Source organism: Pipistrellus kuhlii, unplaced genomic scaffold (genome assembly GCF_014108245.1).
Source record: "Pipistrellus kuhlii isolate mPipKuh1 unplaced genomic scaffold, mPipKuh1.p scaffold_m20_p_6, whole genome shotgun sequence".
NCBI classification, from domain to species: Eukaryota; Metazoa; Chordata; class Mammalia; order Chiroptera; family Vespertilionidae; genus Pipistrellus; species Pipistrellus kuhlii.
Genome location: NW_023425562.1, coordinates 28,223,221 through 28,288,393, shown reverse-complemented (window position 1 = coordinate 28,288,393; position 65,173 = coordinate 28,223,221). Strand labels below are relative to the sequence as shown.

General features: G+C 38.4%; 1 protein-coding gene across 10 annotated transcripts; it reads right to left on the bottom strand.

Moving 5' to 3' along the window:
• Positions 1 to 6,135: 6,135 nt before the first annotated feature.
• PPP4R1 (protein phosphatase 4 regulatory subunit 1) lies at positions 6,136 to 64,459 on the bottom strand. 10 transcript variants are annotated; one of them, XM_036419292.2, is made up of 21 exons: positions 63,650 to 63,669; positions 63,416 to 63,460; positions 61,655 to 61,805; positions 51,006 to 51,090; positions 50,043 to 50,149; positions 46,852 to 46,994; positions 46,213 to 46,359; positions 44,692 to 44,799; positions 44,278 to 44,343; positions 42,349 to 42,507; positions 39,936 to 40,063; positions 30,995 to 31,518; positions 24,250 to 24,422; positions 22,872 to 22,967; positions 18,245 to 18,430; positions 17,392 to 17,553; positions 13,522 to 13,622; positions 10,859 to 10,979; positions 10,629 to 10,763; positions 9,768 to 9,909; positions 6,136 to 7,281 (listed from the first exon to the last, which is right to left on the bottom strand). In XM_036419292.2, the coding sequence occupies exons 4-21, from the start codon at positions 51,062 to 51,064 to the stop codon at positions 7,118 to 7,120; spliced, it is 2,721 nt and encodes a 906-aa protein (XP_036275185.1). In that variant the 5' UTR covers positions 51,065 to 51,090; positions 61,655 to 61,805; positions 63,416 to 63,460; positions 63,650 to 63,669; the 3' UTR covers positions 6,136 to 7,117. The 10 variants fall into 10 exon arrangements, with proteins under 10 accessions (XP_036275185.1, XP_036275184.1, XP_045430218.1 ...); XM_036419291.2 differs by having other exon boundaries at positions 51,006 to 51,141; positions 63,650 to 63,668; XM_045574262.1 differs by lacking the exons at positions 61,655 to 61,805; positions 63,650 to 63,669 and adding an exon at positions 64,255 to 64,459 and having other exon boundaries at positions 51,006 to 51,141.
• Between the last annotated feature and the right edge of the window lie 714 nt (positions 64,460 to 65,173).

Below are 65,173 nucleotides of genomic sequence, written 5' to 3'. Positions count from 1 at the left end.
TAGAAAAAACAACTTTTCCTTTTAATGGTAGCTGTGATCCCCAACTCCATTTTTCTTGCTTTTGCTACTTCACTGGTGACCTGAGTGCGCTCTCAGGCACCTTTGTTCAGTCATGCTTTGTTCGGCACCCAAGAGGGAGGTCAGCTCATGGCTGTGAAGGCTCACAGCCAAGGTGATGGCAACAACCCCCCAGGAGGCTCGTCCTCTCCTCCTCCTAGTTAGTATTTATTTTCAGCACCTGTTTGATGCAGTTTTTAATCTTCTACCTATTGCACTGTTGTGACTTGTTGGCCATTATTTGATTTTTGTACGAAAAGAAAGCTTTGTTATAGAAATCAGCATACTATTTTTTTAAACCTGGAGAGAAGATACTATGGTGACTGAAAATATGATCAGGTGTCAAATATAAATGTATAAAAGCCTTCTTGCTGTCCTGTTGGTCATATGACATTCATTTTATCTTTGCTGGCAATACTGGAGGTTTCTTTTTGTTTGTGTAAACTCTAATTTCTATCAGGGTATCATGGATTTTTTAAAGTTTAGTATTTCATTACAGTTGTCTGTGTTGATTAACTAATTTTTGCCAGGACCATTATTGATCAAGCAAATAAATTCAACAGCCATTTGAGAAAAAAATGCTTTTCATTTTTTGTATACACATTTTTTCTTTGAAATAATCGAGTAGCTTATGGCTGTCAAAGAGTTGGTTTGATATTTAAGGTCCTAGAGTGAAAAAAAATGTTCTCACTCACATGTGTTCCTCACCCAGTCAGTTACTGGTCACAAATGGAAGCAGCTCTCTAATAAAGATAGCCAAAGGGAATAGTCGGGCAGCTGCATTCATCCCATGTGTGACCTTGTACCTGGCTGGCCCTCGCTGCGTCCCAGCACCTGCAGGAAAGCTGCTGCTGGATGTTCCTGCTTTGGGCTCAGCAGCAGGTGCTGCCATCAAAGCTCCCAGGTGAGTGAGATGCACATTATTTGAGAGGCACCATTCAGTCAAAACAACACACACACAGAAAAATCTCAGAATGACCACGGAAGGTAAGTTAGGTGACAGCCCTACAATGTGACGCCCCCCCCCCCCCCCCCCCCACACACACACACTGTTTGTTCTCATTCTGCCTGAGCCCCTGAGAACTTCCTCGTGGACTCACCCCGGCACTCTGGCATCGTTAGTACTTACATGGCAGTTGCTATGGCTTCTGGGTAACAGGAGTAAGCCAACTGAGTCCCTGGAAGAAGCCTCTCCCCTCCATTTCTGCTCTTCCTCCCTTCAGGTCTGCCTAGGAAATGTTCCCTACACAACTTCTTTCCTCTAATTTTAGTGCCCAAACTTGTACTTTCTCAGACTAACACGGAAGTGACGGCTGGACTCATTCCATGAGAAAACAGCAAGCAGCCCTTCGAAATTCCTATCTGAAAACACTGCCCAATAGATGTTTTGTATCCAATTAGTAACAGCCATGGTGTCGTTAACAGTAAACACAGCTGATCAGAGGAACAAGACACTGTCTTAGCCACAGCAATCAGGCAAAAGAAAAGCCATCCAAATTGGAAATGAAGAAAGAAAACTCACTATTTGCAGATGACATGATTCTACATACAGAAAACCCTACACCAAAGACTTAAAAACAATTAACAGCAAAGTCTTAGGATACAAATATCAATATAGGGTTTGTATTCCTATATACTACCAATGAAACAGCAGAAAGAAAAATGAAAACAATCCCATTTAGAATTACATAAAAAATGATAGAATACTTAGAATAAACTGAAGGGAAGTGAAGGCAAGACCTACCTGTATATTGAAAACTTAGATGATGTTGAAAGAAACTGACACAAGGAAATGTAAAGATGTTCTGTGTTCATAGGTTGGTATTGTTGAAATGACCTTATTACATAAATTATATAAATTTAATGCAATCCCAATCAATATGGCATTTTTCACAGAAATAGAAAAAAAAAAAAAAATCTCCACATTTCTATGGAATCTCAAATAGCCCTGAATAACCAAAGCAACACTGAAGAAAAAAAGCAAAGCTAGAGGTTATCACACGCCCTGGCTTCAAACTATTTTATAAAGCTACAGTAATAAAAACAGTATGGTTTTGGCAGAAAAAGACATCAATAAGAACAGAATTGCCCAGAAGCCTAAAACACACATACTATGATATGCCAACTAGTTTTCAACAAAGGAGCCAAAAAAACACTGGTAAAAGGAAAGTTTCTTCAATAAACGGTGTTGGGAAAACTAAAAAGTCACATGGAAAAGAAAATTAGCTGCTAGTACCGTGCACAAAAATTAATAAACACTTGGAACAGAAGACAGGAAACAAAACACAGAAGAATACATAGGCACTAAACCCGAGGGGTTTTTGTAAATTCCAAAGGCAAGGAAAGTAAAAGCAAAATTAAATAAATAGGACTACATCAAACTAACATACCTCCAATATGGGGCGAATATCCTAAATACATAAAGTACAACAAACCGACTGTGGCTTGGTTGGAGTGTCCAATTAAAAATATGAGCAGAGGGTTTGAATTAGACATTTTCCCTAGGACATGGAAAGAAGCTCATCATTAATCAAAAGAAATAAAAATCACAATGAGATATTACATCTGTTAGAATGGCTATTACCAATAAAACCAACAGTAAGAACTGGAGAGGATATAAGGAAAAGGGAATCTTCATACACTGCTGGTAGGGATGTAAATTGGTGCAGTCACTATAGAAAACAGTATGGAGCTTCCACAAAAATTAAAAATGTAAGCTACTGCCCTGGCAGTGTGGCTCGGTTGGTTGGGCATCATCCAGTGAACAGGAAGTTTGTCAATTTGATTCCTGGTCAGGGCACTTGTCTGGATTGTCTGGGTTGTGGACTAGATCCCTGGTAGGGGGTGTGCAGGAGGCAGCTAAGCAATGTTTCACTCTCACATGGATGTTTTGCTCTCCCTCTCTAAAAATCAATTTTAAAAAATGTTTTTAAAAAGTATATATATGTGTGTATATACACATACATATTCATATACTACTTTATGACCTGTAATTCCTCTTCCTGGTTATCTACCCAAAATAATTGAAAACAATTATAGAGATGTATGTACCCTTATGTTCACTGCAGCAATATTCACAATAGCGAAGACATGCAAACAATCTGTGTCTCACAGATGACTGAAGATGTGGCACCATATATACAACGAATACTACTCAGCCATAAAAAAAGGTAAAATATTGCCAATTGGGACAACATGGATGGATCTTCAGAGTATCATGCTAAGTGAAAATAACTCCAAAAAGGACAGTTGTAGAATTTCACTCCTGGGATATTAAAAAAAAAAAAAAAGCAAATAAAAACTCATAGATTCAACCGAATGGCAGAGGGGTGGAGGAAGGATGATAAGGTTAAATAAGATCAAATAGTGATGAAGAGAGACTTAACTTGGGATGGTGAGCACACAATAGTCAGATGGCATAAAGTTCTACTGGTATCTAAAACAATGTTAACGAACTTTACACCCAATCAAAAAAACAAAGACACCTAATCAGTATGAAAGAGTCTTATGCAAAAATCATCTAAAATTACCAAGTAAAGGCTCCAAATAACAAATCTTGCCAAATTTAAATAAAACTTGACCTAAAAAAGAAATACTGTAAAATGTCACAGGATAAAATCTAATAACTGAATGGAGTATTTGTCAAGCTTTCAAGGAAAAGAATTCCTAAGGAAAATTATTTCTGTAAGATAAAACTAAAAATAATTTACTTCTCTCTAGAAAATGGATTCAGGCATTAAATTGGTTTAATGGGCCCTGACCAGTGATGCTCGGTTGGAGTGTCATTGGGCACCTACCCTGGTTGTGGGTCCGATCGATGCCCTGTAGGGTTGCATATGGGAGGCAATCAATGTTTCTCTCCCTCTTCCTCCCTCCCTCTCAAATCTGTATCCTTGGGTGATGATTAAAAATAAAAATTGGAAATAAATAAAAATAAAAATAGGCTTAATGGAGTTCAGAAAATTCCTTCATCAAAAACATGTTACTGTTGCAATTTTTTTTTTTTTAATCCTCACTCGAGGACATGCTTAGAGGAAGGAAGGGAAGGAGGAGGGGAGAGAGGGGTATCAATGTGGAAAACATTGGTTGCTTTCTGTATATGCCCCAACCGGGCTCGAACCCAGGTAGGTGCACTGTCCAATTGAGTAGCTAACTTTGTGGTACACAGGACGACACAACCCACTGGGCCTCTGTGGCTGGGCTGTTGGAATTTTTTAAGGTTAAAATATTCCTACTCAAGGGATCACAAAACTACTGTTTGCCATTTTTGATGGAGGATCTGAACGTTGGGTCTCCTTCCCCCTTCTCCCCTAAAATGCCAACTGGTTTTCTAGTGGGAAGGAAATACTATATGTACTTGTAGGCCCTACCCTGGGCCCTGGCCACTCGCCATGTGGGCCCCCCAGTGTGCCCATCCATGGGCTCTAGAGCAAGGCGCATTTGGGTGCAATGAGCCCAGCAGCCTTCCTCCCACTGGTGCCGCTCCTGTGGCCAGCTCCTCCCGGGGGCCCTACACGGTGCTCTCCATCCAGCATGAGTTTATAAAGGCTTCCGGCAGAAACTCAAAAACACAACAGAAACCAGAGTCTTGCTTACGATTATGTCCAGGCTCAACATCTTTTCCTCTGGTTTGAGTGAGAGGATTATTCATCTTAAAGAGGCCATTTGCTTGGCTGAGTCGGGTCCTTCTTTTCCTCCCTTTCGTTCACTGCTTCTCTGTCTCCTGGAATTTACAGAAATGTTACCACACACGGCAAAGATAATGTGTCCTGGAGCCTGACACACAGGGCTCTTTCCTGTACAGAGGTCCGTTTAAAGCCTTGCCACCCCCTTCTCGCAGCTCCTGCTTGCCCTGATGCATGTGGGCAACACTGCTCCCCAACGCCCCCCCAAATACACGACCACACATGCCTGGCGGTTCAAGCATTCCGTGTTCCTCTGTAACGCCGAGATTCTGGACGTTTCCTTTGGTATATTCAGCTTGCAGTGTGCAGGCAACTTCTCTTCCAGATAGAAAGTGGGACCTGGGCCAAGGAGTCTGAGAATGGTCAGTACCCACAGCGCTCCCCCTGCCTGCCCAGCAGACCGAGACTCACCCAGAGCAGTGCTCCCTGACAATATGCTGGCAGCCTGGGCAGCCCTTTAACAGGGTGGCGCTCTCAGGAACTCAACACTTGCCCGATTCAGTTAGAGGACTCTAGAAAAATGACAGTTGGCCCGGCCATGTGCTCAGTGATTGAGCATCATTCCATGCACCAAGAGGTCATCGGTTTGATTCCCAGTCAGGACACGTGCCCAAGTTGGGCTTGATCCCTGGTGGGGGAATGCAGGATGTTGATGTTCATCTCTCTCCCTCTTTCTTCCCATCTTTTAAAATCACTAAAAACAACAACTCAACAGTGGTCTGGTTCACAGAAATATCCTCAAGATTTGGCAAAAAGGTGACCCTCGATCTACTCCACCCGGCAAAGAGGAAGTCTGCAGGAGCTGCGAGAAGGGGGTGGCAAGCTCACAAAACTTTTTCCCAGACCAGAGGGCGAGCTGCAGACCTCACCTAGTGTGCCATGACCTAGGAGTCAAGCAGGGTGGAGAGGCAGGGACCTGTGTGGGCTCAGAAAAATGTAGTTTCCATCTTCACCTTGGTTATTATTCAAAAGTCCCAAGAGACCAGAATATCTTCTGAGCTCAGCCACCAGTGCTAAGTCCCTCTGAGGTCAGAATTATTGCCACTCTATTCATTTATCTATTGTAAAGTTAATAGTTTATGAATTCTTTTGCAGTTTCGTTTTTGCTTCAGGGAGGATTTGAAAGAACTGCTCATTAATTTTTTAGCTTTGCTGCTTGCTTTTGTAACTGCCTCTAGAAGCCCATGGCAGATGCTGCGTAACGAAGACGCCCAGTAGACAGGCTCCAGCGCCCTGACATCCTCAGGGACTGGCTGCTGCTGCTCCTTAAATACCTGACGGCGGACAGACACCCTCGACCGCCCCAGAGAGCACAGCGCTCAGACCTCTGCCTCGGCCAAGGGGAACCCAGCCCAGGGGGCAGGTGCCGATTTCAAAGAAATTACTAAACTAGTTAAAAGACAAATTTTTAATCTAGTTTTCCCATTTTATACTAAATCATTAATACAGGTCACAAATTGCATTTATTCGCAGACATCTATAAAACAATCAAAACTGTATATATCTCTCTATACAGATCTTATTAATAAATTTTATTTGGACAAGAGAACTTGTGCCACAACAGTTCTAAACAGCATGATTAAAGACTGCAGCACTCCTAAGAGTGTCAGATATGTACAGTATGGGAAGGAAAAGATGCACCTCAGAGCTGATCATGATCCAGTTAAAAACACCTGACCCACAGTATACGTGCTAATAAATGTCATTCAGGTCATGACCAGCATGAAAAAAAAATCAGGACATAGATAACTCAGCACACGTAAATGTGTACAGCAATATGCTGCATTTATGAGTTAAAATCAGACTACTTTAGTGTTAGCATCAAGCCCTTATGAGAAATTAAAAAACCTCCTTTCCCATTAACACACGTCAAAAACTATTCACACTTAGGGCTGGACTGGGCGGCTAGCCACAGGCGCACAGGTCCTTGCCTGGGGGTAAAGTGAGGCTAATACTGAAGGTCTCTCTCGCGTCCTGGCTCACAGCCGCCGTCTGGCTATAATTCCATCTATCGGTCATTAAATAAACCAGGGGAAGAAACGCAGGTCTCTGGGAATCTCGTCCCTTCCGTAAGGAAAATGCTCTGCAATTCAAGTTTCACTCAGTCAGGAAGACAGAAGGATTTAAGGCTGCGGTGACAATTACAATCCTCTGAGAAATTATTTTCCCTTAAAGTCAAGATAAGAAATAGTGTTTACTGTACTTTCTCTTGACTCTTAAAATCCCTGGTGTCGGTGTAGGCAACTTGCATCTGCAATTAAGTCTGCAAGAGAGGAAGGTCTCTCTTCGTCCTCAAAGTGTCCCTCACACGTGTGTGGAGCGCGTGTCGACCTCGGCTTCCTAGGAAGCGGGGCAGACACCGAGGCCGAAGCTTTCTAGTAGGTTGAGGAAGCTGTGCTCATCGCATCTTCAGAGATTTTGGTGCTGGCAGGGTGGATGCTTGCAAAGTACTTGACGTCACTGTCATGATCCATCTGAAGAGCCATGATGGTCTGCTCCACAGCTTCCTGGTGACAGCTGGCAGAGGTCAGGAAATAGTCTGGAAACAAGAAGTGCAGATTATAAACAAAATCAGTCTAACTTTTAGTTTTGTTAAGTACAAGTATACAAAGTACTTAGTCATTATAAAACAGGATTTTTCTACAAGTATAAACACAAGCTATGTTGAATTATAAATAGTAATCCAAATTGATTTCTTATGTAAAAAAATCCCCAAGTGTAAGAGAATTATCAGCTATAATTTGACTAAATCTCATGTCCCATGATATTCAATGGCAGCAAGGCTAACAAATGTATTAAAACTTATTCGTGTTACAGCTATTCATTAGCTCAGTAAAAGGAACACTTGCAAATACCAAACATACACTGAAAACCAGTCCTCTCTAGTTGTTTTGTTTTAATTGCTATTTTAAAAAATTAAATGAATTCCAAAGGAGAAAAAAAGCAATGTTAATTTACCCATATTCTTTGAAGCCTATTAAAAACATCTTTCTGTGATTCATTCATGAGTCCATGCATTCAAATGATATTTATGGGACATTATGGGGGATTGTAACAAATAAAACCACCTGAGAAGTTATAATCTGTATCAAAGCAAATAATATGGGGCATATGTCTTCTGCCTAAGAATGAAAATGAGGAGCAAACACTAACGTGCCTCCTGGGCCCCAAACAACCTAACAGATGTCAAGAGGGTGGGGGTGGGGCTCCAAGGGCAGTAATTTTCAGAGTCCTAAGTGAATGTGCAATATTCAAACTAGTAAGATTTAACTTATGAAAAGTTCACTAGCAGGGGAATAATTAAAAGTCCCTTTCATCGCCCTTAATCTTCTGTGTCCTTTCACAGAGGGAACCATTATGAACAACTTGCAGTACATTCTTCTATCACATTATTTCTATTAGGTCTAGTACTAATTAATGTCGTTTTCTAATACTTTTTAAAATCGAATTTATTTAAACAATACAACAAAATTTAATCAACAATATAGTTGCCGTTGTTTTCTACTACTTGTGCCCAATGCTCAGGAAGCATTTTATTTTTATTTTTATTTTTTTAAATATATTTTATTGATTTTGTACAGAGAGGAAGGGAGAGAGATAGAGAGTCAGAAACATCGATGAGAGAGAGTCATCGATCAGCTGCCTCTTGCACACCCCCCACTGGGGTTATGCCCGCAACCAAGGTACATGCCCTTGACCGGAATCGAACCCGGGACCTTTCAGTCCCCAAGCCGACGCTCTATCCATTGAGCCAAACCGGTCCCGGCTCAGGAAGCATTTTAATCCCTCTGTTGTAAAATTCTTGTGATTTTGATGCAAAAAATTCGGTCAATGCATTTTTGAGGCATTCTTCATTATTAAATTTTTTTCCAAGAAGAAAGTTTTGCAAAGAACGAAACAAATGGTAATCAGAAGGGGCAGTATCAGGAGAATATGCAGGTTGAGGGAGAACTTCCCATTCCAACTGGCGCAGTTTTTCAGCAGTGATTCTTGCAGTATGCGGTTGTGCGTTATCGTGGTGAAGAATTACGCCCTTCCGATTAATCAGCGCGGGTTCTTTTTCTCTTAAAGCTTGGGCTAACCTTTCCAATTGGGCACTATACACTGCACTTGTAATGGTTTGGTTAGATGGTAAAAGTTCATAATGAAGAATTCCTTTAAAATTCCACCAAACACACAACATCACTTTTTTCGCATGCAAGTCAGGTTTTGGCGTGGGCTGCGGAGCCTCATTTTTGTCCAACCATTGAGGCCGCCTTTTCAAATTAACATACAGCACCCATTCTTCATCTCCGGTAACAATTTGCTCTAAAAACGGCAAACGGTTTTGACAAGAGAGGAGCGAACTGCAAATTGTGATTCTTTGATTACGGTTGTTGTCGGTCAACTCATGAGGAACCCATTTTCCAAACTTTTGGACTTTGCCAAGTGCACGCAATTGATTGGAAATTGTTTTTTGTGAACAATTTAAAGTTGTCGCAAGCTCTTGTTGGGTAAATTGAGGATTTTGCACCAAAAGAGCTTGAAGAGCTTCTTGATCAAAATTGGACACACAGCCTCGACCACTCTTGTCATCTAACAAAAAATTTCCCTCGCGAAATTTCTCAAACCTACGCTGGCATTTTCTGGCGCTAACTGCATCTTGACCAAGAGCACTACAGATGTTTTTTGCAGCCTCACTTGCTTTTCTTTCTAATTGGAACTCGTAAAGCATGCAGTGCCGAATATGCTCTTCAGCCGCCATCTTCTTAGCCCTAGTTTTGCAACAAAAACCAAACCAAACACAAACTTTTTCAAGCAAAACTTGTTAATTGCACTTCACACGTTCTGTAGATACCACGTGTTTGAAGGTTATGTCAATACAAGTCAACACCAAGCAAGATTTTAAACGAATGTTAAAAAACGACATTAATTATTACTAGACCTAATATAAACGTATTATACTTCTGCTTAAAGTCTTATCTGTTCACGTAGTCTATAAATCTCCTCCCCGATACTGACACTTTTCCTGAGTCGTGTACCCACCTTTTTCTAGTAGCGTTTGTCTTAGTGTCTTTGCAAGGAGCACTCTAACGTTTGGAACCCTATCATTTGCTAAGGTTAGCAGATGTGGCATCAGAAGCACAGCAAACTGTTCCATGGGAAGGCAATCATCTTCAATGACAGTCTGGGGAAAGGAAGCAACTGCTTTAGATTTGCCAATTTAGTCTACTTAAGCCATTATACTAGCTAAGAAAAGTCTTTTAATAACAATATAATTGCTACAGATTTTAGTTACTGCTTTTTAAACCAATATTCCAGGCACTTGGGAATTCAAAACAACATAATTAAGCCCTCACCCATGGAAACAGTTTTTAAACTGCTCCAGAGACCTGGAGGGTTCACGGTCACATTCATTCTCACCCTGTGCCCAGCTCCACAGACCCCGAATGCCCTCTTGGGGACTGCTTTATAAAGAGCTCAGTGGACTTTATAAATGATTGGTGAACCAGGCAGAAACCCAACTGAGGAATAGGGGATCCTATAAACAGCCTGGTGGCAAAGTTCTGTCCTTCAAGAATAAAGAGGTCTCCGAAACTGGTTTGGCTCAGTGGATGGAGCTTCGGACTGCGGACTGAAAGGTCCCAGGTTCGATTCCGGTCAAGAGCGTGTACATTGGTTGTGGGCACATCTCTGTGCAGGGGGAGTGCAGGAGGCAGCTGGTCGATGATTCTCTCTCATCGATGTTTCTAGCTATTTATCCCTCTCCCTTCCTCTCTGTGAAAAATCAATAAAATGTATTAAAAAAAAAAAAAAGAATAAAGAGGTTGCTGAGAGAGATAAGAATAAAAGAATAAACCTTGTTCTAGATAAAAAATATGTCACAAATGTTAAGTCTTTGCTTACCTGGCAGACAAAGACAAAGGCTTGACGACCAGACCACTTGGGACATCTACCAAAATTTTCTACGAGCTCATGGATGAGGTCCACGCCAAACGTTGGCGGCGTCGCCATGTGCAGCTTCTTCACCATCTCGCTGACCTAGGAGAGTGAACATGCAGGAGGAGAAATATCTTCCTTTTATGATCTTATTAAATACTTTGTTGACCTAAAAATGTAAAAATTTTAAAACATACCAACTTGTAGGAAATCCAACGAACAGAAGAAACTTTATCTGCACATAGATTCAGAGCAATGGGGCGTAAATAGTCATAAACATCTCTGGCATTATATAATTCTAGAAGTAAGATCAGCTGTCTACAGAAATGAATTACAAAAATATAGTTAAAATTTTAAGATAAGACAAATGAAAACAGGTTGATCATCTGAATAATTTATAATACTGGATATTATTTGTAATGAACACAGGCAAAGACTAGCCTGGTCTCTCATTCAGAGAACATCACCTCCCGTCTCCGTGTAACTGTGTCTGCAAAGCATCCCCTAGGGCCTAGGCTGTTCAACTGGAACACAAAACACATTTTTCTCATAGTGACTGTTTAGAATGTGCTGAGAAACCTCCATCTACAACCAGTTCCATAGATAAGAGTTCTAGCCCAGCTAGTGTTGCTCAGTGGTTATTCCCGGTCAGGGTATAAGCCTGGATTGGGGCTTGATACCCAGTGTGGGATGTGCAGGAGGCAACCAATCCATGATTCTCTCTCATTACTGATGTTTCTATCTACCCCTCCCTTCCTCCCTGAACAAAAGAAAAATGTATTTTTTTAAAATTTTGTTTGGAAATAAATAAAATAAATAAGAGAGGTCTAGCAGTGTACTTATTAACTACAGCTTCTGAGGGAATGATACACTTACAGGGATAACATAGTAAGGGGTCCTCTACCAACTTTCCCATTAAGTCTGATGGGAACTAAAGACTAGCAGCGCCCCCAGGCCAATTTGAATAGATGCAACAATGCTCATGAAGAAATAACTTGAATATGAATGAGAATTTTGCCTTTCAGATTTTATGTTTAAGATTATTTACATTTATAATAAGTAGGAAGTGAATTGTGGTCATGGTTTTGTTAATCAGATGTCAATCACGGTCCAAAAATATTAAATGAAAAATTCCAGGAATAAGGAAATCTTAAGTTTTAAATTGCACACCGTTCTGAGTCGAGTGATGAAATCTTGACTCATCCTGTTTCTGCCTGCCTGGGGCTGAATCGTGCCTTTGTCAACATCTCCGCACTGTACACCCTACCCGCCTGTTAGTCACTTGGTAGCTGATTCTCACACTGCCTGACGTGGCCTCACTGAGCTTGTTGTGTCCAAGGGACCCTAACTCTATTACTGGCCCAAAGCACAAGAGCAGTGATGCAGGCAAACCGGATATGCCAACGAGAAGCTGTTAAGTGCTTCCTATAAGTGAAAGAGTGGAAGTTCTTGATTTAATGAATTAAAAAAAAATCATATACTGGGGTTAAGATCTACAATAAGAGCAAATCTGTGAATAAATCTTAAAAACATTATGCTGAGTGAAGAAGCCAGACACAAAAAGCCACATGTTATATAATCCTATTTAATAAAAGAATAATATGCAAATTGACCATCACTCCAACACACAAGATGGCCACCCCCATATGAACACAAGATGGCCACCACAAGATGGCCTGCAGGGGAGGACAGTTTTGGGTGATCAGGCTAGCAGGGGAGGGCAGTTGGGAGGGACCAGGCCTGTTGGGGAGGACAGTTAGGAGTGACCAGGCTGGCAAGGGAGAACAGTTGGGGGTTACTGGGCCAGCAGGGGAGGACAGGTAGGGGCGACCAGGTCTGAAGGGGAGGGCAGTTAGGGGTGACCAGTCGGAAGGGGAGGGCAGTTAGGGGCGACCAGGTCAGCAGGGGAGGGCAGTTGGGGGTTACAGGGCCAGAAGGGGAGGGCAGTTGGGGTGACCAGGCCAGCAGGGGAGGACAGTTAGGGGTGACCAGGCCAGCAGGAGAAGACAGTTAGGGGAAATTGGGCTGGCAGGGGAGCAGTTAGGCTTCAATCAGGTTGGCAGGGGAGTGGTTAGGCAGTGTTCAGGCTGGCAGGCAGAAGTGGTTAGGGGCAAACAGGCAGACAGGCAGGTGAGCGGTTGGGAGCTATCATGTTTCCCTGAAAATAAGACATCCACAGAAAATAGACCTAGCACATGGAAAAATAAGACATCCCCTGAAAATAAGATCTAGCGCATCGTTGGGAGCAAAAATTAATATAAGACACTGTCTTATTTTCGGGGAAACAGGGTAGCAGTCCTGGATTGTGAGAGTGATGTCCAACTGCCCGTTTAGGCCAGATCCTGGTGGCAGTCGGACATCCCTTGAGGGGGTCTCAGATTGGAGAGGGTGCAGGCTGGCTGAGGGACACAATCCTTAACCCACATGCATGAATTTCATGCACCGGGCCTCTCATTCTATATATAAAATGCTCAGAACAGCAAATCCAGAGACTGAAAGATTATTGACTGCTAGAGGATGGTGGTGGAGAGAGGTGAAGGTTTCCTTCTGAGATGATGAAATGGTCTAGAATTAGAGAGTGATAATGGCAGTATATACTGTGAACTATATGTCCCCAATTGCAACTTTGGTTATGTGTATTTTACCACAATTAAAAAAAGAAAGAAGGGGGGGGGGGGAGACACGACGAACTAAAAATAAATGAATGAATGCTAAGAAAATTCACTGCATTACAAGAAATGTTAAAGAGTAGGATACCAGATAGAAAATTGTATCTACACAAAGCAATGAACAAACCCAGAAAAGGTAAAGTAAATACACACCATTCCAAAACATAGTCTAATAAACTGTCAGAACTTACTCAGCCAGTTCAGCTCGAAAGCGCCAATTTCTACTATTATCTGTCACCAAAAACTCCTGAAGTTGATAAAGATATTCTCTTCTTTTGTCAATATGAAGAAGCTGAAACAACAACAACAAATTCACTAGGACAAAGCAGACACACTTCTTTTACTAGATTGCTTAAAATAACTATAAATGATATGGTTAATTCTCTTACAGGAGAATACATTCAGTAGATACATTTGATGGTCTTAAAAATAGGTAATAGGTTCTTTTCCCTGATAATCCCATTTACTATTACTTCTGTCATTATCCTCTTTTCAAACATTTGTTTCCTGAGTCAGCAAGTGACTTCCACTGAACTCTACAGTACCACAGCATAGCTTTATTAGAGCACATCTACTTTATACACGACACCCTCACTATCATGAACTCTCTGAAGACTGAAATTATGTTCTTACATTCATACTAGATGCCCCTTGTAGGAAGATTCCTGCAACAGGACTTCCTGCTGCGGTCTCTACTGCCCCGCCGGCTTCCCTTCCTTCTCTACAGACCCGCTGGTTTGCTTTTCCAGTTTCACTCCTTTCTGCAGCGCTTGGCTTCTTTCTACGCTGTCTTCACTCTGGCCTGGATATGCAAATTAGCCGCTATCTTGGTTGGGTTAATTTGCACACTCACCCTGATTGGCTGGTGGGTGTGGCTTGTGGGTATAGCAAAGGTATGGTCAATTTGCATGTTTCTCTTTTATTAAAGAGGATATACACTGAGTTGCCAGATTATTATGATCTCTGAATGCATAATAATCTGGCCACTCAGTGTATATCCAATATAATAAAAGGCTATTATGCAAATTGTCCCCCTGACCAGGAGTTCGACCAGCAGGCAAGCTGGTTAACTACTCATGTCCCCTCCCCCTGGCCAGGCTGGCTGGACCCCACCCATGCATGAATTCATATACCGGGCCTCTAACACACACACACACACACACAGTGGCCAGATTGTTATGCATTCAGAGATCATAATAATCTGGCCACTCAGTGTATACGCCCAGCAGATGGCACTATGATGGCACATAACAGGTGTTCAATAAATACAGGGTGGTGGCAAAAGTAAGTGTTCATATAGGGAAAAATATAAAATATATATACAATAAAAAAATTTAATCTATATAAAAACTTAATATGCAAATCGGCAGAATGGCCAGTTGCTATGACGCACACTGACCACCAGGGGACAGATGCTCAATTCAGGCAAGCCAAGGTGGGTGCCAGCAGGAGGCGGCCATTGGTGGTAGCAGTGGGGGGCGGGGCTGGTGCCAGGCTGGCCAAGGTGGGTTCCAGCAGGGGGGCCCCCCAATTGCCCGGCTGGTCACCCTGTTGATTGCCCTACACACTGCCCTGATTGCCAACCAGGTCTAGGGATCATACCCGTGCACAAATTTTGTGCACTGGGCATCTAGTATAAGGATAAACTGTTTTGTGTACTTATAACTGTAAATCTACTTTTGCCCCACCCTATCCCAAATACTTGCTCTACAAATATTTAAAAGTAGGTTTATAGTCAGCATGGAGGAAACACTGGAATTTTATATAAATAAAAGCAAATAAACCTAACTGTATATAAACAGAAAAGAATCATAGAGTGAACTTAGTACTCTGACCATACATCTTCATGGGACATGTTCTAAGGATAGAAAGTGCTGAAGGAAGTCTTGAACATGACTTAGTTGATTTCATGTGCAATTATTACTGGTGGAATAATTCTGAAACTATTTCATGTATGTAGTGGAACTGAAAAAAATGACTATATTAATGTTATTAACTAAAGTTTTTAATTTGACAAAAGAAAAAATATAAAGTGAAAAAGGTATTAGACTAGAAGTAGAGATAACAGTATCAAATTAGTCAAATTCAACATTCAAAACAATTGACAAAAATGGATTATGTTACCTAAATAAAGTAATTCTAGAAATCACACAAGTACTAAAAATATTTCCACAAATGGGAAGGAAAAAAATGGTTATCTTTACATGAGAAAGGCAATTAATAAATGTAGAAGGACTTATAAACATCTTACCAGGCCTGATGTGATGCATTCAGAAAACACCTGCTGACCTACAGAGGAGTAATATTCCTGCAGAGGAAACCTGTTTAACCTGAATCTAATTGTGTAAAAGCAATCAGATTGGCCTCTTCAGAAATGCCAATTTCATTAAAAACAAAAAGTCAGGAAAACTATTCTATTGTAGATTTCAGGGGACTAAATGATATTTAAGTTCAATATGCAATTCCTAATTTGATTCTGAAGTGAGGAAAAAATAGCCATGAAGGACATTAATTGGGACAATTAGAAAAATTTCAGTATAATCTGTATAAAATACAATATGGTATCAATGTTTTATAAAAAGTAGAATTACAAGGTAATTCCTCAAACCTTAGAACTACAAGAAAACCATATACAGAACAGACTGTTAGCTGCCAAAGGGGAGGGAGGTTGGAGGGCTGACTGGGTGAAAAAAAGTGAAGGGATTCAGAAATACAAATTTATAGTTACAAAACAGTCATGGGATATACAGTATAGCGTAGTGTATACAGTCAATAATACTATAATAACCATGTATGTCAGCGATTTTCAACCCTTTTCATCTCATGGCACACACAAATTAATTACTACAATTCTGCAGCACATTAATTACTACAATTCTGCAGCACATTTTGTGCCAATCTGACAAAAAAAAATGAGTATAATTTTGATTCATTCACACTGTATGACTACTGTTGTGTTGGCTACTCCATTTTTTTATTTGACAATCTAAGGGAAAAGAGATCAGTGCCACTGATTTAATAGTCAGGTATTTGCATGTATTAAAATTTCTTTCTGGCACACTGGTTGAAAATTGCTGCTTATGTGGCCAGGTGGGTAATGGAAATATTGAGGTAACACTTTATGAAGTATTTGATTGTCTAATCACTATGCTGTATACCTGAGACTAATAAAATTTATATTGAATATAAACTGTAATTGAAAAATTAAAAAACAAACAAACAAAAAAACAAAACAAAAACAAAACTATGAGAGTGCCAATTTCAAGGCTAACTTCTAACAACAGTATGCCAGTATGAAAAGTCAGGGCTGTTCACCTCAGACACCAAAGATCCCACATCAAAGGAGTGGGGACTAAGGTTAAATTCTTCTGAAATACTACCCATAAAGCCTCTACACTTAATAAAAACCTTTTACTACAGATTTAAATCAATAATTTTGAAAAAGTACAAATATTTATAAACATATTCTAACATCTTTAAAAACATGAAGTTTAGCGTATTTATTTAAAATGGATTTTAGAGACAGGAAGTTGGAACGGGGGGGGGGGGGGAAGGGGGGAAGAAACATTGATATGACAGAGAAACATCAATTGGATGTCTCTGCACATGCCCTCACCTGGAGGACGAACCCATAGCCCAGGAATGTGCTCTGACTGGGAACTGACTTCACCACCCACTGGTATATGGGACGACACTCCAACCAACTGAGCAACAATGGCCAGGGCAGCACAATTTTTTTTTAAATTAAAAATTAAAATGACACCAGAAAAAAATTATTAGAATGGGACTTTTTTTTTTAGAGTGTTTACTGCCATTTACTGCTGGAAGGCTTCAGGATCAGCACCCATTCAGGATAAGTAGGCACTTTGTGTAAGGGGTGTGATTAGAAATAAATTTAGGAGGGACTTTTTTTTTTTTTAAGTCACAGCTCACTATCAACTTCTAGATGCATTTTCTTCTATAGAACATACAGAAATTGATCTTGGTAGTAGCAGGAAATTAAAATTTTAGATCTACAGTGGAATTTTAGTGTGTTTTTATGCAAAAGAATTTAAAGTTACCTTCAAAAAATCATGCAAGTGTTTAAGGACACCTATCCTTACTTCATCGAGGTCTTTTAAAAATCCATTAAAAATTGGAACCAGATCTATAGCTGTCAACTGATCTCCAAGAATAACTGCAAGCTCATGGATGGAGAAGGCTAAAGTTCTTCGAACTTTCCACTACAAGAAATAAAAATAATTGCATTAGTAAGCTAAACACAAAGTACTTAGTACTTTAACTTTTAGACAACACAGTAGTTCCACCTTATCCGCAGTTTTGCTTTCTGAGGTCTCAGTTCCTCTGGAAACTGTGGCAGAGGTACTTAAGTCAACAAAGCCTAAGAGCCACAAAAAGTCACAGATATCTAGACCAATTACCAAGGGTCAACGTTTCACACTCCGTGTTCGTTCAGAGGGTGTGGTACAGAGAGGAGCATGCCCACACATGTTGTTAACCTTCTCTTGCTGTACAGTGACACTCACAGCACTCCGCAGTGTTAATAATACTACAGTTCTATCAAGGTTTTTAAATAGTGAAGCATTTATAATACTGCTTCTATGGAGAAAACAAGATCCTATATTTTTAAGAATTAATCTACACAAATTTTAGACAATAACACATTTATAAATTAGGAACTTAGACATGTCAGATGTGATCATTTCTAAAACTTTAGATAAAAAAAAGAAGTCACCAAATTGTGGAACTTGGATAATGTAATAAGAAAGGTCTTTGGTTCAAGCTCTTCTGCACATAATTTCCTATAATACCAGTAACTGCTAGAACACTAACAGAAATTTTGTTAGGTTTTGAAGGGCAAACACTGTACCTTCTATATGCACATGCTGCTATTTCCTTGGATGTTTTACTCACCTGCATGTCTGATGCCAGAGTCTCATAAGTCTCTCTCAGGCAGTGCCAGTTCTGCCTGCCAAGAGTCAGGGCCACGCCTGGAAGACTGTATGCACAGTGCTTAGCAATTTCAGTGTCGACTGTCTGTGCACGAGAGGGGTCAGTCATAGATAAATACTGATCTAACAGAGCCTGAGGCACAACGTCCTAATGAAGAGACAGGACAGGGATGCATTTTGAGCAGTTTAGATATAAATTAGGTGAACTTATTTTTAAATATATGAATTTAACATAGCATTTGAAATAGTAAAGAACAAAATCTGAAATTTTCAGTTATATACTAACTGTAAAGAAACATGCTGAGGGGAATGCATATACAAATAAAAGCAACTCTAGAGGAAAAACAATGAATAAGATCTTAAAACAAAAAACAGCTTAAGGACAATTAGAATTGACTTCTAAATTTAAAAGAAGCATTAAAAGTATGACCAGCACCTTTCAGTGCTAGCGAAGATTATAAAGGCTGATGTAACCTAGTGAATGTGGTTACAGGTACTTTTATGCACAATTACCAACATGTGTTGTTGTTTTTACCACCACCACCTGCTTTCAGATAGAAATTTACCAATTATCTTTAAAAACTTAAAGTGTATACACAGTTAGACATTTATATAAATGTGAGAAAAAGAAGAATGTATATACAATCTTGGTTATGTATGTATAATATAGCTTTGGAAGGATATACAAAAGAAAGGTGAAACTGGTTGGTTTGGGGGAAGCAAAATGGATGGTGTAGGACAGTTGTCAGCAAACTCAGTCCACAGAGCCAAATATCAACAGTACAACGACTGAAATTTCTTTTGAGAGCCAAATTTTTTAAACTTAAACTTTTTCTAACGCCAATTCTTCAAAATAGACTCGCCCAGGCCATGGTATTTTGTGGAAGAGCCACATTCAAGGGGCCAAAGAGCCGCATGTGGCTAGAGAGCTGCAGTTTGCCGACCATGGATGTAGGAGAAACACTGGGAAGGAAAAAAAAATCACTGAATGCCTTTGTACCTTTAAAGTTTTGAACTATGTAAACTTATTTACTTTTAAAAAATAAACTAAAATTGTCGAAACTGGTTTGGCTCAGCGGTAGAGCGTCGGTCTGCGGACTGAAAGGTCCCGGGTTCGATTCTGGTCAAGGGCATGTACATTGGTTGTGGGCACATCCCCAGTAGGGGGTGTGCAGGAGGCAGCTGGTCGATGTTTCTCTCTCATCGACGTTTCTAGCTCTCTCTCTCTCTCCCTTCCTCTCTGTAAAAAAATCAAAATATATATATTTAAAAATAAATAAAATAAAAAATAAACTAAAATGGAAATTAATTAAAAGAATGAGACAATCTGCATGTATTGACTTGAAATTATCTCCAATATATGTGGTAAAAGCATACCTCTATATAGAGGATCATGTTGTTTGCAACAAGTGAGTTTGACTTTTTCCTTTCCTATTTGATGCCTTTTGTTTCTTTCTCTTGCCTTATTGCTCTGGCAGGGCTTCTAGAATTATGTTGAATAAGAGTAGTGAGAATGGACATCATTGTCTTATACCTGATCTTAGAGGAAAAGCTTTCAGTTTTTCCCATTAAGATATTAGCTGAGGGTTTATCATATATGGCCTTCATTATATTGAGGTACTTTTCTTTTATTCCTATTTTATTGAGTGTTTAATCATAAATGAATATTGTATTTTATCAAATGCTTTTTCTGCATCTATTGATAAAGCCATATGATTTTTCTTTCTTTTGTTAATGTGGTATATTACGTTGATTAATTTGTGTATGTTGAACCATCCTTGTGTCCTTAGAATAAATCCCACTTGATCATGACATTTTTTTGATGTACTGTTGTGTTCTATTTGCTCGTATTTTGTTTAGGATTTCTGCATTTGTATTTCATCAGAGATACTGGTCTGTAGTTTTCTCTTTTTGTGTTACCCTTGTCGGGTTTTGGTATCAGGATTATATTGGCCTCATAAAATGTGTTAGGAAGTATTGCCTCTTAATTTTTTGGAAGAGCCTGAGGAAGATAGGTTTTAAGTCTTCTTTGAATGGTAGAATTCACTGATGAAGCCATCTGATCCTGGACTTTTGTTTTTTGGGATGTTTTTGATGGTTTCAATTTCCTTACTGCTGATCAGTTTACATAGAAGAAAATATTTTACCAAATTTACAAACCTTGGTCACAGAGAACATTTTATGAACTTGACCCCAAAGGCAAGGGAAGTAAAGGCAAAATAATGAATGGGACTATATCAAACTAAAAAGCTTCTGCACAGCAAAGAAAGTGACAAAATAGAGAGGCAGGTAGGCAGATAGGAGATATTTGCAAACAGTAGCTCCGACAAAGGTTTAATTTCTAAAATATATAAATAACTCATAAAACTCAACAACAAACAAATCCAATCAAAAAGTGGGCAGAGGACCTGAAAATACACCTCTGCCAAGAAGACATATGAACAGCCAATAAATAGAAGACAAGATGTTCAAACTTACTAGCAGTTAGAAATGCAAATCAAAACTAAAATGAGATACCACCTCACACCTATTACAATGGCTATTATTAACAAGATATGCAATAATAAATAAGTATAGGAGAGGTTGTGGAAAAAGGGAACCCTCATTCACTGCTGGTAGGAATGGACTGATACATCTATTATAGAAAATATTGGGTCGGCAACTAAGTAATTGCGGGTTTCACACATATATGGCTTCAGTTGAATTTTTAGGTTTGCAGACGTAGTACAAATGTAAAACACATTTTGTTATTTGATAGTTGGCTATTCAGCTGTTAATCAGTAAAAAAAAGTTTTTTGATCTGTTTTGTAGTTTTCATTTGGCGTTTGTTGAAAAATGGAAAATCAAAAGGAACATTTTCGTCATATTTTGCTTTTTTATTTCCGCAAAGGGAAAACGCATCGCAAGCTCATAAAAAGTTATGTGCTGTTTATGGTGACGAAGCCTTAAAAGAACGGCAGTGTCAAAATTGGTTTGCCAAATTTCGTTCTGGTGATTTTTCACTCAAAGATGAAAAACGCTCTGGTCGTCCAGTTGAAGTTGATGACGCCCTAATCAAAGCAATAATCAATTCGGACTGTCACAGTACAACACGTGAGATTGCAGAGAAGCTTCATGTATCACATACATGCATTGAAAATCACTTAAAACAACTTGGCTATGTTCAAAAACTCGATACATGGGTTCCTCACGAACTGAAAGAATCACAGTTAACGCAACGCATTAGCAGCTGCGATTTGCTAAAGAAACGTAATGAAAATGATCCATTTTTAAAACGACTGATAACTGGCGATGAAAAATGGGTTGTTTACAACTATATCAAGTGGAAAAGATCGTGGAGCAGGCCAGGTGAACCAACTCAAACAACATCAAAAGCTGATATTCATCAAAAGAAGGTTTTGTTATCAGTTTGGTGGGATTACAAAGGAATTGTCTACTTTGAACTCTTACCACCCAATCGAACGATCAATTCTGATGTCTACATTGAACAACTAACGAAATTAAACAATGCAGTTGAAGAAAAGCGGCCCAAATTGACAAATCGAAAAGGTGTTGTATTCCATCATGACAATGCAAGGCCACACACATCTTTGGTCACTTGGCAAAAATTAATGGAGCTTGGTTGGGATGTTTTGCCACATCCACCATATAGTCCTGACCTTGCACCATCTGATTACTTTTTGTTTCGATCTTTACAAAACTCCTTGAATGGTAAAAATTTCAATTATGATGATGATGTCAAATCGTACCTGATTCAGTTTTTTGCTAATAAAAACCAGAAGTTTTTTGAACGTGGGATTATGATGCTGCCTGAAAGATGGCAAAAGGTCATTGATCAAAATGGGCAATACATTACAGAATAAAGTTATTTAGTTCCATGAAAAAATTGTATTTGATTTTTAAAAAATCCGCAATTACTTAGTTGCCGACCCAATAGTATGGAGGTTCTTAACAAAATTAAGAATAGAGCTACCTACCATACGACCCAGCAATCCCTTTCCTGGGTATATATCCATAAAACTTGAAAACATGTATTTGCAAAGATAAATGCACCCCTACGTTCACTGCAGCATGATTCAGTGGCGAAGACACTGAAACACAGTGTCCTGCAATAGAGGACTGGACAAATGTGGTAATTACACAAATGGAAGACTACTCAGCCATAACAAAGGATGAAATGCTGCCATTTGCCACAACATGGGTGGACCTTGAAAATATTATGCTAGTGAAATCAGTCAAAGCTAAGAACCATATGATTTCACTCATATGTGGGACATAAAACTAAACTCGTGAACACAAACCACAGTGTGTGTTTTGCCAAAGGGAAGGGGATCCTAACACCGGTATATGGTGATAGGAGAAAATTTGACTTTGGGTGGTGCGCACCTGGTTCAATATACAGATCTTGTCACATAGAAATCCATACCTAAAACCTATATGATATTAACCAATGTCACCCCAATACATTTAATAAAAAAAAAAAGCATGATGTATGAGTTTTAATTTTTAAAACAGATCAAATTCAGTGAGAAATAGCTTTAAAAGAGGTATTAACAACAGTCAACCAAAGAGAGCACTTTGTCACTTACTTGTACTTTAGGTCTCCTTTCCTCATCAGCGCTGAAACTGCTACTAGTGCTCAAGTCTGAATCATTATGAATATAACGAAGGGGGGAGTCCATGTTCTGTTAGGAAAAAATATTTACTTAAAAAACTGAACTGTCTATAAGTTTCCTTCATCTAAACTATCTTACCTTTTGAGACTGTCAAAGATATAAATACATATAAGTTCTTCATGTTTTTAAGTTTATAAATATACTTAAGGCTTCATTAAGAACTTCCCCTGCCTTAAATCAAACTTGAATAGGATGCTACATGTATGAAAAAGAATTTCATAATAAAATTAATTAATTCTTTAGAATTAATTTTCAAATGTCCCAAATATTTAAAATTAGCTTGTTTATAAAATAGTACATAGAGGACTTGGGATGTCATATGAAGTTCTTCCATTGTTTCTAGTCTTAGCTATTTCTAATTTCACAAATATACTTTTTTAACAGTAAAAAAAAAAAAAACCCTACACAAAACAATCTCAAAATAAAACAGTACACCTTCCAAAATGCAAAGATACCATAGTATTCAAATCTCCAATGATAACAGTGGTTAGGGATTCATTCTGAACCAAAGATATTATACAAAATTTCCAATATACTAAATGTCATCAACCAAAAACCAAAACAGAAATCCACTAAAGTTTAAAAACCCTCTTGCTATCCCCACTGTGTGTACATAGGTACTTTTTCCTGAGCTTTTCATCCAGCCCACTCTGTCTATGACCATTTGATTCTGGCATTCAGGGGTGTAGTTCTTCTCTGTTTGTAAAAACAAGGGATCAGAAATACTGATACCAAATGATGCTGGCTTAGTGGGATGTGGTAGGAAATTAGGAAGGATCATATAAAACAGCTCCAAGTATATAGCAAAAATGATGCTGGTAACAGTACCCACCCTCACACTCCAGAGTCCAGATAATGCCACTGGCCCTCCGCAACATGGCCTCAAGTCCTGATCTTCTGCTCAGAATACTGTGTTGCTTGCTGCAGTGAAATGGTCCGATCAGAAACAAAGCACCTCTCCAAAAAGAAAAGGGAAGAGTTAATTATTCTTGATAAAGGGCTTTGTTTTCCAGTAAGACTATTTCACTGCAGTAAGCTACATTAACATTGAAGCTACTACAATGGTCTTGTAGACAGGATTAGGATTTACTTTCTAAGCACTGAACATCACACCAGTCACAAAGATGGGATGTGGTGACAATTACTTTTCCTTTATGTAAAGGTAGAGCTAAGAAAATCAGCAACAAACAGAATATACTAACTAGAAAGTGATTAGCTAAAACTGTTCCCCAACGAAACACTTCTGATTCAAACTACTCTCACTTGATAAGCACTTTACTGAGTCTCTTACCTCGACAGCATCGCTGATTAAAGGCACGGAGGCATCATGATTTATTTTACAGTTTGGTTGCTCACTGACACCCAGTTCATCTTGCACATCACTTTTCTTCTCTGTGTCGCTGGCCTCTTCGTGAGCATCCAGGCTGGAAGCTCGCAGCGCAGCAGACAGCACATCCACTTGTGCTACAGGCAGAATAGGGAAAGGATAATAAGTGGCAGAATTACAATGTGCTTGCAAGTGTTTCTCCATTTGCATTATGTAAATGTATACTTTTTGACACTGCCACCAAAAAGCTGGGGGGAAAAACCTCTACGTGGTAAATCATTAGTCCTTCAAAAGAAAAAGTAGAAAACTAATATGCTTTCATGAGATTAAAAATGCTCATCCACTACTGTACATTATTCTGCGTTAGTATGAAAAGAGAAATGCTATCTAGTTTTGGAGGTAGCTCCAGTTTATTAAAAGGAGTCAATTTCAGTGTGAGTTAACTATGTTTGGGTAGTGCATGAATCGAACTTATAAGACTTACTTACTAAGCTATTTTAGCAGAAGAGCAGTCACTTTACAAACCCTGCCAATATAAAACAATCGCAATTACAAAGATTTTTATTGCAGTTACATTTAAACATCTCATGTCTTATTCCAGTTTATTTTTCTCTAGTTCTTTTTGAAAATGAAATCAATGATTTGCCCCAAACACAGAGATCCCAAATGAGCACTGTCTTGTTTACAACAAACCAAACTGACAACTTACCAAGTTCTTAAATCTGGCAAGTAGCACGAAGTTTTAAGTTACTCCTTTTTTATGAAAGTGACTCAAAACTGAGATAAGTCATTCTGCCTTCCCCACAAATGAGAAATTTGACCAAAAAAAAATATTGCTAGCATTAATTCAAGTAACAATCCACCTGGATACTCAAAAAATAAAATTTTAACTTCATTTCAGTAAAAAGATTAGAAAATGTGCTCCTAAAGTAATTAGAATCCTTGTTTTATTACGATAGCCTACCACTATACCAACACATTTGTAAAATTCTAGTCTAAGTATATTCGGTACCTGGCACTAGAGATACATGAAGCCTACAGGATGAGGTTCTAGTTTATTAGGTAATTATTTATTAAATTAAGTAAATGAAGCTGTTTAATCATAAAAAGTTACTCATGAAATATATACTCATTCTGTTAAGAATTTCAGCTGCAATGTGTACTAATCCTTTTAACTACCCTTTTTGGAATCTTTTAAGTTTCCAAAACGAAATCAAAATGGGACTAAAAAAGACTTAACAATATATAAAGGCTAAAATGTTCTGTGCCAGCCTGGCTAGTGTGGCTCAGTTGGTTAAGCGCCGTGCCATGCACCAGGAGGTTGCTGGTTCAATTCCTGGTCAAGGCACAAGCCAAGATGGTGAGCTGAATCCCCAGTAAGGGGCATGCAGGATGCAGCAGATGGATGTATCTCTCTCCCTGATGTTTCTATCTCGCTCTCCCTCTCCCACCCTCTCAGAAATTAATAAAAACATTTTAAAAAGTTTTGTGCCACATAAAATGCATGTGTGCGAGAGAGACAGAAAGAGAGACAGAGAGGGAGAGGGCGAGGAGAGGGAGAGGGAGAAAAAAGGAGAGGGGGAAAGGGGGAAAAGGAGAGAAATTGCTAATGCATTTTCATCCTGTTCCCTGGAATGAACTAATAAATCAGAGCCTTCACAGAAAATGCCTTACACAGATTTACCTTTAAATGGACTACGTATTTCTTTGTCTACGTTAAGCTTCATCTTTAGGTTTGTACATTCATAAAAGTTTAAATAAATTACACTTTGAAGTTGTTTCTTCATAACTGATATAAAAATCATGAAGATCTAGACGAATGCTGATTCTTTAGGAAATGTGATGCTTAAATTCTCCAGCAGAGAATGAAGTGGACACTAAATCTTGGCTAATGCTAAAATTTTAGTAGGATACACCACCATGACAAATTTAATACATGGGTCTCCACCAAGATCTTGATTTTCTTACCATCTAAATTGAGATCCCAGGGATCCGAGCTCACGTTAACTAGAGATTAGTGAAGAAACACTGTCCACAGTAATGCATGCTCAGGAAAAGGGACCACCTGGAAACTCAGCCTTTCTTCTTCCCCGAGGAAGCTGGCTCCACTGAACTAGACCGATATCATCACTAACTCTTCCACAAATTATACTGGAGGTTGGCCAAAATTCCTGACCATTTATTGATTTCAATCAGTGAACAATATAATTTTTTTCTGACCATGACTGCCCAAAGGGCCCAATTCTTTCACTGGGCTTACAGTGGAAAGAAATCTGTATTTTGTGAGTTTGGGCCATTTTTCCTTTTGTAGTCTATGAACCTAGCTGTGGTAAATCAAGATGGCATCAACACTTTTATTTGGGCACTGCTAAAATTCAATCCTGAATCAGCGTGGCAATCCCAAATGTCCTGGACAAAAACAGAAAGACCTCAAATTCCCTGGGTAAGCATTTTGGAAAAGAGGATCTCTTACACCTTTTTAATATTTTACTACTTTCCTTCTGGCCTTTCATGTAGGATCTATTTCTGTTATAACTGAGAAAGGGCTTTCTTTTTCTGAAAAGGAATATCTCATTATAGTCCATGGAAACATTTAAAATGTTTGCACAAAAACTTACAAGAAAGTTAATAATCATCAATGCTTCAAGGAAGGTGAGTTACATCTGGAAGCAAGGGCTGTTTAAACTTTGTGAAAACCTACGTTTTGCTTTCCCCCCATCTTCCCCATGATATGCCCCACCAACAGTGATAAGGGAAAAGAACAAGTGGCACAGAAGCTTATAAAGCTAAACTTTAAACCCTGGTCAGAATTTAGTTTCCAATTTTGGCTTAAATTTCTGTCTTTCCAAAAAGTAGACATTTTCTGACAATTTGCCATGACGGCAGATTAGAAAAAACATCCAAAACTAAGGTATACGCCTTTTAAAAACTCAAAATATCTCCTAACATATAGAAAATTAAAGCAGAGTAAATTTTCAATTAACATGGATTAAAAATGGCCTCAGATTTCAATAAAATCAAATGCTTAACAATTCTGTAGCCTGCCGAGACCGGTTTGGCTCAATGGATAGAGCATCGGCTTGGGAACTGAAAGGTCACGGGTTCGATTCCAATCAAGGGCATGTACCTTGGTTGCTGGCACATCCCCAGTAGGGGGTGTGAAAGAGGCAGCTGATTGATGCTTCTCTCTCATCGATGTTTCTAGCTCTCTAGCTCTCTCCCTTCCTCTCTGTAAAAAAAAAAAAAAAAAAAGAAGAAGAAAAAAAAAAAAGAATTCTGTAGCCAGAGCAGAAAATCCCCAGCACCGGGTAGCTGTTTTACGATAGATCACTTGACAGAGGCAGTTAATGTATCGTCCCAACGTTCTGTACTCTCTGAGGCTGGGATTTTTGTCTGGTATGTTGCTGCTATATATTTAGTAATGAGGGGCATATCAGGAATATAGTACATGCTCAATAAAGATAAATGAAATAAATGGCTATGTTATAAAAGTTATCTTTATTTTTTTTAAAAAAGAACATGATAAATTTAAAACTTTTTGTAATTGAATTTTTTTAAAGCTAACTTTTTGTAACTGAATTTTTTTAAAAGCTATGTTTGAACTGATTTTTAGAATCAGAGGAAGGGAAAGTTATAGAAATATCGATGAGAAACTTCATCGATTGGCTACCTCCTGCATGACCCCTACTGGGGATTCAGCCCACAACCCAGGCATGTGCCCTGACCGGGTGACTGGGAATAGATCTGGTGACCTCTTGGTTCATGGGTTGATGCTCAACTGCTAAGCCACACTGGTGGGGCAAGAACATGACAAATTTAAAACATAGCAGGTTTAAGAGATAAATCAGTAAGAGAACTGATTAAATCACAATATAGTATTTGTATTGAAACTCTCAATTACAGCCTGCAAATTTATAATACAACTTTAAGCCAAACATGATAAGTGTTAGCCATCTTCTGAAATGCAAAGTCATATATTGAAGCTTATATGTACATGTAGTTCTTTTTAAAAAGCAAACTATGCATATCATTTTTAGCTTATTTGTTAAAAAAAAATTAAAGTAGCTATTCAATATTTCAGTATGTGTTAAGTACCTACTGCGTGTCAGAAAACTAGAAGGTACTGTACAGTAAACACAGCGAGAATTCCCAGAACAGGCTCACAGCCTTTTTCCATAAAAATGGTGTGTAAGAAAAACAAAGTATGAAAGTTATTTAAGTTTGATCAACTGAATAAAACTTAAGTTGTTTAATGATAATAAAATTTATTTAAACAAAAAGCTGAAAGGTCTGAAGATAAACATTTATCAAGAGTTGACTATCCTCAGCTATAAGTATTCTTAGTTTCAGGTGTAATACTCTGTGTCTCAATTTTCCTCATCTGGGGGTGGAAGAGATTAGAAAAATAGAGGGAGACTATAAAAACAAGATTTTGATGAATATTCTAATTTATCAAACAAAACAAAACTTGATGATGTAGTACTTGCTACATCATCAAGGTGTCATAAAATGCAGAATGCTGGTTCAACAGGGTAAATAAAATCACCAACAGAAGCCACAATTGAGGAATGAGCAATGAAAATGAAGCTGTAATCCTATATAATAAAAGGCGAATATGCAAATCGACCAAACGGTGGGACAACCTGTTGCTATAATGTGCACGGACCACCAGGGGGCAGACGCTTAATGCAGGAGCTGCCCTCTGGTGGTCAGTGCGCTCCCATAGGGAAAGTGCCCCTCAACCAGAAGCTACTGCAGTGTGCTAAAGATGTCTGCAGGGAGCGGGATTAGGCCGTCAGTTGGACATCCCCTGAGGGCTCCCGGACTATAAGAGGGTGCAGGCCTGGCTGAGGAACTCCCCTTTAAGTGCACGAATTTCATGCACTGGGCCTCTAGTGTTTTCATAAAAAATAATCTACCGAGAGATAAAAAAAATAGGACATGCTATTGAAAATATTCACTCCTCTGCTCTTGCTTTTGTTTCGGAATATAACAAAAAGGAATGAACTACTGATACATAAAACAAGGATAAATCTCTAACACATTATGTTGAGTGACAGACTAAAAAAGATGTTACTGCTTGATTCTATGTAAGTGGCATTCTGCAAAAGCAGGATCATAGGGACAGAAAGCAGACCAGAGGTTGTCAGAGGCTGGGCATGTAAGAAAGGACTGATTATAAAGTGGGACGAAGTTTCACTTGGTGATGAAACTGTTCTGTATCTTGACTGAGGTGATGGTTACACACAACTGTGTTTGTCAAATCTCACAGAACTGTCCATTCAAGAGGCATATTTTACTGATATAAATTATATCCCAATAAACCTAAAAAAAATGAAACTGACCATTTTCCAACTAATTTTCAACAATCAAGGATATGGATATGCCTTTATGCTTTGTGGATGCAAGGCATAAAGGCATATCATTTTCCTCCAAATGTAAAATTATAATAAGAAATCATTTAAAAATCATTGGTAAATTAAAGCCAAATAAAGATACTAACTTAACATCCATACTGCAATTTTCAAAGTTTGAACACAAGGTTTTGCATGTTTTAGAAGGTCACTGAAAGTTATCACTTTATCTGTTTTAAAAATGAGTATTTACTAACATTGAGCAAAACAATAGTTTATAAATTTCAGGTTTTAGAACAAGGCCAAAAAAAATCCACAAAGCGATATAAGTTCTAAAGGCTTCTAATTATAGGATTTGTCAAAATTGTTTTTGTTTTACATAGCATCTCAGATTTCACTGAGTGAAGCTAAGAGTCAGTAGGAAGCCTTCGTCTTCAAAGGGGCAGAAAGATAACATCTGCTCAGGTTCTAGCCTGATCACTTCCCAAGCCTCAGCAAGTAGAATAGGACTGCTTCAGATGAAACTGGTTTGGCTCAGTGGATAGAGCGTCTGTCTGCGGACTGAAAGGTCGCAGGTTCGATTCCGGTCAAGGCCGTGTACATTGGTTGCAGGCACATCCCGCGCGGGGGGTGTGCAGGAGGCAGCTGGTCGATATTTCTCTCATCGACATTTCTAGCTCTCTATCCCTCTCCCTTCCTCTCTGTGGAAAATCAATAAAATATATTAAAAAAAAAAAAAAAGAAAAAAGAAAAAAAAAAAAGGACTGCTTCAGGACAGCTGGTTCCCAAACACTGAGAACACACATTCCACTTAATAAGAGGCAGCTTTTGATTTGAACATAGAACAACTTTATGGCTGCATTCACAAGGAAATAATATGTGATAAATGTGTAATCCAATGAAAAAAAGTCAAAACCAAGAAAGTAAGCTAATTGACTCTTATGGACAGACATCTACAGCTCTTAAAACAGATCATATTCCACAGAAAAATAGGTATTTTTGTCAGCTGTTACTAATGCATGATCCTTCCTTTAAAAACAATGTCCTCTGCTATTACATAAAAAAGCTAGTGAGACCCAGAGCAAAATAGTTAAGGCAGTACAATATTTAAAACTGTAAATGTAAAACACTGAATGACTGTGACAATTTTAGACATGAATCAACAATTCTGTAAATACTAGTTAGGAACACAATGATGAGCTTATCTAAATAAATTTACCTAAAAATATCGTAGTTATCAGAATAAGACATGTCAATGTCAAATTTTTAAGAAAGGTCCCCCCTCCCCGGAATAAAAGGTAAGCAAACACTTTATACCAACTTTAGAATAAATAACGTGTTTAAGTCTTCCATACCTCTAACATCCGGATCATCAATATGAGGCTCTAGATTTTCTATCATTTCTTCAAGTTCCTTTCTGGTGGCCATAGTGATGTTTGAAGAACCTGGTATGGTTACTTCGGGTGTTTCTTCTGGTCTCTCTGGGTGGAGTTTATTCCCAGAGCCTTGCTCAAGCTCTATATCTAGATCTATTTCAGGAAGAGGAGTCCTCCAGAAATGGAAAGAGTTGTATAATTCCTGATCTAAGTGAGCAGAATCTTGTGAACCGGTGCCAACCTCTGGCTGTTCTGTAGATTTGTAGTTACCAGGTTTTTTATCATTTTCATTACTAGCTGCTTCCTGATGAGAGTCTGAGGACAAAGTACAAAGTAAAGAACTGTCCATTGGAACGCTTATTTCACCTGGAGGTTTCCTAGTGGTTTCAGTATGATCTTCCATCGTGTTTTCCAGTTTGACACTGGAATTGCTAATACTGGAATCTGAAGGAACATCCTCTGGCCTTATTTGTACATCCTCTGGGACTTCTTGATCTCTGATCCTTTTATTGTTTCATTTGGGGGGAAAAATGAAAGTATAAAAATAATTACTGGGGGGAAAAAAACAATGATAGATAATACTTAAAGCATTTAAACAAGTTAAATATTATAAAGTACAGATTATCCATACATATTGAGTAATTTGCATAAATTACTGATAATGCTTCTTTTTCCATCAGTTGGTCTGTGTTCAGAGAGGTAAATATCTGTTAAGCCTAAATATTAAAGCATTAGATATTAGTTGGAGATGATAACATTTAAGAATCCTGGGATCCGCCAAAACCGGTTTGGCTCAGTGGATAGAGCATCAGTGTGCAGACTGAAAGGTCCCAGGTTTGATTCTGGTCAGGGGCATGTACATTGGTTGCAGGCACATTCCCGGCGAGGGGTGTGCAGGAGGCACCTGGTCGATGTTTCTCTCTCATCGATATTTCTAGCTCTCTATTTTTCTCTCTTCCTCTATGTAAAAAATCAATAAAAAATATATATTTTTTAAAAAGAATCCTGGGATCCTACAATACCATGATAATTTCAATACTTTAAAAAAAAATAGTAGGAATGTAAAGTCCTACAATGCATTTTAAGATAGACACATTTTTGTAGTTATCTGATTTTTAGAATTATGACACTGCCACTCTGCTCCAATGATATGAGAAGCTGAGAATTAAAACCTATTTGCTGCCGAAACCGGTTTGGCTCAGCGGTATAGCGTCGGCCTGCGGACTGAAAGGTCCCAAGTACGATTCTGGTCAAGGGCATGTACCTTGGTTGTGGGCACATCCCTTGTGGGGAGTGTGCAGGAGGCAGCTAGTCGATGTCTCTCTCTCTCATCGATATTTCTAGCTCTCTATTTCTCTTCTTCCTCTCTGTAAAAAATCAATAAAATATATTAAAAAACAAAACACAAAAAACCTATTTGCTTACATCAAAAAGAAAAGAAGGCCTGACCGGCGTTACTCGGTTGGATGTTGACCTATGAACCAGGAGGTCATGGTTCAATTCCTGGTTAGGCATATGCCCGGGTTCAATCCCCAATGTCGGGCATTTAGGAGGCAGCTGATCAATGATTCTCTTTCATCATTGATGTTTCTATCACTCCCTCTCCCTTCCTCTCTAAAATCAATTTTAAAAATACTAACAATAAGAAAAGAAAAAAAAAACCTCTACACAACATTACAAAAGACTTTATTTACTACGTATCTCACAAAATATATAGAAATCCACTCAAGTGTTCTAAGTTATTTTTATTTCTTCTAGCTCTTTTCACTTTCCAGCTTTACTCCCATAGAGTTTACCAAAATGGAGCCATGACTTAATTGATAAGGATAGATGGTATAAATTCAAGACCACTGATTATCACCATTCATTATGTAAACTAAAGCACTACACTACATTGTTTATCTCCTGCATTTTATTAGACTCGATTAAATTTACTAATATATATTGAGCACCTACTAGGAACCAGAAATGAAATGGATAGAGGACTCATATGTGAAATGTAGATCTTATTCACGAGATTACAATTAGAAGCAAATAGAAAAAAAAGAACTTATAAGCAAATAATTGTCAGGTAGAATGGTAAATATGTAAGTTAGCACATTAAACACAGAAGATAGAAATGAGAGTTGAAATTAAAGGGCTTCAGAGGAAATGATATAAGTTGTGTTTAGAAGAATCCATAAATGTTTATGAGGCTAAGGGGAAGAAAATGTATGGAAAGAAGAAACAGCATATGCAAAGTAAGGGTGATAAAGGTGGTATAACATGTTCAGAAAAGAGCAATGAGTTTATTATGGCTAAAATAAGGAAATGATAGATAACAAGAATGAAAAACTTTGCAAAAATCACTGTATTCCATACTAAATACCTCCAGAATTTATCATATGGGCTACAGGAAATAAGGTAGGAACTAAGAGACTTACATTTTTAGATTTTATTTTTGAAAGGCCATTCTGAAAGCAGTACAGAAAATTGGTTGGAGGTGAAACAAGAGGCAGGAAACATAGAGGAATAGGTGATAGACAGTGATGACTTTCTGAATGAAGGCACTGTCTTTGGGGCTACAGTAGAAGTAAACACATTCAATGATGACAAAACCAATAGGATTTGTTCATTTACTGCATGCTGGAGAAACAAAGAGAGAAATCTGGGAAGATATCCAGATTTCCAGCTACAACTGATTAGATACCAATAGCACCAACTAAAAGTGGAAAATGCAAGAACAATTTAATGAGAAAGCTAGAGTTTCAGTTTGGATAGATTGAGTTAGGTATCTATGTCAAAGGTGGTGGTGATGTCCATGGGAAACTGGTCAGACACTGGAGACAGACTGGGAGGTCATCAAGTCAGAAGGACATGTGTAGGGCTTTGATGTGAGGCAAGAAATATGAATGAAGGAAAACACAGCAGTCAATAGAATAACTCAGAGTGAAGGCATTTTTCTTGTATAAGGGATGGTAAAGATGAGTATATTTTTAGGCTTAAAGAAAGGGTTTTAAGAGGTGAGGGAACTGTAGACACAGGAGACTGATGAAATAATAATAAAGCAGAAAGAATATGAACACAGATGGAGAGATGAAAACTAAGAAACATGAGAGAAGTAAGGATGAATATGTAGATTTGAAAGATGAGTATTATGTGGGGGGGAAGCGGGGAATTAAAGTCGCTCCCTTGAAACATTATGTGCCTTTAACATATACACAATGAAGGATATTAAACAGGAGGCCTGCCAGGATTATGCAAAAGTGGAAGGTGATGTTAATACCTATGTAAATCCCATATCCATTAAATAGTCAACCGTATACATTCTCATGAAAATATCAACTTTCCTCTGATTAGGATTTATCTAATGGCGATGTTCACATTATTATCAGATACACTTTAAAAAAACACGATAATTATTTTTTAAAACTTTTAAAATAGAGATAAAAATATCTAATAAGTCATCTGAAAATATGCCACACAGTGACATTTTAAATTCTGGTGTTTCCCTCCCATTCTTTTTTTTTTTCTCCCTTCCACTCTTATAACTGTAAAATATATAGTATGCACACATAATATTCTGTTATAACTGTGAAAAGATTGAATTGCAAGTTCTTAGATACTTATCCCAGTATTGGCACTACATTAATCTAAAGCTCCAAGCCTTTTAGGGACTCACAATCAACATGTACTCTTTATTCATAAAAATGAGGGACTGGCTTAGATGGCTTATAAGATCCTTTCCCTCTCTAAGAGTTTTTTTTTTTTTTTAATTTCTTTTTAAAAATATTTTTAAAATATATTTTATTGATTTTTTACAGAGAGGAAGGGAGAGAGCTAGAATCGTCGATGAGAGAGAAATCGACCAGCTGCCTCTTGCACACCCCCTACCGGGGATGTGCCCACAGCCAACAAACATGCCCTTGACCAGAATCGAACCTGGGACCTTTCAGTCCGCAGACCGACGCTCTACCACTGAGCCAAACCAGTTTCGGCTCCCTCTCTAAGAGTTCTTAAAGCTAGTGCTATTATGCAAAAACAAATGTCTTCCATTATATATATATGTATGAATTATGTAATATTTTCCAATTATGTTGTTCTTATTAAAAGATATTTTTTTTCTTTTGTTTTAAAGAACATTAATGGCCCACCAGTGTGGCTCACTGATTGAGTGTTGATCTATGAATGAGGAGGTCTCAGTTCGATTCCTAATTTGGGCACATGCCTAGGTTATGAGCTCAATCACCAGTTAGGGGTATGGAGGAGGCGGCCGATCAATGACTCTCTCTCATCATTGATGATTCTACCCCTCTCTCTTTCTCCCTCCCCTCTCTGAAATCAATAAAAACATAAAAAAAAACAAAAACACCAAAAAACATTAGTGGAATAATTGGTAAAATCTGAATAAAGTTTTTAAATGGTAGTGTTGTATCTGCATTAATTTCTTAATTTTAGTAATTGGACTGTGTGTTATATATTAATGTCTATGTTTTAAGAAAATACACAGTGAAATATTTAAGAGAGTAAGAAAAGTAAAAAGGTTTTCACAAGTCTAAAACTTATTCTCAAAAACTCAGAAAAAAGGAATAATAAAGCAAATATGGTAAAATGTTGACATTTGGAGAATCTGAGTAAAGAGTATATGGAATTGTTATTTTTTTACAATTTTTCTGTATCATGCAAACTAAATTTTAAAAATCATAATAACAAGGTATTGTTTTGTGAGGGTAGGGAGCGAGTAAAACTTGTAACACTTCAACTATTATCTAATGAATTTTAGAAAGTTCCATTTAAAATATACAAAAAGAATGCAATTAAGTATATGAAATTATTTTCAGGGTTCCTTGATCACTATTTTCACCTTAGCATTCAAATTAAATTTTAATATTAAAATTAACTAAGAATATTAAACTTGCCCTGGCTGGTGTGGCTCATGCCCAGGTTGCTGCTCGATCCCTGGTTGGGGTGTATGTAGGAGGCAGCAGACTGATGTTTCTTTCTCTCCCACCCCTTCCTCTTTCTTTAAAATCTATAAAAACATATTTTTAAAAAAAGAATACTACATTTTAATATTCTTAGCCTAAAAAACAAAGAACAGCTAAGTCATTCTACTTGACTAATATAAAATTATTAGTGTGTATATTAAAAAAAAAAAAAAAAAAAAAAAAAAGAAAAAACTTCCTAGTATTAAATTCTGGGAAGAATTATACATGTATGAATTATAAATTGCTTCAAACTGTCAAAAAATAAAAGTTCTGCCGAAACTGGTTTGGCTCAGTGGATAGAGCGTCGGCCTGTGGACTGAAGGGTCCCAGGTTCGATTTAGGTCAAAAGCATGTACCTTGGTTGTGGGCACATCCCCAGTAGGGGGTGTGCAAGAGGCAGCTGATCGATGTCTCTCTCATTGATGTTTCTAACTCTCTATTCCTTTCCCTTCCTCTCTGTGAAAAATCAATAAAATATATTTAAAAAAATAAAAGTTCTCTAAATACAGGTTTTTCTGCCTGGCGAGAGTGGCTCAGTGGCTGAGCCTCATGGAGCTCACGGTTTGATTCCTGGTCAGGGCACATGGCCTGGTTGAGGGCTCTATACCCAGTAGGGGTTGTGCAGGAGGCAGCCAATCAATGATCTCTCTCATAATTAATGTTTCTATCTCTCTCTCCCTTCTTCTCTGAAATCAATAAAAATATATTAAAAATAATAATACAGATTTTTCCTAGAACTAGATAAGAGTCAATGCAAGATCATGCTGCTAGATGCCAAAATTCTGATATTCTGAATTATCAGACTCCCAAATGCCATTATACAAGCAAACAATTTTTTGAAAATTGAGACATTTCTGCATAATGAGAATTATTTCCTAAGAGATCGTAGGCAATAAAAGCACCAGAGAGTAAGCCAGAAATTTCTTTCAGAAAGAACCTTAAGTTTCCTTTAGTTTATGATTAATATTCTCAGAGTTCTTGCATAGAGACTATAGGCCTAGAAAATAAGTACTTGTACTTGCTTTTCAAGGAGAAAATGACCTACAGAACATCTGGTGAGAGAAGCACTGTAACCTGGGATAAAGCAAAGAGCACTCTCCAATACTGTGAATTAAATGAAGTTTTATCTGTGAAATATTTCCGAATTTGCACCAATCATATTACTTTCACATAGATGGCATTAAGCTAAACTGACAAAAACTAGCATAAGTGGCTCATTATTTAAGGAATTTAAAATTAAATATTTTTCCTTATAATTAGTCACTCAAGATGTATTATGTGCCAACTATGTGCTAGACCAAAAGAAGATGTTAAGAGTATACGAAGATAAAAAACTACATTGCTACATAGGATGGACTTGTAGTCTATTAGGTGACATACAGAAACACCCACAAATAAAAAGATAGGAATATGTAAGAGACTGGAGGAGGGTGGGAAGGAGGGGAGGGATGGGAGATAGTATTTGTAATACTATCAACAATAAAAAATACATTTAAAAATGAAAAAAAGAAACCTGATTAAAAATTATTCTCATTCCAGTCCTACTGATAGCCAAGATGCAATTGCTATGAATTTCCTGAAAAAATGCAAGGATATATTCTTGGAGGTAGTGAATCCAGAGGCAGCAAGCAAACTGAAACTGACTTTGTTAAATAAGGTACAAATGGAACAGGAGGGCTTCCCAAAGAGAAAGCACGGAGAACCAAAATAACAATGTGTTCAGAGAATAATGTAATTATTGGTTTGACATAAATTAGAAATGCAAGTTTGAAAACAGCCTTTTGGAAGTAGCTTTTATTAACACCTTCAAAGAATCATTGAAATAGCCTACTTTGGGGTGAATGAACGATAAATTTTGTATATAAAGTTAGATGTTTATAATTAATTAAATCCTTCAAACATTGTTAAATTATATTAAATGTTACGAGGGTCAGATGAAACAATATATAATTAACAAATAGTAATGAAAATATATTGCCAAAACCTTGCTTATTTTGTAACATAGTTGAGAAATATGAATTCTAGGAAACTGAGAGGGCCGTGAGAATAAGTTCTCTATTTCTATCTACAGTAGCTGGTTGTTAGTAGGTGCTCAATTAATTTTAGCTCCATCTATCAATCCTAAATAATAAAACAGCATCTTAAAACAATAGCCAATGCAGTATTTAAGAGAGGGCAAACAAACTAATGGTTATGAGATTAATAATATGTAGGACGACTCTTTTTGAAGATAGGAAGTAAAACTATATAAAAGTTTTTACAATGTTCTTAACAAACTTCCTTAGTGAGGAATTCTTTCTTCTCTCCCTTATCCCATTAACACATTTCAATAAAGTCATATAAAATAGTGAAAATCCAATACTACAAATAGTATTGGCTTGACAGTAAGACATACCTCAATACAATGGAAGAGAAATTACGGTTTGTAGCTAAAAGATAACTACCTTTAAATAGCTCTCCCAATAATGTCCAATACTGGCAGTGAGCAATACTATTGGCCATGATAGCCACACCAACTATTTTTGCCAATTAAGTTTTACTGGAACAGGGCCAAGCCCATCTGTTTGTGTATTGTCTGTGGCTGCTACACATGGCAAACTATTTTCCATATACTTAATGAAGTAGTGAAGATAATAATAAACTTTTTCTAAAAGAAACAGAACTGAGTGGTTGTGACAAAGACTGAAATCATAATTTAGCCTTTACAGAAAGTTTCCTTATCCCTATGCTATACAATTTTCTGTAAATTTTTATTTTCACTTAGTGACTGCCTCCAGTTTTAAAAATAAGTTACATCATAGCCTTTGTAAAATTAGATAGGGAAAATATATACTGACTTTAAAAATAAAAAACAGATAATACCTCCCACCCCCAATAAGTATTTTTGTCTAATTCCTTGCAGCAGCTGTTTTCAAAAGAACTGATTGTGCTTGCTAGGAAGGCAGGTTTAGAGTGATTTTTCTTCCTTTACAAAAAACAGTACCTCAGGTTTGTTTGGCTATTCAGCAGGACAGTAGGAGAACAGGCAAAAAGGTAAAACAAGGCAGCAGAGAAGAAAGGAAGAACTGCCAAATCAAAACACCAAGAAAGCAAATATCACAGTATCAAGACCTACAGAAGAAAATGTCCATTAGCATTATGACAAGGGAGGGACAAAGCACTATGGTAACTCAAGCATTATAGTAGGGGCTGTTTCAAAAACAGGCACTCAATTATTTCAAATGTACACCTACAAAAACCTGTGCTTAATTCCCATGCACTAAGTAATGTTTGAATTCTTTTTTCCCTAAGTATGTAATATAATTTAAAAAACTAAAACTCAATTAAATTTTTAAATGCAAAAAGTTAAAAAATAAAAATCAGAGTTGTCCTCTAAGTTTCATTTTAAAACCTGTTGCCCTATTAGTTTAATACACTTAAAACTGATATTCTAGTTACCAAGTACAGAAATTGGTGCTAATCATTAGAATACTTTCCTCCAATCATCATTCTATAGACAGAGAATCCAGATCCACAACTAAATAACTGACTGGAAGGAAAAGTAATAGTAAGAAATGGACTATATATTAAAACAATAAGTTAGGATTTATTCCTTAAAAAACCAAGCCCTTTATGTTGTACAACCATTACCTCATATATTCTAAATGTCAACAGATGGTTTCCTAAATAATAATTTATTAAGTAAACTTATTCCAAACTACTACTGAATTAATCATTTATAGTTTTCCATGTGACCGGCAACAAACTAAGTGTGTCATGTACATCTTCATTTACTCATCTAATATACAAGCAACCAAAACATTTAACAAATGTATTTAAAACTAGAACTATAAAAATATTTACCAATTTGTATAATCAAGAGAAAGAGAAAATTCTCCAAAAGGAACTTATTATAAAATAGTGAAAATGTTCCCAAGCAGTAAAACTAGAAGCAAAGTTTTAAAAATTTATACCTATTTTTATCTTCTACTGAAGTATTTTCTGAACTTTTGCTTTCTTCTTTAAAATACTGGCCTGAGCTTGATGGATTAGCAAAAGTAGATATGAAAGGTCCCAGAGACTGAAAAGCTGCTTGGCGAACCTAGGAAGAAAAGAAAAAGTCATGAAACATAAAAACATGGGATTATTAACAAACTATTTTCCATATACTTAATGAAGTAGTTCAAGATAATAAACTTTTTCTCGAAGAAACACATATTCAGAACTATAAATCATTCCTCAGCTAGAATTTAAGCTACAAAGTCCTTTCTAATAATCTTATATAAGATGATAATAAACACATTAAAATAGTACTAAGGCTTAACAGTCACTTCCTGTATGTAAATTTTGTTTTGAAAATAGATGTGGTGAGATCCCGAGATCAACTTCTGGCATGACAGTAAAGAGCTCCACGGGCCCACACTCTCCAGTGAAATGGGGAAAAACTCCACCATTCAACACCTCTGGAAAAGCCCTAAATACAAACAACAAATTAAATAATATCCAGTCAATAAAACCCACAAAAGCTCAGTAAAAACGTTGAGAGTCTGAGTATATGAACCAAGGCCAGCTCAGGGAGGCTGAGCTGCCACTCCAGACTGCGGTAGCCAAGAACAGTGGGCTCTCTCTCCTCCAGCTCCCAGCTGGAGGGCTTTCAACATTTGTTCCCCTACCATCAGCTACCTTTGCCAAGGACAGGTCCTGGGCAAGTGCAGTGGAGTGCTGGGGGTTCCCCTCTCCTACCTAAGGCCCATGAGGGAAACAGAGGCTCTACCTTGGAGGGAGATCAGAATCCGGAGGCCCCAAAGCCCACGCCTGAGTTGGCGAAGCTGGGAGAGATAAGCCAAGGGAACCTCAAGCTGGTGAACCTCCCACTCCCACCAAATGTTCTCACCCCAAGGGTGACTGTGGGCGTGTAGACCAAAAGCTGTGCCTCCTGAAGGGGAAAATAAGAATGCACTAAAGTATTCCCTCAGTCACTAAACAAACAAATAACAATTATAAGCTTCCAAGAAGGATATCCATACCCAAATTTGCTGCAATACATTATCTAACTAAAATGTCCAGTTTCTAACAAAAAATTACAAGGCATGGAAAGGAACAGAAAAGTATGATCTATACACTGAAGAAGAAAAAAATTAAGTAACAGAAACTGTGTCAGAGCAATAAAATGTTGGACTTAACAACAAAAAAAAACCCACTTCAAAGCAGCCATTACAAACTGTTCACAGAACTAAAGGAAAGCATGATTAAAGAAGTAAAGGTATGAGGATACCTTGTCAAATACAGAATATTAATAAAGAGACGAATAATTAAAAAGAGAACCAAATGGAAATTCTGAAGTTGAAAAGTATTGATATAATAGCTGAAATAAAAAAATTCACTACATGAATTCAACAATAGATCTGGACTAGCAGAAAAAACATTAGTAAACTTGAGGTATATCAATATAACTTATACAAAATGAAAAACAGAGAGAAAAGAGAATATGAGGAAAAATAAATACTGTCTCAGAATAATGCGAGACACCATTTAAACACACTAGCATGTGTATAATGGGAATACCAGAAGAAGAGAGAAAAAAGAGAAGACAAAATATTTGAAGAAATATACAATATGAATAGACTTATAACAAGTGAAGAGATTAAAGTAGTAATAAAAAAGACTATATCCACAAAGAAAAGCCCAGGCCCAGATGGCTTGGCTTCACTCCTGAATTCTATTAAACATTTATAAGAGAATTATTATTAATTCTTCCCTTAACCATCAAAGAACAGGAAACACTTCCCAACTTGTTCTTTGAGGCATTACCCTGATAGCAACAATAAAAAGCCATAGAAGAAAAAACTACAGACTATTACCTCATATATGAATATAAAAATCCTTAACAAAATACTAGCCAAATCCAACAAAATATAAAAAATCATTACACTATGACCAAGTGAGAAGGGAAGAGAACCATTTTTCTACCAATGGCCATTTGGATGTTTTTAACATCATTCATGGGCCATACTAAATTATCAATTTAAAAATTAGCCTGCATATTTGGTGAAGCATTTAATTCACTCACCCCTAATGCCTCAGTAGGGCCAGACCAAATGATTTCGCGGGCCTTATATAACCTGTGGGCCAGATGTTCCCCACCCCTGGCTTAAAACCTGAAAATCAATAGACTACATCATAACAATGGAATGAACATGCTTTATATTTTAACAGAGTTTGTTCAGTTTAAAAAAAAACAACAGTTAATACAGTTGTCTATTGTATACTCCTAGAATGAACAATAACATGCCTTAAATAACAAATTATTACTTGAATTATGAACTCCAAATCATGTTTGCTATAAAATGTATTATTTACAAAAATAGTAATTAAACAAAATCCTACCCAACGTGAAGGATCACTGATCAAATTAATAAACAGTGCTGATAATTTAGTCCGTCGGATTTCTTGACATGTTGCACATGAAACCGCCATGAAGCATTCAGCACAAGCTTTCCGGACTCCCCATACATTATCAGAACAAAGTTGAAAAAACCTGGGCAGCTATGCAAGGACAGTGTTTTATTAGGCAGAGTGCAATACAGGCATACCTCATTTTACTGTGCTTCACTTTGGCAACCCTACATATAGCAAATCTATTGCCACCATTTTTTCAACAGACTCAGACGATGGCTAGCATTTTTTAGGAATAAAGTATTTTTATTTATTTAAATTAATCCCCACCCAAGGTTATTTTTTTCCATTGATTTTTAGAGAGTGAAAGAAAAGGAGAGAAGGAGGGAGGGACAAAGGGAAGGGAGAGAAAGGAGGGAGGGACAAAGGGAGGGAGGGAGGAAGAAATAACGATGTGAAAGAGGCACATTGTCTCCCACACGCAACCCGACTGGTGCCAGGAATCAAACTTGCAACCCAGATATACATGCCCCTGACAGGGAATTGAACACAAGACCCTTTGGCATGCGGTCCAATGCTCCAACCACTGAACAACACAACACTGGCCAGGGCACAATACAGTATTTTTAAATTAAGATATGTACATTTTTAAAAGATTTAATGCTACTGCGCATTTAATAGACTACAGTGTAATGTAAACATAATTTTTATATGTATTGGGAAACCAAAAAATTCACGAGACTCTCTTCACTGTGACATTTACTTTATTGTGGTGGTATGGAACCAAACTTGCAATATCTCTGAAGTATTCATGTAGTTTTATTTCATTTTCTACTTTTACAGTCTCTTAAAATATTATCAATAGATTTTAACGAAATTTAGAAGACCTATTTAGCATTAATACTCTAATTTTAAATGAAATATATCTAATTCACAAACTATTGGCTATGAAAAAACAAAATACTTCCAACAAACATTGCTTCAATGTTGTTTTTCAAGAGCTTATACCTAAACTTATTTTGCATAACAGCTGGTTTCAGAAACTCTCAAAGTATGTTAACTTGTACATTAAGTATATATATTTTATGAATTAACTATTTGGCTCTGTGGATAGAGCATCGTCGGTCTGTGGCCTGAGGGGCCTCAGGTTTGATTCAGATCAAGGGGATGTACATTGGTTGTGGGCACATCCCCAGTGGGGGATGTACAGGAGGCAGCTGGTTGATGTTTCTCTCTCATCGACATTTCTGGCTCTCTATCCCTCTCCCTTCCTCTTTGTAAAAAATCAATAAAATATATTAAAATAAATAAATAAATAAATAAATAAATAAATACCAACTATTGATTTGTCACTGAAAGACTTGAGGGTTGCTAATAAAAATTAACTTAAATAAATAAGAATTGATTTAATAAAAATAAGAGAGGTAAAAATTAATCAATGGTCCTTACACATATTGCTATTTTTTTGGTTAATTGTCACCCAAGGGTATTTTTTTTCATTGATTTTTTTTGAGAGAGAGGAAGAGAAGAGGGAGGGAGAGAGAGACATGATATGAAATACATGGATTGGTTGCCTCCTGAACATGCCCTGACCAGGTCTGGGGATCGAACCTGCAACCCAGATACATGCCCAAGACCATGAATCAAACCCAAGATCCTTTGGTGTGTGGGCCAATGCGCTAACCACTGAACACTCAGCCAGAGCCATATTTGCATTTGTAACAATCTGTCTTTATCAAAAACACAGTTCAGATTACAGAAATTTAAACTCCTAAGCTCAAAGTCCTATTCCCTTCTGGTTTATATTTGTGAAATTGTATTAATAAAATTTGGGGGTAAATGTATGTTCTTTAAATTTTATGTGCTATTTTGTAATGTACTACTTACTCCTTATTACTCCTTTGTTTCTGTAATACTTACCAGCATTTCTTCAGTAGCTTGCTGGCCAACTACACTGCAGATATCTCCAAAGTTGGCAGCACAGACCTGAGAACAAAAGCGTCACTGACATTTCAAAGTATTAAACATTTATATTTCTAATTTGAGTTTTCTTAATTGATTTTTTTGTTTTGAGAGAGAGAGAGGGAGGGAGGGAAAGAGAATCAGAAATATTGATGAGAGAGAAACATTAACCAGCTGCCTCCTGCATGCTTCCACAGCCCTGGCATGTGTCCTGACGGGGAATCTAACCAGTGACCATTTTGTGCATGGAACGATGCTCCACCAACTGAGCCACAATGGCTGGGCTAAAAATAACCTTTTAAATTTCACATATCAATTTAGTAAACACTAGAATCAAGTGTTTTTAAGCAAACAAACAAGACTAAAAAATACCTTTCGAACATGAAACATTCTGCAATCACAGCACATCTCACAAAACCTAGGCAGGATAAGACGCTCTGTAATGTCCTTCCCAACCATGGGAGCCATTTTGCACATTATCTAAAATAAATAAGAACAAAAATACACTGAAAATATCTTTAAACAGACTTTCATAAGTTTATATTTGAACAGAAAGTTAAGTTTGCTAACTTATTAGAAGTATATAATTTAAGGATATATAATATATACTATGGCATCATTATACCATTACAAAAAAACATTCATCTTATCTGAGTTGAAGACAGAAAAATAGATAGTAATTACCACCAATAACATTAGCTAGTAGTTACTAAATGCATAGTAAGCTCAGAGAAAATCATTAAAACTTCATGTTTGAATAGTTTCAATCTTATTAATCATTTTCCCTGATAACTTTAAAAGCAATAAAACCCTACATTTTCTCAGTAAGAAAATAAATGTTGGCTATTTAATTTAATGGGAAAGAGTATCTATAAGGAGGATCTGGGTTTAGTATATGTATTGCTAAGAAAAGACTAAACAGAGGCAGTTCTTACTTTACAAAGTACTATTCTAAATGAAACTTGTGCACATTGGAACCACATCCTTACTCTGCAAAGCTTAGGTTCCAAGGAAGGCCAGGACACGGTTCCCACAGTGCTAGGCAAAGTGAAGATGAACTGTTTGGAAACCAGCCCAACGTTCTTTAAATAAATTTGCCCCACAGTTAATATAGAAAGATTTCTGATGATTTCTCATCATTTATCTATTCGTTTGTTCTATCTACTCCCAACCATGCAAATATGACAAATAAAAGGCATACAGATTGGAAAGAAAGCTCTACTCATATGTGACACGGTTGTCTGCATAGAAAATTCCACAGAATCTATAAAGAAGTCACTAGAACAAATAAACGAATTTAGAAAATTTGCAGGATACAAAAATGTCAAAATACAAAAATCAAATGCATTTCTGTTAGTTAGCAATGAACAAGTGGAAACATCAAGTAAAATTATTGCCTGACTACCCTTCCCCCAAAGACCATAGTGTCAAGGGTAGGATCCAAGTATTACTATTTTTTTCCTATTGTGCTTACACAATGCCTAGAAAAGTGTTCAACAGCAATTAAAGGGAATCAAATGTTTTTCCATTCAATACAGTTGTTTTTAACTGCATTGTTTTTTTTCCTCCCATCTTATTTTCCCATAATAATATTTCACAGTTACTTATTTTTTTGCTATATATCTTGCTTGTGAGCCCAGTGACAGAACCATTTAATTTCCAGTTGCTTGGCACAATATGGGGCCCACAAAAAATACACTTCTTTTCTTGTAAGCCTATGTCTTTTTGTAGCCAGTCATTCTATTTCAAATTCCAATTATTTGTGGCTACTTTGATACCGAATATATGTATAAACCCTATAGCACATAATGTAGCATGATATTTATTGAGCACCTTCTATTAGTCAGTCTAGGACTACTTTTTACCTAAATTAAAAAATCATATTCTACTTACAGCCACAGCTTCTGTTTTCACATCGTCATTGCTATCTGGGGCAGTTAGCTCTATGAGGACGGGGCACACTTTGGTCTCCACATCAAATCGCTCAATTAACTCTTGCTCCAACAGAGCCAGCAAAGCTGCCTGACTTGTTTTTCTTACCTAGGAAAAAATTAACAGTATACGGTAAATAAAGTACATACATGACATAGCAAAGTACATACATGATTTAACTCTATTACTTGATTTTACAATACTGAAGACTTCTCATCTCAACCAGTAAAACCATGCAAATAAAAACGTGTGGCTATTTTTTTTTTTTTTTTTAAGTATTGCAAACATAGAACCTGGTAGATTGTGTTAAAACAGAAATGGAACAAAGAAGTCATCTTGTAAAATGTCTCACAAAGAAACTTTTTGAGGAACACCTATGAGGGAGCCAAGTGACCAAAGAGGATTCAGGTAGGAGACATCGTCTATAATGGCATTAAGGAGCCCTAGATTTGCCAAATTCTCAACACAGCTTGTCTAAGACAAATGGTCTTTTGTAAAACAGAGTAACAATGTCAAATAGGAAAAAAAACATTCAAATGAATAGATCATTCTACATCATATTAGATAAATTTCCATTAAGAACATGTAAATAGCACTTACCTGGTTATTCTGATCTGCGAGATATCTAACCACAATAGGTAGTAAGTATTTGGAAAAAGCATATGGGATTGAAGGCCGGTTTTCTTGACAAAACAATGCAATATGAGGCACCTGTTCCATCAGCTCTGCTCTCACGGTTGGTTCTATTGAAATGATAAAAATGTGAGCAAACATTCCCCACAATAATAAAAGCTTTGCCTGGGCTTGAGACTATTTAGGAAAGGTTTAGACTTTTCATCCTCATTCTATAAAAGGTTTAGACTTTTCATCATCTTACAAGATGTTCTCTAACTCTGCAATCCTTTTCACAATCATATACTGACTGGTACAGGTCAACCCCATGAGTTAAAGGAGGACCTTACCCACAGCCCAAACTTGTATCTTCATAGTATGCACTTAGTATGCAATCATTTCCTACAGTGACTGAATGAGTGTATTCATCACCTACATTGTGCCATACTGTGCTAAAGATTAAATATCCAAGTCACATCAACTACAATATTGTATTATCTATAAATTCTACTATTTAAAAACCTCCTTGGGCCCTCCTAGCCAATGTGGCTCAATGGATAAAGCATCAGCCCTCAGACTGAAGGGTCCTGGGTTCGATTCCGATCAAGGGCATGTATCTCAGTTGCAGGCTGGATCCCTGGCCCAATCAATGTGTCTCTCTCACACCGATGTTTCTCCCTCTGTTTCTTCCTCTTTCTCACTCCCACTCCCTTCTACTCTCTAAATATCAATGGAAAAATAACCTCTAGTGAGGATTAACAAAAATAAATAAATAAAATAATAAATAAAAAAAACCCTCCTCGGACAAGTCACAAGAACTGGCTTCTAATTTAAGTTTAGTCAATGACTGGAGAATTTATAGTTAGACTTAACTAAGACTAAAAATGGTATGTGATATTAAAGGAGACTATTAAAAGATTTTTTTTTTTTTTACAAAACCAGTAAGTCCTGAAAAGATCCAAGTATATGGCATATTCAAATATGATAAATATGGCATTTCAAATCTCTGGGTTTCAAAAGGATGAACTATCCAATAAATAATGGTAAAAATAATAATAATAAGATTCCCATACTGCACACCTCACATTAATTCTAGGCAAATTTAAGTTCCGAAAGTTTTGTTTATTTTCAGATCAAAGCAATGAAAGACAATGTTTTTAGTGGAAAGCCCTTTCAAGGTGAACAAATCCAAAACCAACTAAACACCAGCACATTTCACTCTATAAAGGCTTCATATAGGCAACATACTGCTACATACTGAATTAAAAGGCAAAACCGTAGGAAAAATAAAGGTCATATCTAAAAATCTGTATGTGGCTTCCTCTACTTTTTAGCATATATATAACATTATATATTATAGTCATATGTAATGTAATTATGTAATTGTTTTATCTGTTAATTACATACTTTAGCAATAAAATGCTAATTTATCATTTGGGAAAAAAGGCAAAACCGCCTAGAACAAAATAATGTACAAGAAAATATTATAATTAAGTATACTCTGAATCCATTGTTCAAATGAATATAAGAAAATAAGGATTTCATAGAAGAGATGCACGTGACTGACATAGACATGATGGGATTATCAATATAAGTCATTACATCAGACCTAATTAGAACTTTGGCACCTATTACTGATATTATTAAAGTTACCTTAAGGTAAATATATATGAAAATGTCCAGAAGAGCTTTGGATTTCAACAAGCAGAAATTAACACACTTACTATATAAAATCATAAAAATATAAATGCTAAATTTAGGGGAACAAAAAAAATCAAGATAAAAATTGATAAAATAAGGCAGAACAAAGGTTTAAAGATTCTAAGATCCTTATTTGCTTAGGAAGATTGATTATATACATTAATTTTAAAGTTGTATATTTTTTAACAGTCTTTATCTTACTTAAACATCACTATCAACCCAGTCTAACAAGTTAGAAATCTTAGGATTAACTTCCTCTCTGCCTTCCCTCTCTTCAACTATCACAGCTTTAAAATCCTTCCCTAGCACTTTAATTTCTAATTACTAGTCTTCCAACTAGTCTTCCTGTCACCCATCTTTTTCAAGTCAATCCATATTGCTACATTATGTTCTAAATCACAAAAATGCACTCTCTAGCAGGGCACAATATAATCCCTTACTATCTATTCTTCAACTACCTTATTATAGAGCAGTCTCGTTTTTATAAACTGTAGACTCAGCAACTCACTGTTGATCAAATGGACCAACATCTTGAAGTCAAGTGAGCCTATCTTTTCTTCTCCTGAGTGTTGCTTTTCCTCTCTGTACGAAATCCAACCCAAATGTCCCTTTCTTTCCTGAAGCCAGCCCCAATCCTCTCCATTAAATGGATTTTTTTATATATTGGTTGCATTCATTAAATTATTAATTTGGTGACAGGAATCTTATTCATTTTAGTAATTGCTCTAATATTTAATGTAGAATCTGACATAAGAGTATGCACAGTTTTATGTTTACTGAGTGAACAAAAAGTGTAAATGTCAATAGAGATATGATAAATTCAATAACTTGAGAACATATTTTTAAAATATATAACATATATATTTATAAGAATCAACACTCTAGTTGATAACCAGGTAAAAGAAAATAAATACAAATTCCTCCTTAAAGAATACCTATGATTTCTAAAAGAAAGGAGTAATCACCTTCGACCTTTGGGTGCCTGGGTCTATGCTCCAATCAAAGAAGCCACTCCAGTCAGGGCAAGTTTACTTCTTTCTTAAGCAGACTCTCCTATTTTCGTTTTGGAGACTAACAGCTTTAGTTTTACAGTGAGTGATTAAACACTTTTGCAACTGAGAAAGCATACAGAAGTAAAGCATTTTATATATGCCTAAAAATAGTTACAACCCACTCCATCCCATCAAATAATTTATTTGAAATTATTTTAAAAAAATTTTATTAATCCTAAAATATTAACATACATGATGCAAAAACAGTGTTGAGATTTTTCTATTGAGAAATTTCCAATCTTAAACTATATGGACCTATTATCAGATGTTTGGATTTTAATAACAGGCTTTTATTTTCTTGCTACTAATAGGTTTGACAATTTACCTAGGAAAATTTTTTTTTTAATTTCTTATTACACTAAGTTTTTCATTAGTTTTAAAAACACAAATTTGGTAAATGAAAACTTTTTCTGCATAAACATATACCTGAATCGTCAGCTAATCTGCTAATTCTTTCCAAAACAGCAATACAATCTCTTTCATCATCGCAGACTTCCCTCAATGTATCCAGCAAACTCCGGGCCACCATTTGTCTACACACACACACAAAAAAAATTACATAGTGTTCAGTGTCATCAATAGTTAATATTCATAATTTCAAAAGGCAGAATCTATATAGTTTCAAAGACATTTTTTTGTTATACATTTAATAGCATATATTAAGTCACTAATTTCCTTAGTGACATATACCATCATGAATTTAATTTTAACAAGATGAAATTGAACATTTATTAAAATATTTTTCATCTTTACCTAACTGATTTTACAAATTTCTAAAGTCACTGAAAATTCCTATCAGTAATCTTAAAGTACAACAATGGGAAAATTTATTCATTCTTCAATATATAAAACATCTTTACATATTTTTACTAAATGACTTTTATACATCTATTCTCAAAAAATTTAAGCAAAAACTTTCAGATTTCCCAGAAAAGTCTGATACGGGTGGTCTTGTGACCATAGGAGAAACAATGCATTAGAAAGAGTGTTATCTTAGTCACTTGCATGTCACAATTCCCTTGAACATCACCTGGCACAAGGTAGGTATACACATACATCTGCTGAAAGAATAAGATACTCCTTAGGAATTTCTTTACATGCATATCAAAATTATGTCTAACAGCAAAAAGCAACAGTTTCTTTTATTTATTTTTCCTTTTATTTTATTTTTTGCCAAAAAGCAAAGAAAGAGTGCTGCATGATTTCTAGGATCAAGGAGCATAACAACTATAAAAGAGGCCGACGCTGTGACTACTAAGAGAACTTGGACACTAAGACAGCGCATGTTAATAACTACTTTAAACTGGACAATTTTATTTTCCCTCCTGAAATTAATGTAATAAAAACCATCCTTCCATTTCTACTTCAGTGAAAAAAACACGCACATACCTATTAAATACGTTCTCACTTGCAGCATACTTGTCCAATCTCCCCAGTGGCGTCAACATTTCATCTTGTGAGACAAAGTCCAGGGCTGAAGGTATAATAATCACATCAGACTCTGAGCTGTAGTCATCCACACCAACTATCAGAGACATCAGAAATACTCCTTATAATACTCTGAAACTAAAAAGCACCCCTTGCCTGTCTGAAGCAGCTTAAATAAAACTGCCCTTTATGAGTCTGGAGTGGTACAGAGAATCTTAGAATCAAATCAGAAGCTATCAACAACTGAAGGATGCTTCCTCAGTTTTTTTGTTTTTGTTTTAAGGTATGTTCTAAATTGCCTCTAGGAGCACAAGAGTCAAGAGGTTGCAGAAACTCAGTATAGTGTGATCACAGAACAGTGATTAGAAAAGAGTAATCACAGTCTACGGCCATACCACCCTGAACGCGCCCGATCTCCTCTGATCTCGGAAGCTAAGCAGGGTCGGGCCTGGTTAGTACTTGGATGGAAGAAAAGAGTAATCACAGAGACTTGAGAACTTACGCATTCAATTAGAACACAACTTGTCCTATATAATAATAAAAAAGTAATATGCAAATTGACTGAATGGCTGAATGACCACACTGACCACCAGGGGCAGATGCTCAAGCAGGAGCTGCCCCCTGGTGCTCAACGTGCTCCCACACGGGGAGCGGTGCTCAGCCAGAAGCTGGGCTCCTGGCTGTTGAGCGCAGCGGTGGTGGTGGTGGTGGCGGCGGCGGGAGCCTCTCCTGTCTCCACTGCAGGCCTAAGGGTGTCCAACTGATGGCTTCCAGGGGTCCTCAAACTTTTTAAAGTGGGGGCCAGATCACGGTCCCTCAGAGAGCTGGAGGGCCGGACTATATGAACTACTAATTCCTACTGTAACACCTCGGTTGCGCTCACTGCCCAAAAAACCTGGGGGGCCGGATCAGACTCCTCTGCGGGCCGCATGTGGCCCTTGGGCCGTAGTTTGAAGACGCCTGGTTAGGCCCACTCCCCATGGGCCTAAGTCAAATATCCTCCCTCCCCCCAAGTGCACGAATGTCCTGCACCGGGCTTTTAGTAAATAAAATGTCAAACATTGATAGTTAATTCTGGAATGTAGTCAGAGAAAAACAGAAGAGAAAGAAGAATTACAGCAAATTTCTCATCAGAAATAATACAAGCCAGAAGACTGAAAGAAAAAACAATGTCAACCTCCAACTTTACACACCCTGTAAACAGAAATCTTTCAAGTATCTTTGAAATTCATATTGTTCAAATGCAAAGGTGAAAAAAAGATTTTTTTCAGATATATGAAAACTGACACATTATCACCAGCAGACCTGCATTATAAGAGAAAGAAAGTACTTCAAGAAAAAAAATTATACCAGATGGAAATCTGGATTTACAACAAAGAAATGAAGAGCAACACAAATGGCAACTATATGGGTAAATACAAAGGCCTTCTTATTTAAAAAAAAATATATCTTTAAAAGATAATTAACTGTTTAAAGCAAAAAATATGTACTATAAAATATAAAGATTAAAAATGTACTTTGAGGGCCCAGACCTCAGTAGTTGAGCGTCAACCTGTGAACCAAGAGATTACTGGTTCAATTCCCAGTCAAGGCACATGCTCAGGTTTCAGGCTACAGAGCCTGTAGGGGAAGTACAAGAGGCAGCCTATCAATGATTCTCATCACTGATGTTTCTCTCTCCCTCTCCCTTCCTCTCTGAAATCAATTTTTTTTTAAAGATTCAGAAAAATGTATACATTACATTGTGTGTGTATAAATTATTATAGAGAAAATTGACAAAATGCTAACAATGGCTGAATATTTTGTGTAGGTCTGAAAGTTTTCAAAGTAACAGTTTAGTTTAAAAGAAATTATTTCATTATTTGACTGCCAGTTAGGCTTATGTCTTTATTTAATGTGGCCAGAAAAATTAAGATTCATCTCACCTAGCAAGTGTGCAGTAAGGCCTACTGTGTGCTGGACATTCTGTGATGGCTAAAGAATAAAAATGTTATAGACCTTGAACTTACCACAGTGTAGTGCAAGATCAGCAATCTGTGTTCAACAGATTAAACTGGCCCCCGTGTTTGCAAATAAAGTTTATTGGAAGACAGCTCTGCTCATTCACTTATGTATTGTCTATGTCTGCTTTTGATACCTTTGTAATTACTTGGCTATCATTTAACAGGAAAGGAGTAAAGGGAAGACTAGGTAATATAGGCATGCCATTTATACAGCTTTACTAATTTAACACTCTGAGTCTGTTCCCCATTGATATATAGGGGAAGGGACTGGACAACAAACCCATGCCCAGTGAAGTCTTAGTGACATGGAAAGGTGCTTGTCTGTCAGTCACACCTGGAAGCAAGTGAGTGGCCAGAATAAGTGAGGCCGCTGAAAGGGAATAAACTTCCAAACAAAGGAATCGGCTCTAGGCTCTCTCTTGCTGTTTGCACCAGACTCCTGCTGCAGGGGTCACACACACATTGTGTGGGCCACGGGGACTCCACACAATACACTAATGGAATTTAATTAGCCTGATGGAGAACTGAGCGGGGCTGCAACAAGGAACAGAAGCTTTGGGTACTGGCCTTACTTTTGGCTCTACTGGAACCCCAGTTGTACCTTTTTCAGGACTGGCTTAAGGGGCATGGGACTTTACAACCTGAGGAATGTAACAGGACGTCAATAAAAACCATTCATTCTCCCATGTGAATATTAGAAAATTCACTTTGTAAAGATATTGTAAGAACCCGGCTCCCATAAGCAATGGAGAAATTTGTTTCTCCAGTAACACTTTGACCTTACAATGGCAGATCTAAGTAGGTACAACAAACAGCACATGACCCACAAGCCTAAGATATTTACTATCTAGCTCTTTCAGAAATTTTCCCACCCTTGGTCTAATGATGTAGCAGAAATGCAATTAAGTCAGTGCTTAGGGACAAAACTTAACACACACACAAAAAAAAGAAAAACAAAGCTGAAGGACCGTATAGCCTTAAGCAAACAGGTATGTCAAGTTTCAATTTGTACTTTGTGAAAATATGTTTATCAGAAACTTTCCCTACAAATATAAATATTAAATGTTTAGATGGGACCAGTTTGGCTCAATGGTTAGAGCGTCAGCTTGGGGACTGAAAGGTCCTGGGTTCGATTCCGGTCAAGGGCATATACCTTGGCTGCGGGTATATCCCCAGTAGGGGGTGTGCAAGAGGCAGCTGATCGATGACTCTCTCTCATCAATGTTTCTAACCCTCTCTCTCTCTCCCTTCCTCTCTGTACAAAATCAATAAAATATATTAAAAAAAATGTTTACAAAATCCTTACAAATGATCTAATGATACTGTTGTAATTTAACCTAGTTATGAATAACTGCAAAGGAGTAAAGGGAAGGCCAAATATTATAGGGATGGAACTTGAACAATTTTGTCAAGAAGCTGCAGTTGAGATGCATGCCCACTAAAGTCTGGGTGAAACAGGGTCAGTACTTGTCTGTCAGTCATACCTAGAAATAGGTGATTGGCCAGAGTAGGCATGGCAACTGCAAGTAAGGGAAGATTTAAAGTATTTAATCTCCTAAACAAAGTTCTCGCTGTTGGCTCTCTCTTGCCCCTTCTCTCCTGGTTGCAGACTCTCATGCTCACACCCACGTGAACCCTCCATACAATTGACTAATGGACTACAACTAGACTGATGCTACACCAGACCCAGCTCCACCGTGGAGTGGAAACTCTGGACTCTGGCTTTGCTTCTAGCTCTACTGACTCCCCAGCTGCACATCTCCCAGGAACGGATTAAGGAAAATAGGACTTTGGAAACGGAGAGATGTAATTCCATCCAATAAAAATCACTCATACTCCTGTGCAAGTCTCAGAAAATTCTTTTCCTCTAGATATAAGAACCCTACTCCCACTAGCAAAGGAGAAAAATGATCCATGCAGTTCTCCAATAAAACTTTTTTTACAGAGAGGAAGAGAGAGGGATAGTCAGAAACATCGATGAGAGAGAATCATCGATCAGCTGCCTCTTGCACACCCCCTACTGGGGATGTGCCCACAACCAAGGTACATGCCCTTGACTGGAATCGAAACTGGGAACTTTTAGTCCGCAGGCTGAGCTCTATCCACTGAGCTAAACCGGTTTCAGCTCTCCAATAAAACTTTTACTAGGAAGTATGAAATTGTCCTGTAGCATGTTTAATCTCGCAATTAATTTAAGTAAGAATAATTTGCTAAAGTACACTCTGAATATTTCAAAAAACATTTCCGTAAAGTATACACATAAACAAATAAGATATCAGTGTATTTATCTGCTTTCCAATTAGCTACCAAAATCATGCTTTCTTTCTTTTTTCTTTTTTACATTGTCCATCATACTTTATTCCATTTATCTGGTAAGCATATCACTTCCTTAATTTCAAAACTAGCTACATAATGTTGTTCAATAAGAATGCATTTATATGCTTTACACTGGAATTATTCACTTGTATTTTTTCTTAAATCCAAAGTAGCACCAATAGTGATTCTAGTTTATTCTGAACTCCCTAAGACCTGAGTTCACTTGTTCTAAAGATTTTTAACTTATAAAACAAACATCACAGATGCAGAAGCAGCAATGACAAAAATCCATTAATTTCAAGAAAGCTTTCAGTAAATTCAGGGAACTTTCTCAATCTGATAAAGGGCATCTGTAAAAAAAAAATAAGTTGAATATCAAATTCAAAACTTTTGCTCTTTGAAATACACTTATGGCAAAGAAAAGACAAGTCACAGACTGGAAATTATTTGCAAATCACAAGAGGAGACTTCTACCTGGAGTATATAAAGAACTCTCAAAACTTAATAGAAAAACAATTAACCTAATAAAAAATGGTCAGATAAAGAGCTTCACAGATAAGAAAAAGCTAAAGGAGTTCAGCACTGCCAAACCAGTATTATGTGAAATGCTGAAGGGTATTCTTTAAAAAGAGGAATTTATGAACAACAAAGTGACAACAAACACATATCTATCAACAAGTGAATATAAAAATCGAGTAAATAAAAAATATGATGAACAGAATAGACTGTGAATATAATAGAATCAAGGGCATAGAAAGGGAGTGGACTGACAATTCTCGGGAGAAGAGGTATGGGGGTGCTCGAAGAGATTGGACAAAAATCAAACACCTATGGATGAGGACAATGGGGGCGGGGGTAAGGGCATGGGATGGGGTGGGAACTGGGTGGAGGGAGCTATGGAGAGAGAAAAAGAGGAACAACTGTAATAATCTGAACAATAAAGACTTAAAAAAAAAAAAAAAAAAGATAACCAGCCATTTCACTCTTAGGTATATACACACCTAAGAGAAAGAGGATATATATTCACACAAAGACTTGTAACATGAATGCTCATAGCAGCTTTACTTTTAATAGACCAAAACTACAAACAATCCAAAAGTCCATTAACATTTTAAAGACAAAAAACAACTAAGAAAAGCAACTTGCTCAAGATTACACAATGAGTAAGTCGTAAGGTTCAGAATCTGAACCCAGGTCTGAAGATTTATAAAGCCCAGTGCTCTTTCCCCCTACACAAAACTTTACTGGGATACATTTCAGAATTACAGAATGATAAATGCTCAAATATCAACCAAACTGATATCAATTAGGCCAGAAAACAAGTCTGCTCCTAAATCTAAGGGGATAAGGAGCGCAAGACTTGGCTTAGGAGAGTCAGGGGATGGCTTTGGAGAAAAGGGAATCCTTGGTGAAGGGCCAGAAAAATCTGTACAAAATAGCTTCTTATAAGTTATAGGGAATGCAGTCCTTTCAACCCCCTTAGTCAAAATTCCATAGATGTGCCACCTCACTCTTCTCCCTAAAACATTAAATTAGGTTTATTTTTCAGCTCTGGTCAGGTAGCTCAGTTGATTAGAGTCATCCTGATGCTCTAAGGTTGAGGGTTTGATTCCTGGTCAGGGCACATACAAGAATCAACCAATGGCCTGGCAGGTGTCACTCAATTGGTTCAGTGTTGTCCCATGCACCAAGAGGTCACTGGTTCAGTTCCTGGTCGGACGCATGCCCAGGTCGCAGGCTTGATCCCCAGTGGGACCAAGAAGGAAGCACCCAATTGATGATCTGTTTCTCTTCCACTGATGTTTTTTTTTTTCCCCTTTCATTGATGTTTCTCTCTCTCTATCCCCCTCTCCCTTCCTCTCTAAAAAAATCAATAAACATATTAAAAAAGACAATCAATCAGTGAATGTATGAATAAGTATAACAAATTGATGTGGTTTTTTTTTCCTCTTCTACCCTTTATCTATAAAATTAATCAATAAAAATTTTTTAAAATTAGGTTTATTTTCAGATCCAAGCTAACAGCAAAACACCCTATCTTAAGTTTAGGGACTGCCCACAACGTAGCTAATGGCAAAAATCGTTTGCCAACAAGAAGAAAAAATCCAAAACTCCAAAATATAAGACAAATGTAAAAGTGAAGTAATAATAGTTTAATAAATATAAATATTTTGTTTTGATGAGAAGATGAACTGAGATAAAAGGATCAGAAATAAAATAAACCAGTGATCAAACATTATGTAGCAGACAATGAACTTTATCTAATAGGTATTTATCCTTCATAAGCAAGAAGAATAAACAAAAACTTCTATATTTAGATGGGGTTGGATTTTTTTTGTGTGCAGTTACAATCCCAGGCACCAACATGTATATTTTTACAAAGGTTTTCTCCTGCCTTTTACTTCTTTTTTTAAAAAAAAGTCTATAAGGGGAATTGTTACTCAAGGCGTCATTAACTAATTCTATACACATGTGGGTATTATTAAAACCATTTTAAGCAATCTTTTCTAGGATATCAAGTATATTCAATCTAAATAAAGACTTCTCCTGTCCAGTCTTGTTGGTAGCAATTAAAACATGCTACCAAGTCCCATGACTCACTTTTCCAAATCTCCATTTAACAACATTTATAAATATCATGACTTCCAAGGGCACCTTCCTAGGATTTTTCACTGATTCCCTGGCTCCAGCACTTCCCCAGGTGGCAAGGATTTAAGGAAGTTCATCAAAACTAGTTTTAGGTTTTTAAAAGTAGTTACAGTGCAGAATAGGCAGTTACCCCCAATTAGTTGTGATCCATGTAAAAGGATTCCAAAGCTTAAAGAAATATGGAAAATTCTGTGGTATGGCATAATCCATAATATAGCTCCCAAAGCTCTTTAATATCATGCTAGTTATAGCTGAAAGAAAAGTTAACATAAAAATGAAATAAGCTATATTACATCAAACTTCCATTCTAATTATCTCTAAATTAAACCACATGCAGCATACTAGATTACTCCTCAAGGATATTTTAGCCATGAATCAAACAAACTGCCTATGTAGGAAACTTGGGCTGCTTGGTGTTATAAACTGGACAATTTAAGAAGAGACAATATTTAAAATACAGTATTTTAGAATCAGGAGGCCTAACTTAAAATTCTGGTTGGTGCTTAGGAATTTTCCCAGAGGAAATAGTTTACTTATTTTCTTTTGCATATCAGTTTATTTACTTATTTAATTAATATCAGGATAGCACAGCCTATACATCACAGGGCTGCTATGAATAGTCTGTTTATGAAAGCTGCTAGAAACTATTAAGTGTTATATCATTCTTTTAAAATATTCTTCAATGTATTCTTTTCTTAAAAATGTAAATTTTAATCAAACTCCTTTAATGAAATTTTTACAAGCATTAACTTATTAAATCTTACTGTATCTCTTTTTAAAATTTCTATTTTTGATTTGATTTGTGAGAGAAAGGGAAAAAAGGGGGGGGGGAACCCCCACTGATTTGTTGTTCCACTTATTTATGCCTTCTTTGGTTGATTCTTTTATGTGCCCTGACCAGGGATCAAACCAGCATGGGAAGATGCTCTGATGAACTGAGCAACCTGGCCAGGGCAAATCTTACTATATGTTAAGCCTATCTTACCTCTTTTAGAAATCTAGCAACTATTGGAAAACTGTTTGCAGCTCTATTTTCCCTTCCTCTCTCTAAAAATCAATAATCTATCCTTTAAAAAGAAACTTAAAATATCTTTCTCTGAAAGTCTGTTATTTCCAATTGCCTCCCATTCATTATTCAAGAAACAAAAAGGGTTCACCCAACTCTGAAGTAACCTATTCAAATAGAATCACTGGCTTGCTTTCACTTTGAAATTCAAAGTATGTTTTATGTGCAATACAAAAAGTATTACTTTTAAACTAAAACATACTTTTATTGCATTATTTTCCTAAAGCTTTATTTACTTACCATTATGATATTTTTATATGTACATACAGGGTGGGGCAAAAATAGGTTTCAAGTTGTTCATATGGACAATACAATAAATTATAATTATACAAATATAAACTCTGGATTTCATGTACTCACAATTATAATCCTATTTTTGTCCCACCCTGTACAATGCACCATTTTTTGCATACTAGAACTTTGTTTCTTTTTCTCCCTTGGGGTATCAGTCAAGGCAGTCTTGGACTAACCCTTTTACACATTCAACTCTTCTACTGACTCTATACATAGACTTTAGGGTTTAAAATTAAACAAATCAAAACAAAAGACCTGAGACTCTTACCAAGGTCTGGCAATTCACCCCTTCTCAAGTTACAGACCCTACTTAGGTCCTCTCCTAGTCTCCACAGCTGCAGATTACCAGTTCAATAGTACTTATCCTCTCTTCTGCCTTAATCTAGGGCCCAAGGGTCCTCAAACTTTTTAAAGTGGGGGCCAGATCACGGTCCCTCAAAGAGCTGGAGGGCCGGACTATATGAACTACTAATTCCTACTGTAACACCTCGGCTGCGCTCACTGCCCAAAAAACCTGGCGGGCCGGATCAGACTCCTCTGCGGGCCGCATGTGGCCCGCGGGCCGTAGTTTGAAGACGCCTGATCTAGGTGGTTCTGCATTTAGAAAAAACAATCAGGGATTGTAGAGCTTGGCTAGAAAATAATTTCCTCCCATCTTCAAGGCCAACTCAGACCTAGCTTGGATGAAGTGGCAGGACCTGGTGCACAACTACGCTGGAGGCTGGCCTCCATACCAGTCTTGCCTGAGAAAGTGGGCTCATAACACAGGGCCTAGTTGTAAGGAGAGCCAAGCTCCATTCTTGCTGACATCTCTGGTTCTCTACCTTCTCCAGATTCTCCAGGAAGTGATAAGCTTTTCATTACCTTATCAAACATCTTGCCCTTGATTTAGGCACCATGGGCAAATTTCTCTCGTTCTTTCTCCCCTCACAATAGAAGGCAATGGTTCTTCAACTGGCCACGTGGTCAAAGATCCCTTGTTTCTGAATATTCTGGGTAAAGGTATTGTCAGGGTAGGGAGTTCTCCCTGGCATAAGATTATTTTGAGCTGCAAACAATTAAAGCCCAACTAACTCAGGAAGTAGTTTTTTGTGTGTGTTTGTTTTATAACCTCCCCCTTTTCTTCTCAAAGGGATTCAGATGGAAAAACCTGCTTAAGAAAGGGAACTTTAGGATTACCACTGTCGCATATTCACTTGTGCACACATAAATTAAGTGTGGTTGACAGAAAGGATCCATGAAAAAATCCGTTCCCTAGATTTCCCTCTGTCCTGTTTCTGAGCAGCATAACAAGAATGTATTTGCTACTTTCTCAGCTACCTAGGAGTTGCCCTTACCCCTTTCACCTTTGTCCAAAATGACATCTATACCCCATTTCACCTCATTGTCTTTGGAATTTTTATGCCTATGAAAAAAATGCACATGTAAAAATTTGATTTTCTCCTGTTGATCGACTAGCCAGAAGAACTAAAGGAGTAAGGGAAAGTTTCCCGGGCCATGAGAGTATCACCTATAAAAACTAACAACTGAGAAAAAGAAACAATTATTCTAATAAAGTCTCCAATACAATTATACATATGCAAATAAACTATTTGTGCCGTCAAATGTCTAGCATTTTATCCTAAATTAAAACACACTGGGAACTAAACAGAACCTTTAAAAAGTCAACTGTAAGCATTAAAAGCATTTATAAATATATATTAATCCTACAGTGTAATACTCAACATCAGTATTTTCTTTTCTGCTCTCTTTTAAGCTTCCTTATACTTTATTCATAATAAACATACAGCAGTCACTATTTACCAGATACTAACATTATTATTATTATTATTATTATTATTATTATTATTATTTAGAGAAAGAGAGGGGAAGGGAGAAACATCAAGCATCAATGTGAAAGAAAAACATGGATTAACTGCCTCCCATTTGGAGATCGAAGCTGAAACCTGAATATGTGCCCTGACTGGGAATTGAACCCACAACCTTTCAGTACACGGGACAACACTCCAACCATCTGAGCCACTGGGCCAGGGCTACCAGGAACTATTCTAAGTGCTTTACATGCATTAATTTACAAAAGGCACTGAACAACTCAAAAAGGTATGTAATACTTATAGGCTGTTTACAAATATCAATAACAAGCCCTAGGCGTAGACAGGCTGCGTTACAGGAGTCTGTCCAAAAGGACAATGCCAAGATTGGAACAACACAGGCTGGCTCTAGCATCTTGTCTATTAACTGCTGTGCTATGATGCCTCTGCTGCCTTCACTATCACATTCACATTAAAACTGCTTATAAACCACTAGAGGGCAATGGATTGTGACCATCCTTTGCACAGCTATGTCCTCAGGACGGAGCAGCAGTCTTGAGGCTCATGAATAAATCATTGTTGAGTTCTTCACAGGTATGCTTTCCCCTCTAGACTACGATCCCTAGGCCCTAGGGTCAGACCAGACAGTGATACTGCAGCTCATCCTGTAAGAGTGCATGGCACATAAATGAAAATAAATTGATGGCAGAAGTTCTTGCTCCAGACATTCCCAAATACCTGCTGAATGAATAGATAGATCTTCTATTTACAAAGTCTTGAAGCAGAAGAAAAGAATGAGAAGCCCCTGCGTAGAGACAACAACCAGAAGCACCTCTCTAGACCCAACTTGGCAAGAAACCATCAGCTGCCTTAAATAACATTTTAAACTCACTCTTAGGCAGATTAGTGGACTAAGGTAAAACATTAAATGCAATATGAAAACAGTTTACTATATGAGGACTGCTCCCCTTTAAGAGCTTTGTACTTAAGAAAAAAATTTTTAAAAAAGACCAAACACAAATCCATACTTAGCAAAGGTAAGTTTGAATATGGTACAGTTACTTTACCAATAATCACTCTTTTTATGGAATCCTTCTACAATAAATAGTGAATTCCCCTTAACTCACTCAAAAAACAAAAACAAAAACCCAGGAATTTAAGAATTAAGCTTAATTTGGGCAAGGAAAACCAATAACAGACAATACTAAGGATTAATTCCACAGTATTTTTTTTAAAAAGAGCAATTTCAATCTGTAGCCACCTCTGAATTACTTAGATAGGCATTAATCAAAGGAAATCTCAGCATCTGGCGGGCTCTCCTCTCCAGGCATCAGAAATCCTACCACGGTAATCATTTCAACTAGGAACACATTCCAAAAAAATCACCTTCGGATGCTAGAAGGGCCCATAGGACATGAACAGTTCCTTTCTGACACTATTCTGGAAACAATGTAAAAGTTGTTTGTTTGTTTTTTCCTTTTCTTAAACAAAAAAAATCAACCGATTCTTTTAAAACTTCAAATCTCAAAGAAAAGCTGGAACCCTAATATTGAAGGCGGTCTGGGTACCCTTGCATGGAAGAAATTCACCCTCAGACTATCCTGCCTGCTGAGGCCACACGACCTTCCAACCGTCCCTCATCCTCATACGGGGACCCGGGGCGGGGCGGGCACCGAGGAGCCCAAGTGCAACCACAGGTAAAAGCCCCCCCAAACCACCCGCCAGGGGGGCTGCCCGAGCGGGACCGGCTGCCCGCCCTGAACCCCGCGAGCAACTGGAAGGAAAAAAAACACCTCCTCCATCAGCGCCTCTTCCTTCCTCCGGAGGGCCGCGGGGAGGGGCGCCCCCGGAAGGCACCCTGGGAACAACGCACACCCCGAATAAATCCCTATTTCAAATTTCTGCGGCTAGTTTCTCCTCCCAAAGCGGACCGCCGGGCGTGCCCGAGCCCCCGGGAGACCGAGCGGGGCGGGCGCCGGGGCAGAGCCCGAGCCGAAGCGCTCCCCGGGGCACCTCTCCCCCCGTCCCGGCGGCCCAGGGGCGCCCCGGGTCCTCCAGGAAGCGCAAGGCCTCCCCCAAAACCGCGACCCCGGCCGGCCCAGGGCCACGCCTCGCCTCGCCCGTCCCCCCCGCCGCTGGGCCGGGCAGGGCCCAGGCCGCCGCCCGCCCGCCCTTCCTCCCGGCCGCTCCCCGCGGGCCGCCCGCGACTGCGATCCGGGCGGGCGCACTCACATCCGTCCGCGTCCTCCTGCAGGTCCTCCTGGAGCAGCGAGAGGTCTGCGCCGGGGAGAGAAGAAAGGCCCGGTTAGCGCCCCGCCGGCCCCGGCGCGCCTCCCGGCCGCCCGCCCCCCGGCCCCGCGGCGCCTGCCCGCGCCGGCCTCGGCCCCACCACATGGGGCGGCGGCGGGCGGGCGGACGCGGGGAGGCGCCGCCGCCGCGCCGCCCGGAGACCTGGGGGCCACGTACCCGCCATCTTGTGGTCGCCCCCTCCTCCTCCTCCTCCTCCTCCTCCTCCTCGGTCTCCCGGGGATCCGGGGCTACATGGAGCGGCGCGAGCCGGGGAGCCGGTGGACGCGCGCGGGAGGGGCGGCGAGGAGGAGGGCCGGGCCGGCGGCGGGGGCGCGCGCGCGGGGCGGGCCGAGGGCCCGGGCCCGGGCCGCGGGCGGAGCGGCTCCCGGACGGACGCCGGGGGTGGGCGGGCGCCGCGGGGCCTGGGCCTCGGAGCCCCGCCTCGCCCGTCCGCTCGCTCCGGGCGGCCCCGGGGCGGCCGGCGCTCCCTCCTCCCGCCTCCCTCGCTCCCGGCCCGGCCCGGCCCGGCGGCGGCGGCGGCGGCGGCGCGCGCTCACACCCTGGGCCGGAGGCGCCCTCACGCCGAGCGGCGGCCGGAGCTGCCTCGGCTGCCGCCGGGCCCGGGAGCCTGCGGCTGGGGGCCGGAGCCGGAGCCGGGCAGGCGCTCCCCCACCCCCGCCCCCCGCGGCCGACCCGCTTTATTGGGTCACCGCCTCGTCGGCCCTTCTCCGCGGGCGGCCGGGCGTTCGCGGCCCCGCGCCCCCTGCCCGGGCTGCACGTACGTCGGCGGCGGTCCGAGGCCTGGCGGAGGCCGAGGGTCCCACCCTCCGGGCGGAGGAAGCGCCGCCCCCCGCGCGCCCGGGCCGGTGGGGAGCGGCGGCGAACAAAGCCCGGGGCCCGGGCGCCCGGCCCCGGGGGGCCCGCGGCAGCCTCGGCCGGCCGCCCCGCCCGCCCCGCGCGCCGCAGGCTCATACGCAGGTGCGGGCTCAGCCGCGGACGCAGGTGATGACCCGGCCCGGCTGATGGGGAACCGACAAAGCGGAAACCCTCCAGCGAGCGGGCCTGGGTCCCGGTCTTTATCCCCCGGTTACTCAGCAGGCGGGTGGCCCATTGGTGAGAGGAAGGAGGATCGCTGCCACTGGGGATGATCGGGCAGGGAACCTAGCACGGCACTGGATTTAGGTTTGGAGGTGCTCGGTGAGCGGTAGCTAGGATTGTGGTTTGTTTTTTCCCCCCTTAAAAGTAGTAGGTGCTCACCTGAATGCTGTATCACACACATTTTATCATTTCCCCCCTTTTCACATGGGTGTGATTGATTAGCTCAAGCTCCTCCCGAGTACAGAGTGAGAGCTAAAACCTAGGCTTTCTGATTCCATTTCACACTCTCCTATTTCTACCTCCAGTTCTGCTCTAGGCCTCCAATATGGTAATCTCTTGACGTAGAGGACAAAACAAGAACTTGAATACCACTTTGGGGGTTCTGGTCTCTTGAGCAGGAGAGGGGGATTCTAAGTAGTTAATCAGCTTGTTCCTTTCTGCAGTGTGGCTTTGACCAATGAAGGATCAGCCTAAGGAATCAGATCTCCTGAAGTTCACAATTCTGTGTAATAAAATGGATTCTGTATAGCTATTCCCAAAACTTCCCTCTCAGATATGGAACACATTGTATAAGAGTAATAAAGTTCTAAGAGTAATAAAGAT

Excerpts from the sequence above, each read along its gene's own strand:
- PPP4R1 (XM_045574262.1), bottom strand. The coding sequence starts at position 64,444 with ATGAGCCTGCGGCGCGCGGGGCGGGCGGGGCGGCCGGCCGAGGCTGCC. Across the intron at positions 13,623-17,391 it reads ACTTGCATGATTTTTTGAAG|CTTCTTCATATTGACAAAAG; the intron begins GTAACTTTAAAT and ends TTGTTGTTTCAG. Across the intron at positions 7,282-9,767 it reads ACAAACGCTACTAGAAAAAG|ACTATTTCCTGACCTCTGCC; the intron begins GTGGGTACACGA and ends TCTTGTTTCCAG.